Source organism: Pygocentrus nattereri, chromosome 13 (assembly GCF_015220715.1).
Source record: "Pygocentrus nattereri isolate fPygNat1 chromosome 13, fPygNat1.pri, whole genome shotgun sequence".
NCBI classification, from domain to species: Eukaryota; Metazoa; Chordata; class Actinopteri; order Characiformes; family Serrasalmidae; genus Pygocentrus; species Pygocentrus nattereri.
The window spans coordinates 4,032,454-4,104,542 of NC_051223.1; positions in this window are offsets into that span (position 1 = coordinate 4,032,454).

A 72,089-nucleotide genomic window follows, 5' to 3' on the forward strand; every position below is an offset into this window, starting at 1 on the left:
ATGCCTGCCTACTCATAACGGGAGCTTTTTTTACCTCACTTTCAGAAACACCATCCAACAGTTAGTTAACCAGCTCACTAGCTGTGGGTTCCAGATATAATGTTAGTGCTGAGTGCTCAAATATCGATATGTCTGTGATCTGCTGTCAGAACATGGGTGCCTGACTTCAAAATGCTATTAGATCCCCAGCTTCTTCCCCACTTTGCACTTTTTAATCCCAGTTCAGAGAGCGCTCGGGAGAGTGGAGGGGTCTGTTTTCCTGTGCTGGTGGGTTCAAACATGTAGGGCTGAACCACAACGAGTTCATCGCAGGAGACTCTGAAACTTTGTTTGCTGAAACTTTTAGTCTCTAACCACATCCACTCAGACAACAACTGGTTTGATTATATTTAATGAGATTTTGGCATGTTTTAGTTATTATTTTACAATCCATTTTAAGCTTATTATTAATTAATTAATATTAATTATTATTAATATTATTATTTTAGTTACTGCCTAGTTATTGATTTGCCTTTTTTTCACCACGTCTGATCAAAGGTTTTATCATTTTTGATGGTCATTTATGATGTTATTTTGTTGTAGTTTTATCAGCTGATTCTGATTTGATAGACTTTTTGCGATTGTGATGATTGTGATGATTCTTGATATTATTATTTTGACATTTTCCAGTCCTCCTATTTCCTCAACCCCTAATTTCTTCTGCGCTACACTGTAAATGAGTCTGTATATAAAGGATGGTTGAAGTCTGTGTTAGATGGAGAAGACACCCCCACCTTTCTCTCTCTCTCTCTCTCTCTCTCTCTCTCTCTCTCTCTCTCTCTCTCTCTCTGTGTCTCTATTTGTCTGTCTCTGTCCCTCTATCTGTCTCTCTCTCTCTCTCTGTGTCTCTATTTGTCTCTCTCTGTCTCTCTATCTGTCTCTCTCTCTTTCTCTCTCTCTCTGTGTCTCTATTTGTCTCTCTCTGTCTCTTTCTCTCTCTCTGTCTCTCTCTCTCTTTCTGTGTCTCTCTCTGTCTCTCTCTCTGTGTCTCTATTTGTCTCTCTCTGTCTCTCTCTCTCTTTCTCTCTCACTCTCTCTGTGTCTCTATTTGTCTCTCTCTTTCTCTTCCTCTCTCTCTCTCTCTCTCTCTCTCTCTCTCTCTCTCTTTCTTCTTAAAGTTTTATGTAGCCAGCTGATTTTTAAGCTTTTGCCTTACTTAAGCCATCGACTTTTATCATTTCTTTATTGCATCAAAGAAATTCTAAATGAATATTTGTTCTGAACAGTCTAAATTGTTATTTTAGTCATGCTGTGGTAAAAGAGCTTAATTAAGGTGTCCCAGACCTCCCAGGACCCCCTGTATTTCACACCTTGGTGCCAATGTGCAAATTTGCTGTTGGGCCCCAGACCCCCTGAATGTCTCAAAATCAAACTTCATGCTGGCCATTAGGATAAAACAGACACGCAAATATGACCAATTTCCCAAAGGTTTGGTGGAAAGAGTGGACTGTTACTCATTTCTCAAACTGAAGACAACAGGGGAGCTGTATAAGATCTCAGTTAATGTGTGAAAGAGCGCCTTGCCAAACCAGAGATCATTTCCAAAAACACAAGTGTTAAACCAAACCTTTTGCTGCCATTGAAGAGGGTATTTCTCACTCTGATTGGCACCGTAGCTCTGATGAATTATCGCTGGACACTGGCCAGTCAAAGGCACCCTTTGATGACTGCTTTGGGGAGCAGCATTGCTGACACTAGAATATAGAATTTAGATAGTATTTGCTATGCGTATTAAACTGAACATGTCAGTTGAAGAAAATACACTGTATGGACAAAAGTATTGGGACCTCTTAATCATTGAATTCAGGTGTTTCATTCAGTCTCATTGCCACAGGTGTATAAAAGCCAGCACCAAACCCTGCAGCCTGCCTTTACACACATTTGTGAAAGAGTGGGCCGTTCTGAAGAGCTCAGTGTGGTACTGTAATAGGATAACATTTAGACATCACAGCGGCCATGAAGTGTCAGACCACTTTAGGTTACGGAGCGGGTGCTGAGTTTGGTGCGGACGAACTTGACTGGCCTGCACAGAGTCCTGACCTCAACCCCATCCAACACCTCTGGGATGAACTCTAACAGAGCCAGACTCTCTCGTCCAACAGTGTCCAACCTCACAAATGCTCTTCTGGATGAATGGGCAAATATTCCCACAGACACTCTCCAACATCTTGTAGAAAGCCTCCCAGAAGAGAGGAAGCTGTTGTAGCTGCAAAGTGGGACCAACTCCATATTAATGCCTATGGATTTAGAATGGAAGCTCCTGTAGGTATAACATACATGGGAGGTGTCCCAAAACTTTTGTCCATATCATGTATAGTGTTTCTCAAAGAGCCCCCAGTTCAGTAATCAGGGTACTGCCCAGGGAGTCTCATTGGTGTCTTATTCAAAATCGGGTCAGTGCACTGGAACTCTTGTTCCTTGAAAATTCCTACGATGCACTATAAATGCCAGTGAGCATTGACCGTTCCCTCTGCTCCTTGACTGGAAATAGCTTCACGCCTCCAGCTCGTCCTTCAGAAATTTGTAGAACGGAGGACAAATGCTATGAGTTGTGCCACTTTCCTCTTCACCTAGAAAAAAGTCTTAAATTTGAATTTATTCACACTTACAAATAATAAAGGTTTGGTTCCGCACAGGGGTCGGCACCTCTTTCACTGTCCTGTTGCAGATCCATAGCAGATTTCGATTATTAGGTAAATGAAAATAATCCTCCTTTGCAGTAAAACGAAGCACTGCTGCTTGTTTTAAAGCACTTTTAAAAGTAAATGGTCTTAATAGCTGGAGGTAATGTAGCCTATAACTGCTAATTCACCCTTTAACTCTAAAAAACGACAAGGCAAAAAGATTTAAGACGAACATCAATAATTTGCATTTGAATGCATTTGCATTTCTTATCACTCCAGCTGGTTTCCTGATATGTTTTGATCTGCAATGAGAAACTGTCAAATAGTAAAAAGTCATGAAACTGAAGTCAGCTTCACCATTTAAGGTGGAATGGGAAAATTCGAACAAAAAGCTAGGCGAATAAGAAGCAACTTCAGCCTCGTAAGAATCAAACGTTGAGAGATTTTAGAAGAAGCTATTTTACTTTGGTTTCCTGCCAGAGATGCGAGAAAAGCTATAGTTGTGCTAAACTTTAAAGCAGAGCAGAGTAAGTCTGTTACATTTCTTAGCCTATATTAGCACAAACGGAGACATATTTACAGCCAAGATTGTAAAATGGACATAAAACGTGGCTCTCAAGGTGGTTTGATTTTTGTTGAAAGGACAAAATGGCTCTTAACATGGGTTGCGACCGATGGCCTAGCAAAACACTTTATAACAGTTTACCGTTCATTATTAATTTTCTCCAAACTGAAATGTTAATCGTTGCTAACCGGATGCGACTGTTCCTGATTTAACTTCACTTAAATGCTTATAATATTTGCTACTCTTCTAATAGCATGTGATAAACTAATCACACGCTATGTTCCGTGTATAAAACACAACAGAACATGTTTTATGAGCAAACCATGGCATTAAATTAGCCATTAAATTCCATTACAGACTTCAATCTTATGTCTTTACTGAGAGGTTTGGATATGTTGTCTAGTTGTCAACTGACAGTGTTTTAGCTACTATAAAGTAGCTGCTGTGAACTGCTTAGATGAACCACTGACAGCTTGGCACTAGCAATCCTAATGGAAACGAAGACTTATGCTAGCGATGTTAATGACCTGTTGGAAGGCTCAAGACTTATTTGACTGTATCTGGGTCTCAGTGTAAAGGAAGAAGACTGTTCATGAAATGACTGGAATGTGGCAGCATGGCTAAGCACAACACAGTGGATGAGCTGCCCAGACGTTGGTACGGTGTTGTTAGGTACTGTTTTCGCATCCATGTCTTACCCCATTGTGGACCCAGCCACGGCTCGAGATTGTATTTACCATTAACTGATTCGCTACACGCCGAACTAGTGAGCAAATCGAGGCACCGTCATAGGCTGATAGCTGCTGAAACTAGCTAGAGTTAAACTCCTCGTAACTGCCCCGTGCCACTGGAGTAAGAGATTCCTCAGTGGAGGTACTAAACGAAGACTGCCGCAGGAGGTTTGTGCCTCTGACTCATTTAGCTTCACAGCAGCACCCCCACAGACACTCCACAGAGAACGAGAGAGAGGTATAGAGAGGAAGGAACAGAGAGGCAGACATGTAGAGGTAAAGAACAAAGCACAAAGGCTGCATAGCCGACCCTGAGCCTCATGTGATCCAGCATGGCAGGAGGTTGTTTTGTATTCAGCACACATCATGCTTCCAAATGTCAAATGTTAAAGAAATGTCAAAGAAATCAAAAGCCCTGTCCTCTCTTGCTTTTCAAAAACAAGGCTCCATGGGCTTCCATGGCCATCCAGCTAAACAACAACAATCCACTCTAAGCTCTATGCTCATATATCATCTACCCAGGGAGAAGAAAGGATGCATTGGGCAGGATTTGTGGCTGTATACTAGAGGTGGGGGAAAAATCGATTCTTAGAGGCATCGCAATGCGGATGTGAACGATTCTGAATCGATTCACAAACGTCAAGGATCAATTTTCGAAATATTGGAAGTGCGGAAGTGCAGCGACCGGCCAGTCTGTGGTAGCACATAATAAAAACACACATGGATGAGTGAGAAATCTGACCGGCACCCTCTGCATTAAGAGCCAGGTTAGGTCAGGAGCCACAACCCAAATATTAAGAAGGGCCATTTTTTCCTTTCAACCAAAATCAAACCACCTTGGCAGCCCCAACATTTGTTCCAGTATGTCTCAGTATGTGCGAATGTCCCAGTACAGACTACACAATATAAACGAAAACGCTCTGCTTTAAGCCCTTCCTGTAGCCGCTTTCCTCCCGTCTCCACCAGAAAACTTTCCCTCAAAAGTAGATTGTTTTCTTGTAAAATATCTCTCAGCGTTCGTCTGTTTTATGAGGCTGAAGTGGCTTCTTATTCGCCAGCTTCTTGTTTGAATTTTCCCTTTCCACCTTAAATTCTAACTAAGGTGCCGAATGCAACTACGGCCAGGCCCGTAGCCAGGGGGGATCGAAGGGTTCGTTCGTTCCTAAATATGGAAATGTTTTTACATTTATTATTTTGCTGTATTTTTTCAGTGGGTCAGCATTTGGTGGGTGAGCTATCAACAGCTAGTAGCAGTGAAACTCAACAGTTAGCCGAGTATAAATTATGAGATATTAAAATACTAAAATCTGAATATAAAAAAAAACTATTTTAAAATGGTCAGTATCTTTTCCACACATAGCCTGCAATGTCATGAACAACCTCTGAAATATTAGTGCCAGATTCATGCAAATGCAGTTTTGGAGTTCTACCTTGCCACTAAAAAGGGCCTAACTGTTGAGTTCAATGTTGTTTGTGTACAGAAAAGAGCTTTCAAACAGCATCAAAACCATCGGTTTGTAATTTAAATTGACATAATCAAGGTTGAATGTGTAGTGCCCCACCCTCTTACTTAAAACATTCTTAGTCCATTTCTCCCTTTATATTAGTGGCAGATTCATGCAAATGCAGTTCTGGGGTTCTACATTGCCACTAAAAAGGCACACAAAGTTTGATGAAAATCTGTGTCGGTTGAGTTCCAAAGTGTCCGATTTCCCGTAAAATGACCGTAAAGGAGAGGAAAAACAGACAGACAGTGAAGGCAAGACCCAATTAAAAAATAAAGAAAAAGAAGGCGAGATACAAAAGATGGAGAGGAAAAATAGACAGACAATGAAGAAAAGCAACAGAGATACAGAGGAGGGAGAGCAACAACAGACCTAGGTGAGCAACAGAGAAAGACAATGAAGTCCCAGCACAGTTGTAGGAAGATTTGAATAAGACGGAACACTTCAATTTATATCATTATTAATTCATGTTTAAGTTTTAATTTAGTACCTCATGAAGTAATTCTTATCTATTTATGTCAACAGTAGAGAGACAGGCAATAAAGGACAGCAACATCAGAGACAGACAATGGAGGGCAGCAACAGAGACAATGGAACAAAGCAACAGACAACTGAGGTGAGCAACAGAGACAGACAATGAAGACACATCACAGATGTAGGAAGTTTGAGTAACACTTACATTTATATCAAATTTATGGTAACAGTGGGGAGCAACAGACGGACAAATAAGGACAGCAACAACAGACTCACAACAAACTTATAATGAATAAAATATGTCTAAATTAAAAGGTTTGAAGTGTGCTCGTGTATTTAGGGGGCATTGGAGTAGAGAGCCAAATGAAGTCCACTTTTGGGGGAAAAAGATCCCCCCCATCACAATGCTGGCTACGGGCCTGACTACGGCACCATTTAAGGTGGAACGGGGCAATTTGCCGGAGAAGCGACTTCATCTATGCACCTTTTTTGTGTTTGACAGTCTCTCATTGCCAATTTAACTTGGCAGCAAACCAACTGCAATTCATATGAATGCGAATAACGCATCATTGCTATGTGACGTGCAGTCTGTACACCAGTTCTCAGTCATTCTGAAACAGGGCTTTCGCACTATGTTGCACACGTCCCATCTTGAAGATATCCCCCCCGCCCGACTCTCTACAATGAGAACAAACCCGAAGTTTTTAAATCACTAAAGAAAGTGCGTATGATGGCTGTAACGTGCTGTGTGGACACCCACTGAATCTTATTTTACCATTACATTTACATTTACGGCATTTGGCTTACGCTCTTATCCAGAGCGACTTACAATTTGATCATTTTACACAGGAAGGTCAAGGCAGTGTTAGGAGTCTTGCCCAAGGACTCTTATTGGTATAGTGTAGGGTGTTTGCCCAGGTGGGGATTGAACCCCAGTCTACAGCATAGAAGGCAGCGGTGTTAACCACTACACTATCCCAACCACCATTACAGCGCATTCTATCGCAGATGACTGGCAGCAGTGACTCATGTGCTCCAAACAAGAGCAGTGAATGAGAGCCATCAAGTTCACTTTCCACATTACTTCCATTTGATTTATTAATAAAAGATATTGGAAGTAAATTCATTGTGGATCTTTAGAAATACTTTGCTTTAAACGTACCAAGTGGTCACACAGTGAGGAAATAGAAATCCTGTATAGAAAAAAAGGTGCAACAAGATGCATCGATAATCATTTTATAATCGCATCGCAGTCCTCTGAATCCAAATCGAATCGAATTGTGAGGTGCCTATAGATTCCCACCCCTACTATATACTCTGTATTTCTTACACCACTCATCCTGGGCTGCTGTGCTCAGTGCACCCCTCTGGCTGCTCTACACAGCCCTCATGTGTAGTGACCCTATCTGACTGTCCACAGTGCCCCCTTGTGACCGCTATCTGTAGCCCTCAGTAAGACTGTCATACTCTTTTCCAAAAACATAAAAGTTTCTCAGTTTCAACATCTGATATAGTGTCTTTATACTATTTTCAACTGAATATAGGGTTTAAATGATTTGCACATCACTGCATTTTGTTTTTATTTACATTTTTCATAGCGTCCCAACTTTTTTGGAATTGAGGTTGTATATTATAGTCTATGTCCATAAAACAGCCATTTTTTGTTGAGACAGAGGGGTAGGGCGAAGTGTTAGGGCTACAAGGCCCTTTATTCTGAGTTTTTTAGAGACTCACTCCAAACAGAGTGTTATGAGAAAAAAGAAAAACCAGATGGCTGTGCGAGAGACCAAAGAAACTCACAAACGTGAGAATTTTCTCCTTAAAAAATTATGATAACCACTGTGTTATCTTAGTTTAATGTCCTTTCAGTGTATTGTGGTTGTTTCCTTCATAACAAGCACAAAAAATTGCTAATAGCATGCTAATATCTCGGTAGCTAGCTAGCAAACTTTCCTGTTCCACCTTAAATAGTCCTGCAATTCTGATGCCTGAAGCACCAGAATGAAACTGCTGCATCATTTAAGGTGGAATGGGAAAATTTGAACAAGAAGCTGGTGAATATCTGACTTCAGCTTAGTATCACCAAAGAATCGGGAGTGGGTGATAGTAAATTATTGTCTTATCCCCCTCTTTGAAGGCATGTGATGCCCTAAACGTAAATAAAGCCCAGCAGTGAGGAGCAGAACTTTTACCTTCTCTACTGTCACTGAAGACGGGCCGCATTGCCTACAGAGTAGCGCTAGCAGTTGTTAATGAAGCAATGTTGGTTTTTTTTGAGGGTCTCATTTTGTAGGGTAAAATTTCAACCACTACTCCTTGTAACTCTGTTCCAAGGGTTAGGGTAACACTTGAAAACAAGGGGTAGGGGTGAAAAGAAGAAATGGGATTGGACCCAAACATGTCTTAGCTGGTTAAAGAAGAAATAAGATGAATTAGATTTTTCCTTCATGGTTAGTTTCTGTCCTCTCTCTCTCTCTCTGTCATTGTAAATGTGCTCCACTTTGTGTGATCAGAAAGCCTTTTGTCCATTTGTATGACTCTTCCAGCTCTTTGTTATTCCTCTTCCGTCTCAAGGTGACACATTTCCAGTCCCTTAAGGTGCAGTTCCCTGCTAGCTGCTCCATCACGGAATAAATGTAGTCTCTTTCTTGACATGGCTGGCCAGAAGCCATTAGAAGCCTCGTCAGACTGAAACAGAACCTGTCACATCAAAGCCAAAGTGAGGCAGTCTGCAATTCATCACTGTGTAATGCAAACATAATGATATGGTCTGACTCGCTCTGGACCTGCATTCAATTAAGAGCAAACAATGGGCCAGATTCATGAAGTGGGCATAAACAGTGCTCTGCCATGCAAACATGCCTGTGTGACACAGTAATAAAGAGCCATTCACAAAGTCACAGTGCCAGTGTCTTTTTAACGCTGTGGTATTTTCAGTGTTCTACAGTCATGTATTTCTATTTCTTGTGTCCTTTAATTTCAGAATACACTAAGACAGTATACAGCACAAATATCCTCAAACCTGGAAAAATGGTGGTGTTCTGAAACTTCACATCAATCATTTATTTCAGAAAAGAGGCAAAGATACTTTAGTTTTCCATTATATGAGACTTCTAATGACTGGCACCTCATTAGAGTCCACATTGGTGGTCTTTTAACTTCCAGCATATCATCCTGTAGCTTTGAAGTTGGAATAAAATGAGCCATGTAAGTGAGCAAGCGATGGAAATTCTCTCCTTTAGTGACAGCAAAGAAAAAAAAGGTCCTCGCTTTGAAAATGCTCTGAAGGAAGACCTCAGCTCCTCAGCTATAATGCAGCCGAGCTTGGCTTTAGCCATGGATGAAAAAAATAAGCCACCATTAGGCCAGAATTGCACTTGGAATGAATTAAAATCAATACGAACAGGTGGCTGCTGGTGCACATGAGTAATAAGGTTTGAAAGGTCATGACCCTGGAAAATTCATTCCACCTCAACAGCAGAATTCACCCTGTCTTGTGGGAATATTTCCTCTATATAGTACTAAAAGGGACCTTCTACCTTTTTCTACAGCCTGCCTTATTCTAAGGATTAAAGAGAGGTTGGAAATGGTCATGTGAAAATGAATTACAACTGTATTTGCTACATAAAACATCATCATCATCATCATCATCATCATCATGTGAAATCACTTAATCCATATAGTGCAATTGGGGCAATTGGGAGAGCAGAGGATCCCAGACATCCCTGTCCCCTGGAACTTCCTCCAGCTCATTCCAGGGGACCCAAACACACTCCCAGGCCAACTTGGAGATATAATCCATTCATCTGGTCCTAGGACTATCTCGGGTGTCGTCTCAGTAGGCCGTGCCTGATGCCTCGGGCTGACCAGGGGGCATCCTGATCAGGTGGCCGAACCATCTCAACTAGCTTCTCTCAGTGCAGAGGAGTGGTGGCTCTGAGCTCCTCTTGGATGACCAGGCTCCTCACCCTGTCAAGTAGATTGTAGCCCACCACCCTGTGAGGAAAGCTCAATTCTGTGATCTCATTTCTGTGATCTCATTTCTGTGATCTCATTTCTGTGATCTCATTCTCTCTGTCATTACCCACAGCTCATGACCACAGGTGAGGGTTGAGATGTAGATCGACCGGGATACAGAGAGCTTTGCCTTATGGCTCAACTCCCTCTTCAGCACTACAGAATCAGAATCAGAATCAAGCTTTATTGGCCAGGTATGCTACGCGTACAATGAATTTGGTTTTGGTTACAGGAGCTCACAGTGCACAGTATCAGACAGACATTCACATATAGGGAACAAGATCAAATAACAAGTCATATTTACTAGCTAACCATTCAGTTCACTTCTAATGAGATCACACCGTTTAGAATTTAAAAGTGCTACGTAACTTAAATGCTCTTCTTCTTTTCCTTCTTGTTCTTCTTCTTCTTATGATAATTTGCTGCCCTGAGCCTTTTCCGAAGAGTGGACTAAAATGAAAGCTGGTAATTTACATGGATGATGCCACATTCTGCAGTCACTTGCGTCCCACCAGGGCACAGTCCAATGACTTCAAGTTTAATTACTTGCACCAACAGAGCTTGAAGGACCACCATCCTCTTGCAGGCCCCCAAATTTCATTTGTGAAAAAAGTAATAAGGTTTCTGGAGTACCTTGCTTATCAGAATGAATTCAGGGAAAGATCTGATCATTTTGATGTGTAGTAAGGTGCACAGTACATAATCAACACTGAGACTTATTCCCTTGCAGAGTCCCTCATTTATTGTCTTGGCTGGAGTTTTTAGAAAAACTTGTGGAGTTGTGGAGTCACTGATATCTGTCCCATGAAAATAGGGAAAGCAACCTCTTATACTGAAAATATTTCACTTCTTTTTTAACTGATGACAAAGGCAGGCCTGCTCACACCTGGCATTGACAGGCTTATTTGGTGATCCGGTAAAAAGAATGTCTAATGGGACCAATACTCTCTGAGCCAATCCCACAAACCACCTTTGAAGAAGGTCAGCAATGAAGGACTACATTAATCAATTGGCAAGATAATGGAACCTTACCAGGGGTGGCAAGGAGTTACTATTAGATTTTCCAAATGCATTGTCAGAAAATCAGTCTTCAGCCTGACAGCAGTGCAGTCATCATTATACCGACACCAAGGCTTCTGCCAACAATGGCAGCTAGCAAAATTTGTCTGGCCCTCTTGTGGGTCACATCCTTGGGTTTGTTCTGGTTCAATGTACAGCTGGGTCCTTGGACCAGATCTGGCCCACACACTGAGTAGAACAAACAAATGTGGCCCAAGTCTGGCTCAACTACATCACTGGTCCATAAAATTTGTGCCAGAATTGTCCCACAGATATATCCACAAGGCCAAACCATACGCAGCTATATGTCATCTGGCCCTATTCTGGCCTGCATGCCTAACATCTGCCTGATAGGCAACCAAGACTGGGGTAGGAAAGCCAGAATCAGCCCAAACCTGTCTGTCACATTAAAAAACATATTTAATTTGCATAAACACAACTAGGTGAAACTTCATATAGAGGGGCTTCTGTTTCCATCTGTACTTGCTCTGTCCTCCAACTGCTCTACAGTGTGGGATTATTTTGAGATGGAAAGCATGCATACGTGACAGTGTGTCATGATTTCTTGCATCTGATCGGCTGTACGAATGAGCAGCACAATATTTAAGTGTTCTTGTGGAAGAACATTTGAAGAGTTTTCAGAGTTTAGACCCATTGCACTCTTTGAGTTTGTCCTCTAAACGGATGTCATTTGAGCATCAGTTGGCTAGTACTAAGCCTGTTCTGCAGAAGCTTTAGCTGCCTAACTAATGTTGCACTAGTATTAGCCTCGTCCAGCACATTACAGCTCCGAACACTGCAGAACAAGTATGAGTTCGACTTTCTGTGCATCCAACACCAGTCAAATGGAATCAAACCTGTACTGTGGCATTTTGATCTGTAGACCACTAGATAAGCTGACTAGGCTAGAGTAGCCAGATAGCATGAGCCTAGTTAGGATGCTAGAACGAATAATTCTGTGGCACAGAAAACTGCACAAAGCCTTGTCTGTGAAGCCTTGATTAAACCTTGTCTGTGTAGAAATGTCTCTGGAACACTTACCCTCCATGTACAGAACAGCTCGGCCCTCCAGTAGAAAAGAGGCCCTTGACAGCAGAACTAACTTGTCAAATAATGCAAGGAGAGTACACAGTAAGGCAGTCCTTAGGTCAGTTGGTATCTGTTTACTTGTTGTCATGCTGTCTTCTGTGTTTGACATTAACTGGAGCCAATTTATGGGACCATGTCAACTGTGTGGTGACATGGCCTATATTAGTAACCGTTTGCCTTTAGCGGGTTTCCACAGTGAGTTCTATAAAAAGGATTTACTGTTGATATTAATCGCAGTGAACAGTTCTTTCACTAAGCAGTGTTGGGCTATAGTTACCAACGTAATCAGAGATAATTCTATAATCTACAGTAAGCATTTAATGAGTTTTAATAACTTGCTGCTTTAATACAGAATATAATGTGTGCTGCTATACGTGGATATAGAGTATTTTGCAAGTTCGAGCCCTGGTGATGCTACAGCCACCCATGGTTGGGAATTGGCCTTGCACTCTCTGGGTGGGTATGCGCCCCTCTCTCTCCATCACCAAGCACAGTATCTGTTAGCTGACGGAACAGATCTGGTGGTTGGTGCTTTCCTCCACACATGTTCAGCTGTCCAATCAGGGGCAGGGCTTCAGGGGAGGCTGGGAGGACAGCACGCCCCCGGCCTGGGCCTAGAGGGAGCCCGGATGGGAGCGAGGATAAGATTTCAAGTAGCCGGGCCTCTATCACGTCGGAAGAGAGCTGGAGATGGCGGCCCTCTCCTGATTGTATCCAGATGAGCACGGTATACGTCCAAAGGCACAGCCCACCTTACATCACCCATCATTCAAGTCTTTTCAAGTTTTCAAGTGGAACGCCGATATTTGGATCGCCGATAAGCCAAGCTTTTGCGGGCATGTGTATGTTGTAAAATTATGTTATGATGAACTTTATTAAATAATAAAGGGCCCGGTCATTTGCCCCGCCCCTGGCCCGGCTCTGATTTGTTTCCGCTAGTGTGTCCAATGACATTGTGTGAGCAACAGTTCGAAAAGATGCTGTGGTGCTTCACATGTCTTCAGGAAGCCTCTGTTAGTCTTTGTCCTCCTAGCGCTGGTGGTATCATGTGACTGGGGAAGTCCTAACTAGTTGGTGGAAGTGGATATTAATAAATTGAGGAGAAAATTGGGGAAAAATCCACAAAAACTGCAACTGCTTGATACGCTGTCCATCAAAACATTCCTTTTAAAGTTGGCTTACATTGCAAAGACATGAAGCACAAAGACTCCCTTTCAGGTTCAATTTAACACAACTGAGACCTTGACTCTTTTAAAAATAGCTACACATGAAAACATCAAGACCTTCTTGAAGGCTTCCTTTAATGTAGCCAATTTATGAGCACCTTATTATGTTCATGCTGAACTGTCTTTCCAGAATATGCCTTCTTCATCCTGTCTGCCTGATTTTTAAATTGAGTTATCTAAGACTTTAAGGGAAGTCTAGACAGGAGTTGTTAAGTGCTGGCACATTAAATCAATCAGCAAAAGTGTCTCTGGTCAGTGTGTGATATGAGGTCTAGGCTTCTGTATAGTTATTGGGTGCACCTAGTTGCCCACTATGTCATCAAGCAGGCCAGGAATTGATCAATGCACAGCATTTAAGCCTTTTCCATATAATTACAGAAATAACAGTCTTTACATTTATAGCACCTCTGAAGGTCACTAGACCCAATTAACTGAGGCACATGCATCAGTAACAATTTCCCATGCCTCACTATAATCATGAGGAAAAAAGGCCAATGCTTAAGCTGTAAAACTTATGAGTAAAAAAACAGCTCTACGTTAATGCTAATTTCTTTCTGCTAGCATCCTTATGAGATTCTAATAATTTGTTAGCACTAAGCTAATGGCAAGCAGCTATAAAAGGCAGCCCATGTTTTACCTGTAGTTTGTGACTGTGACTCTGTTAGTAGTGAGTTCTGGTACAAAGCTGCTGTCGCTATTTTCCATTTCTAACAACTCACTAATTGCACTGTTGGTATTCACAGTCAGCACCTCTAAATCTGAGACCATGGTCCTCAGTCGGAAAAGGGTGGAATGCTCTGTCCAGGTCGGGAGTGAATTCTTGCCCCAGGTGGAGGAGTTTAAATATCTTGGGATTTTGTTCACAAGTGAAGGAAGGATGGAGCGAGAGGTTGACAGGCGGATTGGCGCGGTGTCTGCAATAATACAGACCTTATACCGGTCTGGCATGGTGAAGAGAGAGCTGAGCCAGAAGGCAAAGCAGTCAATTTACTGGACAATGTACATTCCGACTGTCACCTATGGTCACAAGCTTTGGGTAGGATACAAGCGGCCGAAATGAGCTTTTTTTGCAGGGTCGCTGGGCTCTCCCTTAGAGATAGGGTGAGAAGATCGACGATTCAGGAGAGGCTCGGAGTAGAGCGGCTGCTCCTCCACGTTGAGAGAAGCCGGTTGAGGTGGTTCGGGCATCTGGTAACCAGGGATACCAACTAGGGAGGTGTTCCAGACATGTCCGATGGGGTGGAGACCCCAGGGAAGACCCAGGACATTGGACGTTGGAGGGATTATATCTCTTGACTATCTTGGGAACGCTTTGGCATCCCTCCGGAAGAGCTGGAGGAGGTGGCGGAGGAGAGGGAGGCCTGGGCCTCTTTGCCTAGGCTGCTGCCCCCGCGACCCGGACTCGGATAAGCGGTGGAGGATGGATGGATGGATGGATGATTCTCTGTCACTGTGGCTTTGTTCACACAGCAGGTAAAATCTTTTTATGCATTTGTGACACAGATGTGTCCTCTGTGTGTCAATGTGAACAGCAAAGACACTGAATCTGACACTCTCAATTCTGATTTGGGACACTTTCATATGTGGTACTGAAATCCGATACGCATCGGATATGCAGCAATGTGACCGCATTAGAATTTAAGCGACTTTTGCATCAATTCCCCTCAACATTGGTCATAATTTCGCACTGCTGGGATCTCATTCATAGGGTAATATTTCTGTACAAACAAAAATATTAGAATACAGTTATTAAACCGCTCTGTGTTGATAGAGATTTTGAGATAAATGACCGAACGTAGCCATAGGACAGCGAGGCTTTAGTGTCAAAGAACAATTAAAAATATGAAAGCAAAGTTTAGTAACATGCCCTTTTTACGGAGAGCTTGAGCACATTCTGAGTGATAAGCCCAGCTGTCAACCATCAGGGTTTCTTATTAGCTCCTGTGGTGCTGGCGAAGATGAAACTGAAGCCTTGGGGAGTGGCTGTTACTGTTGATTCCATTTTGATTGTTTACCTATGGATGAAATGTGCCATGTGAAAGATTGTTCTTCTGCACTTGCAGGTCGGTTTGGGAGCTGATCTGTTCAGACTGATGTCACATTTTAAAGATATTGTGAACAGCATCACAAAAAAGCCATATTTGTTGAGAAAATCTTATTTGGTCTACTTTTACCAGCTGTGTGAATGTAGCCTTTGTGATTATGCTGGTAGCTAATCTGAGGTCTTCTCTTAAGCTTCTGAAGTCCTAACCAATAGGAGAGCTCACTTAGCTATATCTATGTTGATACTACAGAAAAAACCAACTGTTTGTGAAATGAACAGCATCTTATTTATTCTACTATTGTTATAATGTCAAGCTTGTTACATTAGAGGAACCCTTTTTGGCGCTATATAGAACCATTTTCAAAAAGACTCTACATACAACCAACACATTCTCCATCTATGTGAAGAACCATTTCACCATGTAAATAACATTTACTAGCCTTTCTGTGAATTTACGTTGCATTTTAAGCTCTAGATATCTGGGGAATCCACCTTAAAAAGGTGGATTCGTCCCTTTGGCAGCAATCTCCGATGTCATCAAAGGTAAGATATAAATGTACATGATACAACATGAATCTTTCTGTACATTTCAGCTAATTTAGGTTGTCTTCAATGGGGTTAATGTGTATGCTTTATTGGAAAATGTTGTGTTGGTTGCTGAGGTCATGTTACTGTGCACCCAGTAATGTGGCTGTAGTGTTTTTATTGCTATTTTGTCTTGACTGGAAAAATGCATGCATTTCAATTGTGATGTGCCCAATACTATGGGTAGTATTCTACCATTGTGCTGCCACATAAGCCTTATGTACGTAACTTGCTGTGTAACCCAAAAAAGTTAGCTAGGTTGCGGCCTTAGAAAGTCTTATTTCAATACGCTAATGCTTTTATTGTCAGCGTTCGTAATGCCAGATGTGTGGGTGAAATTAGAGAGAGAGAGGGAGATATTAATCACATTCTTGCTGGCTTCCACTGCAGCTGCTGCTCTTGAGTGAGTTTTATTCTCCACTCTTGTGTTTAGGTTCCCTGAGATCAGAGGCTTTATCAGAAAATCAATCCACACCCACTCACTGCATTACAGCAGCACACGCTCAAACCCCATCAGGCCATGTGAGAATGTATGTGTTCACACCTCAAATCTCTCTTCATTGCTCTGATACTTGATAATGTCGTGTTTAATTTAGCATAAAGTAGTTCACATTGACTTCACAGCAGGTGCAGTTTCACAATACACACTATATGGACGAAAGTATTGGGACACCTACACATTACACTCACAGGCTCTTTTATGACTCCCATTCTAAATCCATAGGTATTAAAATAGAGTCCCCCTTTGCTGTAAAATAGCCCCCCTTTGCTGCTGTAACAGCTTCCACTCTTATGCAAAGCTTTCCACAAGATTTTGAAGTGTATCTGTGGGAATCCAGAAGAGCATTTGTAAGGTCAGACACTGATGTTGGACGAGAGGGCCTGGCTCCAAATCTCCGTTCTAGTTAATCCCAAAGTTTGATGGGGTTGAGGTCAGGGCTCTGTGTGGGCCAGTCAAGTTCTTCCACAACAAACTCACCCAGCGAGGCCTTTATGGACCTTTTTGAGCACTGGGGGACAGTCATGCTAGGACAGATGTATAGCGTATAACTGTCCAAAACATCTTGATCTGCTGAAGCATTAAGATTTCCCATCACTGGAAAAAAGTGTTCTAGACCAACTCCTGAAAAACAACCTCACAGCATTATCCCTCCTCCCCCAAACTTTACATGTAGCACAATGCAGTCAGGCAGGTAACGTTCTCTTTACTCGTCCATCAGACTGCCACATAGAGAAATATGATTCCTCACTCTACAGAATACGTTTCCACTGCTCCAGAGTTTGGAGATGCTTAGTGATGTAAGGCTTGTGTGCAGCTGCGTGGCCATGCAAACCCATGCCATGAAGCTCCTAGCGCTCAGTTTTTGTACTGACGTTAATGAGGAGGTTTGGATCTGCAGTTATTGCAAGCAAGCAAGCAAAGTTTATTTATATAGCACTTTTTACAACAGGTGTTGTCACAAAGTAGCTTTACAGAACAATCAGTATTAGAGAAAGAGAAAGAAAAGAAAAATCTGGGTCCAAGCCCCCCGTGAGCAAGCCAGTGGCGACAGTGGCGAGTTATTGAGTCAGCAGTGTTGCTGACTTCTATGCACTATGCGCCTCAACACTCAACGACCCGCTCTGTAACTTTACGTGGTCTCACACTTTTTGCCTAAGTTGCTGTGGGTCCTAAATGCTTCCACTTTTCAATCATACTCATAGTTGAACATCAAACATTGAATATTTAGGAGGGTATAAATTTTGCAATGGTGGCATCCTATTACAGAACCATGCTCACATTCAGTGAGCTCTTCAGAATGGCTCCTGACGACCTAACCAGCTTGGCTGTGTCTACCTAGATGCCATGAGGAAACAAATTCTTACTAGTGAAATAAGACTTTATGCTAAAAATACACACACACACACACACACACACACACACACACACATATATATATATATATATTGTTGCATTTTGCACTTTATAATGCACCACACATTTTCAATGGGAGACGGTCTGGACTGCAGGCAGGCCAGTCTAGTACCTGCACTCTTTTACTACGAAGCCACGCTGTTGTAACACGTGCAGAATGTGGCTTGGCATTGTCTTGCTGAAGTAACCAGGGACGTCCCTGAAAAAGACGTTGCTTGGATGGCAGCATATATTGCTCCAAAACCTGTATGTACCTTTCAGCATTAATGGGCCTTCACAGATGTGCAAGTTACCCCTGCCATGGGCACTAACACACCCCCACACCATCAGAGATGCTGGCTTTTGATCTTTGCGCTGATAACAATCCGGACAGTCCTTTTCCTCTTTGGCCCGGAGGACACGACGTCCATGATTTCCAAAACCAATCTGAAATGTGGACTCGTCAGACCACAGGACACTTTTCCACTCTGCGTCAGTCCATCTCAGATGAGCTCGGGCCCAGAGAAGCCGGCGGTGTTTCTGCATGGTGTTGATATATGGCTTTTGCTTTGCATGGCAGAGTTTTAACTTGTACTTGTAGATGGAGCGATGAACTGTGTTCACTGACAGTGGTTTTCTGAAGTGTTGCTGATGTTCCTGAAGTGAGCCCATGTGGGAATATCCGTTACAGAATGATGTCGGTTTTTAATGCAGTGCCACCTGAGGGGTCGAAGGTCACGGACATTCAATGTTGGTTTTCTGCTTTGCCGGTTTCTTGCCGAGATTTCTCCAGATTCTCTGAATCTTTTGATGATATTATGGACCGTAGATGATGAAATCCCTAAATTCCTTGCAACTGCTTGGACTATTTGCTCACGCAGTTCTTCACAGAGTGGTGAACTTCGCCCCGTCCTTGCTTGTGAATGACTGAGCCTTTCAGGGATGCTCCCTTTATACTCAATCATGACACTGTTTCCAATTAACCTGTTCACCTGTGGAATGTTCCAAACAGGTGTTTTTTTGAGCATTCCTCAACTTTCCCAGTTTTTTGTTGCCCCTGTCCCAACTTCTTTGCAACGTGTTGCAGGCATCAAATTCAAAATGAGTGAATATTTGCAAAAAACAATAAAGTTTATCCGTTTGAACATTAAATATCTTGTCTTTGTTGTGTATTCAATTGAATATAGATTGAAAATGATATTGATTTGCAAATCATCGTATTCTGTTTTTATTTATGTTTTACACAACATCCCAACTTCATTGGAATTGGGGTTGTATACATATATATATATATATATATATATATATATATATATATATATATATATATATATATATATGACAATTCTTTTGCCTACACTACACAGCCTTTTCTATCACAGTGGAGTAGAAGTTGTTTATATCGCCATTTAGAATCCACTTACGTTTGGCGGGCTGTTACCCTTTTTCATGCAAAGCTCCTTTAGAGCAGTAAAAGCTCTGCCTGGAGCGCTTTTGTGCTGGCATGGAAAGAGAGGCTCATATGATGCTTTTACAAAAGCTGAGCTTTTTCCAGCTTTAAAAATGTTGTGCTCTGCTGAAATAACGTCAGCCGCTGTGCTTTTAAAAAGCAGCCATATTCTTCCCTTCAATTATGTGTAAAATATGCACTGTCTGCTGAGGAAAAAGTGCTGAAAAATGTTTTTCATGACTGACATTGTTGAATATCTGTTGAAATCTGGAAAGGAGTGGTTAGTAAATGCTGTTTGGCCTGTTTTAAATGGAAAACAATACAAAAATATGCTATTTGATGTATTACCTTATAAACGTCATTGTTTTTTGTAAGCGTAGCATGTTTACCACTGTACTACTTCACCTTTAATTTTAACATGTAAGTAATACAAGTCTTCAGTTATGCAACCATACAGGGCCTTTATTGTGATATTTTAAGTTTACTAAGAGAGTTTTGATTAGGAGAAAAGGTCTGGACAGCAGGAAGGTCAGTCTAGCACTCCCATTCTCTAATTATGCAGCCATGCCTTTGGAACAAGTGTAGAATGTGACTTGGTATTTTCATGTTGAAATAAGGATGAAGATAAGAGGATACCAAAGATAAGAGGAACCAAACCTGTGCGCTTAACCAAGAAGACAAGAAATTCTTATTCATGTTTACTGCATTCATTTTATGTAGCTTTATCTTAATGTTAGGCAAAACAACTTACTGCATCAACTTACCTAGATAACTACACCCCCAAATCCAAAAAGTTGGGAGCTGTGTAAAAAGTAAACAAATGTAAATAAAAATGGGATGCAATGCTTTGCAGAGCATAATAGACCCATATTTTATGCACAGAGAACATAAAACACATGTCATATGTTGAAAGTGAGACATTTTACCATTTCATGAAAAACATTCACTCATTTAGAACTTGATGGCAGCAACACATCTCAAAAAAGTTGGGAACATTTGGGAAAAAAAGAACATTTTAGAGAGGCAGAGTCTCTCAAAAGCAAAGACGGGCAGAAGTTCATCAATCTGAGAAAAACTGTATCTAAAAATTGTGGAACAATAACAAAAACGTTCCCCAACATATAATTGTAAAGACATTGGACATCCCACCATCTACAGTGCATAATATCATTAAAAGATTTAGAAAATCTGGAGAAATCCCTGTACACAAGGGACAAAGCCGATGGTCAGTATTGGATGCTCATGATCTTCTGGCCCTCAGGTGGCCCTGCATTAAAAACAGGTATTATCTGTACTGGAAATCACTGCATGAGCTCAGGAACACGTCCAGAAATCATAGTCTGTAAGCACAGTTCACTGTGCAATCCACAAATGCAAGTTACAGCTACATCATGCTAAAAAGGAGTCAACACGATTCAAAAACGCTACCGTCTTCTCTGGGCCAAGGGTAATTTAAAATGGACTGAGGCAACATGGAAAACTGTTCTGTGGTCAGAGGAATGAAATTTTTTTATTCTTTTTGGAAACCACGGACACCATGTCCTGCAGACTAAAGAGGAGAGGGACCATTCAGCTTGTTGTCAGTGCACAGTTCAAAAGCCTACATCTTTGATGATGTGGAGTTGCATTAGTGCCTATGGCTTGGGCAGCTTACACATCTGGAAAAGCTCTATCAATGCTGAACAGCATATAGAGGTTTTAGAACAACATAAGCACCCATCCAGACAACAGCTCTTTCAGGAAAGGCCTTGCAAATTTTAGCAAGTCAAGGCTAAACCACATACTGCATCCACCACAATAGCAGAAGAAGAGTCCAGGTGCTGAACTGGCCTGTCTGCGGATCTGCAAACCATTGTATTCCGCTTTTATTTACATTTATTTACACTTTACACACTGTCCTAACTTTTTTGGAATTGGGATTGTAGTTTGAAATAGTTTTCAAACAAAATCACGTTTGGACAACACTATATATACACACTAGCCACAGCCACAAAACAATACCCAATACAAACTATTACTCAGTCTGAACATTTAATCAAGAAATGTATCATTTAAAACTGAGGCCAACTTCTTTTGAAATGTTCATGAAATCCAGTGATTCCCACTGAAAACATGGCATCTCGACATACTCTCTGCGTCACTCTGACAGAGAAACTGAATAATATAGTTTCTCTGTTTCTGCTGAAGCCTGAAGAATCAATACCACGTAGAATTCAAGCTGAAATTAAGGTTTGAAATGGAAGACCTACCAAAGTCTGAGATGTTCTGTCTTTCTTCTTATTTGAGAAAGTCCAAAACAGCGGACTATTGGATCTTGCTCTATGCTTTGTGGATAGGAGTGTAGTTCTGTGAGTGGAATAGAGGATTAATTAGGTCGAGGGAATGTGGTGTCTATTACTCAGAGAGGATATTAATGATGGGCAGTAGTGAATAAACCCTCATTACAAAGATGAATGAGTGCAGTGGTGAAAAACAGCAATAGTCTACAGAGATGTCGAAACAGTGATATGGTAAGATGAGTCGTGCGTCACCGTAATCTCCACAAGTGAACGAGTGCATTATGGCGTGCCTGAAGAGAATGGTACAGGCCTGAATGCTCGATCCCTACAATGAGTAGGTTTGGTGGCTCTGTAATGCCGTGCAGGGCGTTTGGCAGGCATGGTTTAGGCGAACTTCTCTACTAAGAGTGAAGGATCATGGCAAAGCGTATGAATATTCTGTGACCATCACCATCACCTTATTTCAATCTAGTTGATTGAATTTTTGTCCCCTTTTGTCCCGCTCCCCCCAGGTAGGAGGTTGCGGAGCATTAAGAGTAAAACAACCAGATTCCTTGAAGCTTTAAGACTCTTAAATTGCAATTAGACATCACTGCGATGGCACTTCATGTCCACTTATTTATCTCCGCTGCTGTACTGAACCAGTGCCCCCACTATATCACCCCTAACACGTCACTTTATTCATTACCAGTGTTAAGATGTCCACCTTCTACCTCGTGCTCATGCTGCTGTGGTCCATGCTGCTGTTATTTGCACCCTTTATTTGCACCTTCTATTATTGTTTATGTTACTTTACTGGGACCAATAGTGGGAATCTTTGGAAGAACAGTCTTCCATCTCAGGTTTACAGTGTCTAATGCTTCAACCTTGTATTCATGACGTACATCATATACAGATTATTCTACAAAATTGGTTCAAAACACATTTCGGACTTTGTGCTGACTTCCACTTTAGGCTGAAATCCTTTTGCTTTGAGAGATGTTATGCCAACGAATTATGTTTATTTTATTAAAACAAATGATTGAACATTTCATTCTGTCTCTTCCAACACAATTATCACATTACTGTAACTTTTCCAAATGACTGTTTTTGAGCAGAACTCGTAAATACTATGTAAAATGTTGTACACACATAAAATCATTAAAACAGTAACAAGTTTACTTATGCAAAAATATGTATTTCGGTAGTGACAATTCATAATGTTATGCACTGATTTTCAGATTTTGGGCCAAATTTACTTCAAAACAATGGGATCTAACTGCTCACCATGTGGTCATGAGGGACAGGGATGCAGTCTCATTTCCTGCTCTAAAATGCAGGGGTGTGGCTAAAATAAGGCTCCGCCTATGGACTAAAACTTCGGTACTGATGCAAATGAAGGACAATTATTTTGCAGTGTCCTCCTCAGGATACGGAGCTTCGAACAAGCTGGGATGCCCCTGTGTCAGAGCGATGAGGTAAGCGCTGGACAGCCGTTGCAACATTTAACCTCCGTTTGCAACTTCCAGGTGAAGACCCCCGTACCCCTTCATGTGTCCGACAGAAAATAAGGATCGTTTCCAGCATCGCATGTAATGCAATCGATTACACACACATCAAGGTTTGTAGTGTATGCTTTTTAGTTCAGATTGCTTCATCCTAACAGGAGTTACAACATAATATTCAGGGCCTCTTTCGAGTGAATCTCAGTAAAACGCACCCTATGAAGTGATCATTTTGTATATATCCCGCTTATTACTAACTTAATTAAAACCATGTGTTTAAAGAGATTATAGCATAGTTCTTGTTAATATCTAACACTGAATTGTGGTTATTTATTTATTTTTGTGCTGTGGGACAGCAGTTAGCGCTAATCCATTAAGATGGTGTATATACATTTTTACATGCTAAGGCTTATGATTCAGCAACTACAGTGCAAACTGGCTGAGATATTCATAGGTTACAGAAGTGTGTAATAAGACGTTGGATGAGTAAGTGGTTAAATTCTTCAGAGCTTGAATCCATTTTTTTATGAAAAAGTCTGAGACGTTTAAGAATTTGGCTCAAAGAAATTGCTTTGGCATTTCCCTTCCCTTGTCCTCCCTGCTCTGAGAACGTCTCTCGTGTAATTCAGGTGAACCACTAATTTAGGAGTGATTAAAGTGGATTTGACGTGGCCTTTGACATAGGTAAGCTGTTTTTTGTTGGCAGTTAGAAGAACTCTACTCTGAAATGACTATTACAGTGGAGATCAGCAGGAAAATGTGAGTGCCTGCCTCAGTATGAACCCCTACAATCTCCTTCTGAAATACTTTTCTGTCTGAAATGTCAGCTCATTAAAGAGCAGCAACGTTCCCTAAAAGTTCATTACGCTCCTCACAATGCAGAGAGAGGGAAAGAGAAAGATAGAAATAGAAAATCTGTCCTCAAACACTGCTGGTCAAAAGTTTAGAATGGCTCCTTGTGATGATGTCGGGTTACCTACCTTAATGCTTCATGTCATACTTTCAACAAGGTGTTGGAAACGTTCCTCAGAGATGTTGGTTGGTTATTTGAGTTCCTGTTGCCTTTCTATCATCTGGAACCAGTCTGCCCATTCTCCTCTGACCTCTCACATCAACAAGGCATTTTCGTCCACACAACTGACCGCTCACTGGATATTTCCTCTTTTTCGGACCGTTCTCTGTAAACCCTAGAGATGGTTGTGTGTGAAAATCCCAGCAGATCAGCAGGTTCTGAAATACTCAGTTCAAAGTCACGTTCAAAGTCACTTAAATCCCCTTTCTTCCCCGTTCTGATGCTCGGTCTGCACTTCAGCAAGTCGTCTTGACCACCTCTACATACCTAAATGAACTGAGGTTCGGCCATGTGATTGGCCGATTAGCTATTTGTACCTAATAAAGCGGCCGGGAGGGGCTACCAGGTTAAAAGGGAAGGGGGACAATGGAGGAGTTGATGTATGTTTAAGGAAGGTCTGTGCGGCTTCGCAGCCTCAGACTCTATGCAACAGAATGGCTTTAGTTCTGTTTGAGGCAAACGGCTGCCGGATGCTGACTGCGGAGTCAGTGGAGTCATTTGGCAACAGCCATGTTTTTTTATTTTATTTCTTGCGAGTGTAAATACTCTTGTTTGCAAAACCACAATAAAACTTCAGAGCACTGTGGAACTGTGTCAGCGATTCGTTGTATGGCCACCAGAGGTCTCACTCCCCAGAGTACTAGCCTGGTTCCCGCCAAACCACCTGTGCCTAATTTCTGTAATCAGCCACAGCTTAAATACTCCTCTCTTTCAGCCAAACGGCACAAAGTATTGCCAGTTCTCATGCGTCTGAATACTGAGCGTTTTTGGATTAATTACCTGTATTGTGTTTCTGACTCTCTGCCTGGACTTTTGGATTTTTGCCTTTGCCTTTTGCCCCTGTGTTTTGGATGTTTGGTTTTTGGAGGGACTTACTGTTTTTGACCTGTTTTCTGCCTTTTGACCATGAGTTTTGAATTGCCCCTTTAACTATTAAACCTGCACATGGATCCTTCTTCGGTGTCCAAGTCTGGTGTGTCACAAATTGAGCCCTGATGTCCAAGAGCATTGAATGGGGAGCCTTCAGACCACTTATTGACCACATCACCACCAAAGTGGCAACCACACTTATCGCACTCTTCATACACTATCCGGCCTGTAGACATCATCTCATCCAACGTTTCTTCTGAAATCAACAGTATTAATAGAGACTTTGTTCCATCTTTGCTGCAGTAACAGCCTCTACTCTTTTGGGAAGCCTATAGATATAGTTCTGGATATTATGTGCCCTCATACAAAAAAATGAATAACTTTTAATAAAATAAAATGAATAACAAAATAGAAACGTGCATGCTTATTCTGTTATTATGTATCAAGGTAAAGGTTTGCACTCCTGTGGATTACCACTGGACCGACGGGACCCGCAGGACCCGCAAGGATGTCTTGTGTCACAGAACTCATTTTCAGCTGGAGCGGGCAGGTAAACGACTCACTGTAGACGGGAGCGGGACAAAGCATGCATGAAGAGAAAGCTTGCAAATTAATGAGTGGCCTGAATGATGTTGAACTTTTTCTAAATCATATATATATATAAACTGTAAAAAATGATGACAGTAAAATAATAAAAATGAGTGAAGTCATTCTAAAGAGTTGCGAAACAACCGTTCAGGAGAACAACATGCAAACTCTTATAGCTTACAGAGACAACAGAGCCTTCAGTCTGATGGCCACAGTTGCCCAGCAAAACACCCAAAATAACCGCTCTGAGGCTTAATTCCTGCTTGTATTTACTGAGAATATATGACAGATGGTGAAATGACTTCACAGTGTTCATGTTCACCATGACAGCCGTGTTATTTCTGCAGAGATTAATGTATTTCTGAATACGTAATGTCAAGTATTGGATGTCGGTTCATGTTGTGAACTGTGCGGGTGGGAGCAGGTCAAATGATTCGGATTTTCTGTGGGAGCGGGATAAAGTCTTGCAGCAGTCCCAAGCAAACTTCTTCCACAATGTTTTTAGCTCTTTAGTCTTCAGTGTCTTGCTGCTGCTGCTCATCCCTCTCTCTCTCTCTCCCTAGTGCAACTGCTCCCCCTGCCCCCTTAGCAGTTACGCCACTGTGCCAACCCAATTCTTCCCATAAGATGAATCTCATGTTCAAGTGAACCAAGAAATGGTTACAAGAAGGAAGCTCAGTGTCTTAGAGTGTCCTAATCAGAAACCAAACCTCCCACAGAAAAACTGTAAAATGTATATTTATGGCATTTGGCAGATGATCTTATCCAGAGCGACTTACAATTTGATCATTTTACACAGGTAGGCAAAGGTAGCTCTAGGAGTATTGCCCAAAGATTCTTACTGGTATAGTGTAGGGTGCGTACCCAGGCAGGGATTGACCCCCAGTCTACAACCATAGAAGGTGTTACCGACCACACTATACCAACTACATGGCCTAACTATGGTTGTGCATAGATAACTTGGCAATTTGAAAGAGACTTTTGGCAAGGAAGAGGGGGATACAGTTGTTAAGACCTGCTAAGTAAAGACTTATTGCTATAATACATGCATAAGGTGCTTCAAAGTTGTGGGGGTGTGCACACTTATGTAACCAGGATATTGTAATATTTTTCCTAAGAATTATCAATTTGTTTTTTAAAGTTACAATTCAGATGGAAAAATGTGAGTAATTGCAATTAACAACACAAAATTGTCTTTTTTTAACCCCTTAAACCCATCCCAGGCTTGTTATATACTAAGGCTTATTATTCAGTAACTACAATGCAAACTATCTGAGCTATTCTTAGGTAATAGAAGTGTATAATAAAACTTTGCGCCCACCGGTGGGCACTGGGGTTAATTGTTCGATAGCCTTGGTAAATTTCTAGAAGGCACTGCACAGCCTCTGTGGAGGAATGTTATTATCAGATAGCATCTGGCAGGTCTAGTAGAGGCACTAATATTAGGCTGGTTTTATTGTGTACAGGCCAGCTGCATTCTAGTCATTGCTTCATTCCCAAGGTCACTCTGTACACATCAGCTGCACCTCCGCATTTCTAAGTCATTGCACTTAAAGGGTGGAATTTTAATCAGTCCAAGTTAAGCTTTAGAAAGCTTATTCTACCTCTGCTGGGTCCTTGAACCCTTTGGAACCCTTTGGTGCACATACAGAGTCATGAAAAAGTGTTTGTCCCATTCCTGATGTCCTCTGTTAATGCTTGTCTGTTGCTTTGAACCTTTATACGTGGCAAACATTCAGTGCAAATCAAAATTGTGTGGTACACCTATATGAGCTTGTTGAGCATCCCATTTCAAAACCATGGACATCAATGCATAGTTGCCCCCAAGCACTGATGTTGGATGAGAAAGCCTAGCTCATGACTGACATTTCAGTTCATCCCACCTTCAGGTGTTCAGTATGGTTGAGGTCAGGGCTCTCTGCAGGTCACTGGACTTTCCTTTCTGGACATTTAATGTTATAAAGGGCCTTTACCAAACTGTTGCCACAAAATTGGAAGGATATGATTGTTGTAAATGTGCTTGTACGCTGTAGCGTTAGTATTACCCTTCAGTACAACTAAGGGGCCCAAACACGGAAAAACAACCCCAGACCATTATCCCTCCTCTACCAAATTTTACTGTTACCTTTACCCAGATTTGTCCATCAGACTGCCAGATACTGAAGCGTGATTCACGACTCCAGAGAACATTTCCACTGTTCCAGAGTCCAGTTGCAGAGTGCATTACACCACTCCAGACAATGCCTGGCATTGCGTAAAGTGATCCTAGGCTTGTGTGCAGCTACTTCACCAATGGAAAACCAATTCATAAAGCTCTTGATGCACAGTTCTTGTGCTAATGTTACTTCCAGAGACAGTTTGGAACTGTGTAGTCACTGATGCAACAGGGGATAGGTGATTTTACGCATTACATCCTACATACAGACCTGCTCTGTGAGTTTGTGTGGTTTATAACTAGGAGCTGTTGTTGCTCCTAGACGCTTCTATTAATTATAATTATAAATAATAATTAAGCAGAAGCACATTTGTGAGGTCAGACACTGATGTTGGATGAGAAGGCCTGGCTCACTCTGTCCACTCTAATTCATCCAAAAGGTGTTGTATCGAGTTGAGGTCAGGACTCTGTGCAGGCCAGTCAAGTTCTTCCACACCAAACTCACTCATCTACGTCTTTATGGACCAGCTTTGTGCACCAGCGCATAGTCATGTTAGAACAGGAAGGGGCCGTCCCCAAACTGTTCCCACGAAGTTGGAAGCATGAAATTGTTGAAAATCTCTTGGTGCTGAAGCTTTAAGAGTTCCTTTTACTGGAACTAAGGGGCCGAGCCTCATTTCCATTTTGTTATAATCCCACTGACAGTTGACTGTGGAATATTTAGTAGTGAGGAAATTTCACGACTGGACTTGCTGCACAGGTGGCGTCCGATCACGGTACCACGCTGGAATTCACTGAGCTCCTGAGAGCGACCCATTCTTTCACTAATGTCTGTAGAAGCCGTCTGCAGGCCTAAGGGCTCGGCTTTATACACCTGTGGCCATAGAAGTGATTGGAACACCTGAATTCAGCGATTTGGATGGGTGACTGAATATTTGTCGAAGAAGCAGGAAAAAGCTCAAAAAACAGGAGTCAGATGAAATGGGAAACAATCCATAGGACAGAGCAAAAAGGCAAGGGTCATATGCAAAAAATACAGACAATGGAATGAAGTAGATCGCAATATGGATACAATACCTTGCAACATCCTGTACTAAAGCCCAGCCTTATGAACTAAGTTAAGTATGTCATATGACCAGGAACACAGGTGGCAAACATTAGTACTCTGGAGATCTAGTCAGATGATCTCCCCGAGGGTTCCAGGAGATTGAGTCCGTGTGAAATGTCAAAATTTGTGGGAAACTCGGAAATCATGTGATCTTTCAGAGGAGTCTGGGAGATTGAGTCCGAATCCAACGGACTCGGTGGTTGTGTGACAGTAGAACATAAATTTGTAGGTTCATGGTCAAAAGCAAATTTGTATGCAACAGTTCCTGAAATAAACTATTTTAAAAAATACAAATTTCTTGAAAATGTTAATTCACTTAAAAACAAGAAAAATAGAAATTGAAGCACATGCAAAAAATCCAAAAAGAGTTCCAAACTGCCTCTGGAAGTAACATCAGCAAAATAACTGCACATTAAGAACATCATGAAAAGGATTTCCATGGCCGAGCCCCTGCACACAAGCCTAAGATCACCATGCAAAATGCCAAGTGTTGGCTCCAGTGGCGTGAAGCACACTGCCACTGGATGCTGGAGCAGTGGAAACATGTTGTCTGGAGTAATTAATCACACTTCGCTGTCTTGCAGTCTGAAGGATGAATCTGGGTTTAGTGGATGACAGGAGAACATTACCTAACATAATGCATGATGCCAACACTAAAGTTTGGTGGAGGAGGGATAATTATTCTTCCCTAGAATTAAGGGTTTGTTCCAGTGAAAAGTGATGTTAATGCTACAGCATACATAGACATAATAGGCAATGGTATCTTATTAATATATGCAAATAAGCTCTGTTTTGTTTGGCTGCCCTGTATTGTATCTCCTTTGTAAAGCACTAAGAGCTGAAAGACACCCTAGAACAGAGGTCACTAACAGGCCGACTGCGGTCTGAGTCCGGACCCAGATGCTGTCCTATGCAGACTGGACCTATAACCGATAGAATGGGATAAAATATCACTGAATTGTACTTTATTTGATTTGACATTCAGCTGTTGACTGTATAAGATGTTGATATACCTACTAGGCTACTTCAGTAAACAGTATATGACACTGAATTGTGATGCAAGTTAGACAATATGATGGTCCAGACCTTTGCATGAGGAAATTATCTCTAACTGGACCTTATTGAATTTTAATGAAATACCCCTGCCCTAGATCTTCTATATGAATTAGTGGAGCTAAACTACTAGGTGGATTTTTGTAAATGAATCACTTCTTGTGACATCACAAAGACGACGAATTGAAAACAGGCTGTTTTAGCTGCTTATTTCCCATATATTGACTGTATGAACGGCGCCTTGAATATTTACATATTACTTCAAAGGCCTTTATTTCCATCCTCAAACTCAGCTTGATGTCCTGACAGTTCCTCGATTTGTTTGCCCTCCACTTCTCCTCTGCAAGCACATCAATACTGCATTAGCATGAATATGGCCTCCATTTGTACTGGTTTGAAATATACACGACTGTAACCTCTCCTCTGTCACAGCTGTCAATTCTTCCACAAGCTCTTCATTCCTACTTCACTGCAAGCCATGCATGCAGACAGATACTGATGAGGAGGTCCTTGGAGGTTGTCACTCATGTTCTCTGCTGCTGGCTAGAGGATTTTTGGGTGGAAGTGTGGAGAGTTTCCATATGCTGTTTGAATTCAGCACAGCAGGGTCAGAACTGTTAGAGCGGCTCTCGCTCACTTTTCCTTTCATTCCTACCATCAGGTTCCTAACTTAGGTTTGTTTTGATCCCCTGCAGCAATGCAGTGCTAACATTTCTCATCTTTACATAGTGCAAGTAGGTAGCAGATTGTAAATAACAGGTAATGATATGGTAATGATATGGTAATGATATGGTAACTAACCTGAAAATTACAAGTAAATGTTTATAGTTAATAAATACTTGGTAATTGTAGTGTTAAGTTGGTAATTAAGTGGCAAAATAATAGTAAATAAGTTGTACTGACCTAAAAATGACATGTTAATTTTCTTTTTTGTTAATAAATAATAAGATAATGAAAAGACATGTAGCATGAGGACATTTGTGGTGTAATTTCTGAACCTTTGGCCAGATCTGTGATTTATAGCAGAATACTGGATGATGCTAACACTGCAGCCCCCTTTACTACAAAGGCTATAGAGCATACATCCCTTCACATGGGCACATTTGCCTGAAGAAAATGGCATAACTAAGTTAAAATCAAACTGAAATGCACAAAGGCGAGGAAAACCAACACAGCAAGCTTAAAAAAACTAAACTACACTTAAAAAAAAACTAAACCTAATCATTACAGCCAAAAACATACAGCCATAAAAAGTTTATGGTCCATTCATTTTTGACCTTTGATTCACTGAAGTATCAGATAATTGTCTTGCCATTTTCACACAGCCCATTTCAGCCTGTTCAGCCCTGATGACATCAGGGGCTCCCAAGTGAGGCAACCGTCTAAGTAGGGGGGCAGTCGTGGGCTGGAGGTTGGGGAACCAGCCTCGTGACTGGATTTTTCCGGTTTTCACATCTGAGCCGTTTTAGATGACCATTTCATGGCCCTGTCCTCTTCTACAAAGATCTGGACTGTCTGGTATTTGATCCACAGGACTGTCAGTTTATCGCTTCAAAATAAAGGTTTATCCATGATAGCACAGAGAATGATGTGATAAAGCTGCAACTCGAAAGACTAATATTTGAGGAAGAAGCTCCTCAATGATGCAAAGCATTTGATAATGATCAGTGTAATAATGCATGCTGAGCTGAGGCAGGTTTGTCTGTGTTGTCTTTCTTTTGTTGTTCTCAGACCTAATTCTACACTATATTTCATACAAACCACTAATGATGTAGAAAACCATGACTCAGATTCATTATGTGGTATCAGGTTTCACTACTCAGCACATCCGTACCATATAGATGGACAGACAAACAGACAGATAAACTGACAAATAAAGACAGACAGAGAGACAGACAGATATATAGATAGACAGATAGAAAGACAGACAAACAAACAGACAGACTGACAGAGAGACAGACAGATGCACAGAGAGACAGACAGACAGACAGTCAGACAGGGAAATAGATAGCTAGGTAGACTGGCAGATGGATAGATAGACAGGTAGCCCATCATACAGAGACAGACAGAGACAGGCAGACAGGTAGACAGACAGACAGACAAATAGACAGACAGACAGACAGATAGATAGATAGATAGATAGATAGATAGATAGATAGATAGATAGATAGATAGATAGATAGATAGACAGACAGACAGACAGACAAATAGACAGACAAATAGACAGACAAATAGACAGACAGACAGACAGACAGACAGATAGATGGATAGATAGATAGCTAGATAGATAGATAGATAGATAGATAGATAGATAGATAGATAGATAGATAGATAGATAGACAGAGAAACAAACAGACAGACAGACAGATAGACAGACAGATGCACAGATAGACAGAGAGACAGACAGACAGTCAGACAGGGAAATAGATAGCTAGGTAGACCGACAGATGGATAGATAGACAGGTAGCCCATCATACAGAGACAGACAGAGACAGGCAGACAGGTAGACAGACAGACAGACAGACAAACAGATAGATAGATAGATAGATAGATAGATAGATAGATAGACAGACAGACAGACAGACAGACAGACAGACAGATAGATAGATAGATAGATAGATAGATAGATAGATAGATAGATAGATAGATAGATAGATAGATAGATAGATAGATAGATAAACAAACTGCCAGTCAGCCAGACACACAGATAGAGACAGACAGATGGATGTGACGTTTTTTGCGTATTATTTTATCAGGAGGCATGAAGCTCATTGTAGAGCCCTGCTGTGTTTGTATGGTACATTGGTCAGTTATTGCCCATGAAATAATGAATACTGTAGTTGTAAGTACGGCAGTGCTAACAGTAAGAACACTGTGTCATAGTCACTTAATTGACACAATGCTGGCCAAACAGTACAGAAGCTCAGTTCATCTGTGAAAGCCCAAAACACAGGACGGTGCTTGTCTTTCAGTGCTGGACAGGGCCGACTGAGTCATTACAGAGGCCCCCATGCTGCTTTCTAATGTTGCAGTGCAAATATGGCTCTGGACGCAAACGCTCATAAATGAGCCACATACTGTGGAGTACAGTAGCTGAACGTTGACATGCTGGATTATTAAAGCATCAAAAGAAAATACATCATTAGTTTCCAACACCTGATTAATACTGGGCAGTTTATTGCAGTCATATGTAAAACATCCTGTAAGAAATGACATGATCTGTTGATTTTCTAAGTAAAAAAAAGGAAAGAATCCTCTACAGAAGGTGAACTAGCCACGACATTTTCCTTCAAATGTTTATGCCTTTATCTGACTTTAACATATTGGAAAAAGTTTCCACATTCACACAGGCCAATTTTTATGTTTTACCCCCGACATGTTAAGCTTTGCAAAGACACAATGATTGTGTATTAAAATGCACAAAAGTGTGTTCTGTGCAGAGCGCTATCCTCCCCTCTGGAGATGTACATGCACATTTCATCTCCAACTCGAAACCAACATGCCTCATTCAGCAAATCAGGGACTTCTGGAGGCCATGATTAGATCAGGTCAGGTGGGGTCAGATAGGGTTGGAGGAGAAGTCTGTAGGAAGGTAGATCTGGAGCACAGCTGGTCAGCACTGCTGTAGAGGATGTGTTCACTTATATTTCACTCAGAAAATGAACAAAACCTGTATGACTGTTAACCTCTTAGTTCTCAGCATCTCATTTCATTTAATATTACGCCTCTTTTTCCATCTCCTGAAAAATGCATTACTCAGATTTTTCCCATCAAGCACAGACATTAAGTTACAGGCAAGCAGACAAACAAAAGAGTGGATAAAGAGACAGGTAATAGAAAGATAGACAGATAGATAGATAGATTTTTAGATCTTAGTGTTTTGTGTATAGAAATCATTGTCTGTGAGCACAGTTTGCCATGCAATCCACAAATGCAGGTTAAAGCTGTATCACGCAAAGAAGAAGCCATATGTCAACACAATCCAGAAACGCTGCCGTCTTCTCTGGGCCAAATGGACTGAGGCAAAATGGAAAACTGTTCTGCGGTCAGATGAAATTTTGAATATTCAAAATTTGAAATTCTTTGTGGAAACCACTGATGCCATGTCCTGCAGAAGAGGAGAGAGACCATCCAGCTTGTTATCAGCCTGCATCTCTGATGGTATGGGGTTGCATTAGCGCCTATGGCATAACAAGCTTACACATCTGGAAAGGCACTATCAACGTTGAACAGTATATAGAGGTTATAGAACAACATATCCTCTCATCCAGACAACATCTCTTTCAGGAAAGGCCTTGCTTATTTCAGCAAAACAATGCTTAACCACATACTATATCCACTACAACAGCATGGCTTCGCAGAAGAAGAGTCCAGGTGCTGAACTGGCCTGTCTGCAGTCCAGACCTTTCACCAGTAGAAAACGTTTGGCGCATCATGAAATGAAAAGTCCAACAAAGAAGACCCAGGTCTGTTCAGCAGCTACAATCCTACGTCAGAAAAGAATGGAACATTCCTCTCCCAAAACCCCAACAGTTGATCTCTCCACTTCCCAGACATTTACAGACTGTTGTTAAAAGAAGAGGGGATGCTACGCAATGGCAGACACGGGCCTGTTCCAACTTTTTTGGCATGTGTTGTTGCCATCAAGTTTTAAACAAGTTAATATTTTTCATGAAATGGTAAAATGTCTCACTTTCATAATGATATGTGTTCTATGTTCTATTGTGAATAAAATATGGGTCTATGAGATTTGGAAATCATTGCATTCTGGTTTTATTTATGTTTAATTATGCACTATATTTCCAAAAGTATTCAGTCACCCATCCAAATCATTGAATTCATGTGTTCCAATTACTTCCGTTGCCACAGGTGTATAAAGCCGAGCCCCTAGGCCTGCAGACTGCTTCTACAGACATTAGTGAAAGAATGGGTCGCTCTCAGGAGCTCAGTGAATTCCAGCGTGGTACCGTGATCGGACGCCACCTGTGCAACAACTCCAGTCATGACATTTCCTCACTACTAAATATTCCACAGTCAACTGTCAGTGGGATTATCAAAGTGGAAGCAATTGGGAACGACAGCAACTCAGCCACAAAGTGGTCGGCCACATAAAATGACAGAGCGGGGTCAGCGGATGCTGAGGCTCATAGTGCGCAGAGGTCACCAACTTTCTTTGTCCATCACTACAGACCTCCAAACTTCATGTGGCCTTCAGATTAGCTCAGATTAGTTTTTCAGGAGTTGGGCTCGGACCCTTAGTTACAATGAAAGGACTTCTTAAAGCTTCAGCACCAAGAGATTTTGAACAATTTCATGCTGCCAACTTTGGGGGAACAGTTTGGGGACGGCCCCTTCCTGTTTCAACATGACTGCACTCCAGTGCACAAAGCAGGTCCATACAGACATGGATCAGCGAGTTTGGTGTGGAAGAACTTGACTGGCCTGCACAGAGTCCTGACCTCAACCCCATAGAACACCTTTGGGATGACTTAGAGCGGAGACTGTGAGCCAGGCCATCTCGTCCAACATCAGTGTCTGACCTCACAAATGCGCTTCTGGAAGAACGGTCAAAAATTCCCATAAACACACTCCTAACCCTTGTGGAAAGCATTCCCAGAAGAGTTGAAGCTGTCTCTCAAGTTCATATGCATGTGAAGTCAGACAAGCGAATACATTTGGCAATATAGTGGGTTTTATACAGCATCCCATCCTTTTTGGAATTCAGGATATATAATGATAGGCTACAATATGGATTTGTTGGACTTCATGAAACAGGCTGTATGCATGTATTTCTGCTTAAAAAGTTGTCCAAACTTTTTCTTATGAGGGCCAGATCGTGCCCAGCTACCCGGGGGCTGACATTTTACTCAAAAATGATTCACAACATGAACTTTTCAAAATATTAGTGCATAGACTCAGGGCTTTCTGACTCCTAGCATGTTTTTGTTCAACCTAAGACGGTTAATATTTACTGAACTGATAAATTTCTACCTCGCCAATTCTAGCAGGTCGCAGTTCAAATCTTGCATCATATGCATCTGTTTAGGAACAATAGCTTGTACTTGATAGCTGTTTTGACTGGACATGAAATAATGAAGCACAATACTGTGTCGAATGGCACTGACTCCCCTTTGTGATTGTTGGTGTCTCAGATAAAGGGAGCACAAACAAAAACAAAAGGCTTAGCCTACGGGCCTGGCAATGCCTTGTTACACCACTGGAATGTATATTCATAATCTCACACCTAAGCTGCATTGCACACACACGTGATTTCAGCACTAGGGACGTGTCTGAATCCTTCTGACACATGGAACAGTCATTCACTTCAGCATGCTCTTCAGACAGAGCTGTGTCCTCTGCTCTCTTCTGTTCCACGTCAATGAGTCTTTTCTTAGAGAAGAAAAGAAGCAGTTTGATTGGAGAACACAGAAAAACTCTGCTTCATCCATTACTATAGACTGCATAGACACTGTACTGCAGCACAAGTTAATGCAGCTTGTCTTACGGCATCATTTCCCACTCATTTTTCCGACTGTATTACTGTATTTGGATTTTTTTTAGGCCTTTATTGTTTCAGCACACATGCAGTCATGAGCAAAGGTTTGGGTGCACCTAGTCACATACTGTAAAAACACACTTTGAAATGTGACTTTATTCATTGCGTAATATATGAATTGAGTTTCTACTAAACCTGTCCTACTAAGCAATAACGTCCAGTGTCTTTACATTTATGACCAAAGCCCTAGAAAAAGGGTCTCAGGTTTCTGGGGGGGTCAACTGTTCAGATGGTCTTCTGTAAGAGGGTCCAAGTAAAAATACAAACAGGGGAAAAGGTGTCCCTTATTATTATTATTATTATGATATTACATTATTATTATATACTATATATTATATTATTATATTGTTATATATATTATTATGGCTAGTATTATAATTCCTGGTTGTAGTAGTAGTAGTATAAACACAATGTTTCATAAATATTTTAGTGTTCAATTACATCAAGTAAGGTTACATTTAACAGAAACATTAAATGGAACTCTTATTGTGAAAGAATTAGCCTTTGGTTTTATACACCTGTGGCCATGGAAGTGATTGGAACATTTGAATTCAATGATTTGGATGGGTGAGTGAATGCCTTTGAAAATCTATACGAATACTAACATTATATTCAATATAAGTGATAAGTGATACTTTTTTGATCCCACAACCGGGGAAATTCCACCTCCGCATTTAACCCATCCATGAAGTGAAACACCACATACACACTAGTGAACACACACACTAGGGGGCAGTGAGCACACTTGCCCGGAGCGGTGGGCAGCCCTATCCATGGCGCCTGGGGAGCAGTTGGGGGTTAGGTGTCTTGTTCAAGGACACCTCAGTCATGGACTGTCGGCACTGGGGATCGAACCGGCAACCATCTGGGTACAGGGCCAGATCCCTAACCTCCAGCCCACGACTGCCCCCAAATGTCCCAATATGCTGAGTGTGTGCAGCCTTCTGCTCTAATTGAAAAACATTTTAACTTTAGGACTGTAACTGTTTGCTTTTCTCTTTATTTTTGCCTCTATACTACACTTTGTTTCATCTTTCCTCTCAACACCCAGAAAATCACATTGAAGTGCTACCTTTCCATAATGTAGATCACTGCTTTATGGCTTTGTTAATACTGGTCAGTCTGTGCACTCTTTTGTCATCAGGTACCAATGTGAAATCGCCCATTTTAACCATATTTATCGCAGTTGCCAGTAAAAAACCTTGTACATTCAGAATGATGACTTTATAGGAGATGGAAAAAACTACTTTCAAAGTAAGTCAATGAAACCAGTTTTTCTTTCAAGTAGTTTCTTTTGGTCCAATTCTTCATTCTTGTACAATGTGAAGGATTACATGCATTTTCAAAGTTTGTCAAAAACAGAAAAAACTACAAAAATGGAGACACGAGGCTTTCTTCTGATAGCAGCGACTTTATGTATGTATACAGTTTTGATTTTTATTTATTTATTTACTTTTTTTCAGACTAGGCCATTGCAAATCAACACATACGGGAAATCTAATTTGTATTTCCATGGAACCGGCACTGAGTCTATCAGCACTGGTTTTCCACAATGCCGTTTGGTTTTCCTACAGAAACAAAATGGTTTACAAAACGGTGTACGACCTCACGGGGTGCGGGGGATCCTCTCGCCTTCCTAGCAGTAACATCCAGCATTTCATCTTGTGTTTCTGCATCTGTAAGTGCTTGTAGCTCTTCAAAAGTACCTTCCACCTTCTGCATACGTCACTGGAAGGGGACATTCTTACTCTCGGAACGGTTGCGATACATTTTAGGAGGTGAGTAGGTATATTTACCACATATCTAGGAATGGTAATGTTTTTTGTTTTTTAATTTTGGTCAGAGTGCCCTTACAAATGCAAAATTGATGACTAAATGATATTTAATTTTCTGTTAAATATGTTTTCTGCTTTTATCTTGATGCTGAACAATGAATATCTTGTACCTAATGGCCAAGACTGGGAATTGGACAGTACATCACTTTAAAGCTAATCTGTTGGTGGAATGGTATTGCTTAGCAACCGTAACTACATAAAGGTCATATGATGGACCTGTTTTTCTTCATGAGATACAAACGAAGTTAATACATTTTTCACTTTATCAGTCTTGCGTTCTTTTAATTTGAGAGTGGCTGCAGCTTTTCTGTAGGCGGAGTGGAGGGGGCTCTTGTGTTGGCATGGAAACCAGGTCTGAATAAACTTATGGAAGAAGTGTAATGACACCACCGACCACAGAGAAGAAGCTGATTGACAGTCCTGGCATCATCTTCGCAGCCTTCCTCCAGCATTTATGAATGAACGATTGATTTTTTTTTTCACATTCCCTCAGTGAGCAGGGATTTGATGGCCACAGAACATTCTGTGGTCAGTGAAGCACAGAATACAGAGGAACGGTTCAAGGGGAATCAATAACGGGTTGGGACATCCACTAACAAGTTAGATTTATCCATCAAGCTAATTTTACTCAAGCTAATAAATATCCTCAGTCTCATAAACGTTACGTTTCAGCGGGGGGACAAAGATTGTTCTGCATTACAGAGGAATTCCACCGAGGTCCCAAAACAATCCTGCTTAATTCTACAAAATTTTGCTCTGAGATGTGAACAGTCACTTGTGTGGTTTGATGTGACGTCGTCCACTGTCCTTGTCTTATTCTATGCACCAGTGGACCTGTGAACGTCCTCACAGTGCCACCTAGTGCACTAGTAAACAGCGACCTGCCTCCATGGATGTTGCTGCAAGCCTGCCTGTCATCTAAGACATCGCAGGAGGTGCATCTGCCACCCAGGACATTGCTGCAGGCTTGCCTGCACCTGAGGACATCATGACTGCTCTCAATGGGCCTGCACATAGTCTCTGAGTCCAGTCTTTGGACCATCTTCCTGTCCATTCCCTTGTCCAGTTGTTTATTCAGTCTCGTGCCCAATCTTTTGACCAGTTTCCTATCTGTTCCCTTGACTAGTTTCCTGTCTGTTTCCAGGTCAGTCCCTTGTCCAGCCCTTGTTTCCTGATTCCCTTTTGAGCTGCTCCACCTGCCTGTAGTGTATAGACCTCTCTCTTTAGTCCCAGGTGTTTCTTGTTTCCCCTTAGAGTATTTATACCCCAGTGTTTGCTCAGTCCCTTTGTCTTGCAATGTCTATGCTCCCCTGTTGCTGTTGCCTGTTTTCACTGTTGCAAGGTTTTGTTTCTAGTTTAGTTCTGTTTGTTTCATTATGAACTTTTCTGTCCTACAAACTGTTACAGTTTGTATAGAAGCTTAACCTTTCTTAACTGGTGATAGGAACCAGTTATCACGATGTCTATAAAACAAACATACCCATCTTATTTGTCACGTTATAACTTAATGTAAAGAAGCTTTTAGAGGCATGGAACACTTTTTTCAGATCTCTGGTTCTTATCACCATCACTGTGAACAAGTTTCTCTAGAAAAGCATTTCATGTTGAACCACTCTGAATGACTTTGTTTACATCTTTACCATGAAATTATGGAGGGATTTTAGAAAATAGGTTTTAAAATTTAGGGCGGCACGGTGGTGTGGTGGTTAGCGCTGTCGCCTCACAGCAAGGAGAATCTGGGTTCGATTCTCATTGGATGTGCTAAATTGCCCCTAGGTGTGAGTGACTGTCTGTGTCTGTCTGTCTGTCTGCCCTGCGATGGACTGGCGACCTGTCCAGGGTGTATCCTGCCTTCCGCCCGAAGACCGCTGGGATAGGCTCCAGCACCCCCTGCGACCCTGACGGAGAAAATGCTTAGAAAATGGATGGATGGTTTTAAAATTTAAAGACTTCCTCTTTAAATGCTTCCCATCATCACCACTATGAACAACTCTGACTCAGTAAGTTTGTTTATTTCTTAATGATTGTCCGTTGTAGAAGTTTTTTAAAAATTTGGAGGTTTCCCCTTTAATCATTATAAGTACAGAGTTGCTGCCCTTCTGCTACACATTCAGTCCACATTGCATAGTTATTAGAGCGTAATTACACGATCAATTAAATATGTATTAATGTAACAAGTTGCCTTTGATTTACAATCTGCACTCATAGTTCAAGTCTGCTGTGCACGCCACAATAATCAATAGTCAAATTCAAATCACAATGAAACATTTCCTCTTCTATTTCCAAACGCAAATGTGGTGTGGACTATTTTTAGAATCTGTACTTCCAACACTTTCTCTGCTTGCTTAAAAGAGATATAAGTGAAAAATAATTAAGGTAAAATTTCAGCCTTTAATAGCTGTGATGACCACCCAAGTGAAATCTCCACACTTACCACACATGAGGCCTTGAGTGCTTTTACTAACTTAGCAGACACTCAGAGTTTCCTCGGCTTGAGTGTACTATTAGCGAGAACTGGTGACGCTAAGATTAATGTCCCCAGGCTTTGATAAATCACCTAAATTAAGTGCAGTGCCAAACAGTGAAGATTCTAGCAGATCATCCACACAGAGATAAATCATTTTCAGACCCTGGGAAACATCAAATCAGATCCAATCAGGCTGGTTGAGAAAAATTACATACATATATATATATATATATATACATATATATATATATATATATATATATATATATATACATATATATATATATATATATATATATATAGCTGCTGTCGGAACAGAACCTCATATCTCCAAAATGGTAACTTTACAGGAGAAGATAAAAACCTACTTTACTTTTAATGTAAGTCAATGGAACCAGAATTTGTAAACAGCAACAAGCATTTTCAAATTATGTCAAAAACTGAAAAACTGACAAAAATGGAGAGGTTTTGTTCCGACAGCAGCACTATACATACATATATACATATATATACATACATATATTTAATGTTTAATGAACTTTGATATATATTGAATGAACATTGCTATATATGGAATGAACTTCTAAAGACTTCTACTGCTGTAGCTCAGCGTGTGTGCAAGCCATTCTGTTTCAGCACAAAATTACAAAGCTGCAATATTCCTTTTGTGTCTTTCTCAAATTACCATCGCCAAACCCACTAGAGCAGAGCTTAGCTTTCCACCTGACTCAGCTTGTTGCCAAAGCTTTCACGAGCTGAATTGTGTTAAAAGAGGGAAAAAAGTCCTTTCTGCTGGACCCTGACACCTCCACAGGAGAGGATCATTACACAACAGATTGTTCTGGCAGCATAAGCTCCCTCCAGCAGCAGTGGGCTGTGCTCAAATGATTTAGGCACCCTGAGGTCACACTGTAGGGAGGAATGGAGACAAATTGAACGGCCTCATAATGAGTTTAGTGCAGTCACCTTAGATTCACAATCCTGCATTGAGCAGCACAGGTGCACGAGCAAACTGCATATAGACTTTTTACTAAATGCTCCCAAGACACAGATCTTTTATTTGTTCGAGAAAGAAACGTTTTGCTTTGCAGGACATCTTTTTAGGAATCAGCTCAAAGCCAAATGAATTAGAATAGTATGTTATATAGTGATCAGTAAATCGCTGTTTTCACAAGAAAACCTTGTAGCTCTGTTTTTGACATTTTTCAGTTTTTGACAGAATTTGAAAGTACCCATTGTCCTTTAACTTGTATGTAAATTTCAGGATGAAGTGACCAAAAGAAGTGACCTACAATTGCTTGGAACAAAGTCTGGATCCAGTGACTTAAATTAAAAGCAGAGCACGTTTTTTTCCTTTTCCTGCAAAGTTACCATTTTTGAGATACAAGGTTTTGTTCCGACAGCAGCGAAATGCTGTTTGACCTGTATTAAATGGAAAACAGTACTTGATATTCTATCTTGATTGATGCCTCCTCAAAAAAAAAAAAAAAAGGAGCACTTTTACTACTGTGTTACATCACTTTTCCTTTTACTGACACTTTGGGGCTGAAGACACAAACTGATCAAGGGAAAAAAATCTTTTCTTGCCATTGCTTTGTTACGCAAGTCTTCAGCTGTGCAACCGTACAGGGCGTTTGTTGTTATTTAATCTTAATAAAAAGGGGAGAAAATGTCTGGACTGTAGGCAGGTCAGTCTAGCCAGTCTAGCCCCCGCACTCTAGGACTACGCAGCCATACTGTTATAAAATGTGCAGAATGTGGCCGGGTGTTGAAATAGTGATCATGCAAAATAAACATGGAATTCTCTAATAAATATGGCAAAGATGTTGCTCCAAAATGTGTTCAGTGTTAATAGTGTTTTCACAGATGTGCAAGTTACCCACTAATACCCCCCACTACATGACAGATGCTGGCTTTTTAACTTTATGCTGGTAACAAATTGGATGGTCATTTTCTTCTTTGGCCTGGAGAACACAACATCCGTTATTTCCATAAACAATTTAAAGGCTGATTTGTCAGACTACAGCACACGATTCCACAGTTAATTTCAGATCAGATTAAGCCCAGAGAAGTTGGCAGTGTTTCTGAACACTGTAGACATATGACTTCCACTGTTCTTAGTACAGCCTTAAATTGCAATTGTAGATGCAGGTTGGTCAATGTATTCCCAAACCCATGTGGTGATATCAATCACAGAAACATGCAGTGTTAAAGGTCAGGAGCATTAATTTGTGGTTTTCAACCTTGCCTTTTATACACAGAGGTTTCTTCAAATTCCCTGAGTCGTTTTATGATATTATGCACTGTAGCAGGTGAAAATACCTCACATCCCTGCAGTACCTGGCTGGAGAATGCTTATGATTTTTTGCTGATGAATCGTTGGCAAAGTGGTGAGCCTTGACCTCTCCTCTCTCTTAAAGTACGAGGTCTTTCCTGGATACTTAATTTATACTCTAAATTATAACTCTTAATTTATACTGTTTTAAGTCATAAACTCTGCAGGTGCTTTAACTACACACTCAGTACATGAGAGTGCAGTTACAGTTTTTTGAAACTGTTTTAAAAAGTTCATGGTTAATTCTGACACAAAATGAAATGCTATGGTTTGTTAATGCACCAAATTGAGCTTTTTACTCTGTACCAATCACAACACCCTTGTCAGCCACCCCTCTCCACACTGAAAGTGATCAACATCACAGGCTCATTATCTACCAACACCTGTCCTTCATTACTTCACACCTGTTCATCACTGATAAACATCACTTTTCACTGATGCCTTTGCTGTATTGATTGCTGCCTGATTGCCTTTTCTACACAGGCTTTGCAAGGTCTTTCCAAGTCTTGTGCAGTTCTGTTTTTTTTTACCTATCTTTTCTTGCATGCCATACTTACAACAAATACCTGCCAGAACAAAAACAACCTTCTGGCTTTGCCTTCAGGCATTTCACATAGTTGTTATGTCAATGATAAAGTTGTATGAATGTGGGCATTTCAAAACCATCTAAAAAAAAAGATCCAGATCTTACATAAATAGCAAGACAAATTTCATGATCATTGAAAAAAAGGCCAGGGAAAGCTTTTAGGCCTTTGAGCTTGGAACAATTTTGATTAGCAGGAAGTAGTGAAAAGTGGAAGTCTGAAAAAAATACAGACCAGCAAGCATTTCGTGCTTATCAAAGCTGGTCTACGCTGGTCCAGTGCTGGTCTGGTTCTGGTTGAACTAGTCACCCCAGCATGGTCACGCTGGTTGACCAGCACACCAACATCAAAATAGAACATATACAGGTTTTAGAGGTGATCAGCATGTCAACTTTCATTGCTGCTGACCAGCATACCAGTATATGCCAGTCCATACTGGTCTATACAGGACAAATTCTGTCCTCTTTAATATAGGCTGACCTGAGATCATCACTTAACAGGCTACTCCAATAATATACAGGAATTAAGTTCAAGTACTCAAGTGAGGTTTAAAGCAAATCCCACAACATACTAACTAAAAAAGTGACCTGAATGTCTGCTTTTTGCCAGGGCAGATTGCTAATGTGCACTAGTTTGGTGCTGTCAATACAGAAAATCATTAGCACATTAGCATTGTGCTACTGAATGGTCAAAGACCACTGATAATCAAGGAAAAAGTTGCTGCTGGCATGCTCAACAGCATCAGTGGAAGTTAATATGCTAGTCACCAGCAAAACCAGCATATGTTTTGTTTTTCAGTGCTGGCATGCTGGTCAACAAGCATGACCATGCTGGGGTGACCAGGTAAACCAGCACAAGACCAATACTTGAGCAGCATAAACCAGCGTAGACCAGAACTGAATTCAAGTTGGTCTGTGCTGGTCTTTTCAACAGGGCATTGACTTCATGTTGAAGTTTGGCTCTGTCAAGAACTACGCAGAGCATGCTGGGAACTCAAACTGGGTTTTGGTACTTTTAGTTGTTTTGATTCTCTCACTATCTCACTTTAAAATCGGTTCAACTAATTCACTGAAAAGAATCGGCTCAAAAGAACGATGCAAACAAATCTAGACTATGGCAATATATAAATATCAAATATATGACATTTATGTTTGATCCATACACCATACCTATCAGACATATATGATCCATATATTATGCATGTGTTCACCTACCTGTAATTTAAAATATATGCCTGTCAATATATGGCCAAATATCAGGCTTCTGTAGGTTCAGTGAATGACTGAAGTGAATGGTTGTGTGATGAAGTTACATGACTAGGAAGGATGCTGGAGGGCATTAAGATGAAATTACATGAGCAGCTGTTGTCATGGTATCAGGACAGAGATGCAGTGCTGTGTATTGGGCGGTATCAGCATCAGATCAATTTTTTACTTCATGTAAAGCAGGTGAGGGGGGGCGGGGGTGTTCAGGGCTATGGTTAAATCCTAGCTTGTGCCATTAGGAGGCACGAAATAATACAGGCTTATTGAACTTATGAATACAGGCTTATTTAACTCCACCTGTACTGTGGTCCAGCAAAAATCTTGTCTCTGTCTGCTCTCAAGTGAACCCTGGTTCAGTCCGCTGATGGTGGCAATGCATTGGTGTGATGTTCCACTCTAAATCAGGGATTATCAGTGTCAGAGAAATCTGCCCGCTTTAACATCTTCCTCTTCACAGATGCTCACACCGTTCCTGCAGCTGATGCTAATAACAGCAGGCGAGCAGGAAAATATTAGTCAAGCAATGTCTTTGATTTCGGCGCAAGGATCACAGACCATACTGCATCAGTGACCTGACTGGTTACGCTTAAAGCATAAAAGTTTGTGTTGGTCATCCTCTAGTCCTTCATCAGTGGTCACAGGACGCTGCCCACAGGACACTGTTGGCTGGATATTTTAGGTTGGCGGACTGTTCTCAGTCCCGCAGCGACACTGAGGTGTTTAAAAACTCCAGCAGCACTGCTGTGTCTGATCCACTCAGACCAGCACAACACACTAACACACCACCACCTACACTTCCACATGTCCAAACGTTTCTCTCTCCTTCCTCTTCCCGTTTCCAGTCACCTGCCTCAGTGACTCCTCCCCTTAATCAGCTCTTTAAGTGCCATTTATTCCAAATTATTGGAATATAAGTGAGGCCTTCACCAGGTTCCTCCTCTCAACCACCATCTCCACTGTGATCAATTTAGCCCTAAGGGCTGAGCTGGCCTTGCTAATGTTCTTGTTCAGTTAGTGTCCTTTACTGTAATCCTCAGCACATAACAGAGTCAAAAAAAAGTCTTTCTGATGGCTTTGACTTTTCAGCCTAATGATGACTGGCTTCACTTTTCTTTGCACCTTATATGCAAGTGCCTCACATTAGATCCATCACCTGTTTAGTGAAATAATGAGGCATTAAGACACATCTGGCCATGCAACAGCTGCCCAGGCATTGTCCATTGGTCAAGTAAGGGGAAACTGTCCTTTACACAGAATGGTTTATATTTTGTAGAGGACCTGACCTGAGTCAGGCATTCTGTAGTCAGCCATAGGATATATTGTCCTTCATATTACAGGCTGCGCATATCTGCAGCTAAAGGCTGTTTGAAGAGCGCTTCTGTGTGATAGACACTGAGATGGAGAAGCTAAATAGAGAATTAAAAGGAAATGTGAATGTGTGTTTCAGTGAGTGATGACTCACAACCCTGTGAATGGGAAAACAGGCCTGAATCAAAGCACTGAAGAGTCTCTTAAAACACGTCTTAAACCACCTGAAAGCTGTCTTCTTCAGCCAGCTTCACCTCAGCATTCTCTGCCAATCAAATCTTAGTCGTCACGGTCATCTTTTCTGATGTTTTATATAGAATAATATAATGTGCAATATTATTTTAAATATGATCAACTACACATAATGTATATTTGAATTACTTCAGATTCATGTGCATTTTAATTAATGATCAACAAAGCAATGAGGCACATTATTATATAAAGCATTTAAAAATACCTCTTTTTATGTTTTATTTGATTGGTTTTAAAGAGTAATACGCTGCGATTAGCTACTATGATAATGATGAAGTTATCTGCTTTGAGATCTGATTTACTACATTTGAAATATGAGGCATGATATGAATTCTAGATCATTTTAATCTGTCTAAAAATGTTATAACTTTACTCTGAATATTAGTTTAAATTTAACATCATTCTGAATGTCCATATTATTAGAACTCATAATATTCATATCAACTTTATTAAAAAAAAATCTAGATGTTAATTTTATTCCATATTTCATTCTAGATGCTAATGTATTAGAACTTCATTCTAATATAATTGTTTTATTAGAATTTCATTCTTAATGAAATTTTTTATTAGATATTCATTCTAGATGTGAAAGCATTAGAACTTCATTCTAATATCAATTTTTTAATTAGAATTTCATTCTTAATGTTAATTTTGTTAGAAATTAATTCTGGATGTTAATGTACAGGGTGAGTCTAAAATCACAGGACAGGTTTTATTTATTATTTTATTATCAACTTTTATCTCTGAGGTCATCTCAAACAAATTGTGTATACTGAGAAAATCCGCAACAAACACCACCAGCACTGCATCATGGAGGCATGTGACAGCATAAAAAAATAAAATAAAATAAAAAGGTGTCCTGTGACTTTTGACTCTAATATAAATTTTCATTAGAATGTCATTCTTCATGTGAATTTTATTGGAAATTAATTCTGGATGTTAATGTATTCTGCATATTAATTTTATTCAAAGATATTAATTTTATTTAAAATGTATTTTGGATATTAATATAAGTAGAAATTCATTATAGGTCTTCATTTTTATTAGAATTTCATTCTGCATACTAATTTGATTCTGGCTATTCATTTGATCAAAAATGAATTTGGATTCATTTTAGAACATGCTCAAGATTTTATTTAGTAACAAATTCATTTTAGATACAGGTTTTATTAGAACTTCAGTCTGGATATTAAGTTTGTCAGAACTTCACTATGAATAGTAATATTAATAGAACTTTGTTCACAATAGAAATTGTAGAAAGCAATTTTGGATATCAATTTATTAAAAATGTATTATTAAATGGTTTTATAAAAAAATCGTTCTGGATACAAATTTTATTCTGAATAAAAATTTTATCCCAAACTAACTGTGGGCATGAATTTTATTAGAACTTCATGTTCAACATTCATGTAGTTAGAAATTCACTTTAGATATGAATTGTATTTGAAATTCTGGACATGAATTTTGTTAGAACGTTGTTGTTTTTGAATAGTAGCATTATTAGTAAAATTTATATATATATTACTATATTATGTTACTATATTGTTTTAATAATATTATTAGACCATTGCTTTGAATATTATTTTAGAAAGTAATTTGGGATATTTATGTCAATTGTGAATTTTATTTGGGATATTAATTTGATCATAGTTTCAATCTAAGTAACATTTTATATTAAGAATTTTAAGATTCTTAATATAAAAAGATTCTTATTTTTCATTATTTTGGAAAAAGTGTCACCATCATTTTACAATCATGTATCTGCTACAACACTGATTTAATACAATTAAAACAGTGATTCCAAACTTCTATCTACCTCTCTCATTTGGATCTGCTGTAAACCAACACTGTCAGCAACTGAAATTCATTCTGAACTTTTAGACGGCTTCATTGCTGCACAGTGACGCCTGCGCTACACAAAACAATAAACAGTCTAAACAGTCTGCCAGGCTGTGTGTGACCACACAAATGTTTCACTCATTCAGGCAACTTTATAGAAGCTGGAAAGCTGCAAAAGGTCAGAAGGTCAAACTCTGCTACTGCTTGAATAAAAAATGAGGTTTCGTGTCTGAGATGGTTTTACTGCAAGTTTCGCTCTGAACACCTTTCATTGTTCTCTGGATGAAGGAAATAAAATAAACCAGACAGTATTATTAAATTCTACAATGGACCACCAGTGTTTTATAATGTACACTATATGGCCAAAAGTATGTGGACACCTAACCAAGTCAAGTCAGCTTTATTGCCAATACTACAATATGTACAGGACTGAAATTGCGGTATTCTCAGACCATCACAACTACTTGAACTTGCTGGACATTCCAGAGACATGGGCATTAATATAGAGTTTCCCCCATTTGTGGCTCTAACTGCCTTCACTGTTGCAGAAGATTTTGGAGTGCGTCTGTGGGAATTTAGTCAAAAGAGCATTTGTGAGGCCAGGCGATGACATTGGACGAGAAGGCCTGGCTCACAATCGACATTTCAATTCAGCCCAAAGGTGTTCAGTGGGGTTGAGGTCAGGGCTCTGCGCAAGTGGGTAGGTCTGTTGCCTCACAGCAAGAAGGGCCTGGGTTTGATTCCCTGGCCAGGCGAACAGGGTCCTTTCTGAGTGGAGTTTCTCCCCATGTCTGTGTGGGTTTCCTCCCACAGTCCAAAGACATGCATTCATGCCATTCATACATGCTCAATTATCCCTAGGTGTGAACATGTGTGATTATTTATATCTGCCCTGCAATGGGCTGGTGATCTGTCCAGGGTGTTTTCTGCCTTCTGAAGGACAAGCAGCTTAGATAATGTATGTGTGTTCTCCAGCATTTACTCACTGGGTTTATTTTGCTAAGGACTCTTATTAGAGAGGATGGATCAGACACAGCAGTGCTGCTGGAGTTTTTAAACACTATGTCCACCCACTGTCCACTCTATTAGACAGTCTTACCTTGTCAGTCCACCTTGAAGATGTAAAGTCAGAGACGATAGCTCTGCTGCACAGTTTGTGTTGGTCATCCTCTAGTCCTTCATCAGTGCTCACAGGACACTGTTGGTTGGATATTTTTGTTTGGTGGACTGTTTTCAGTCCAGCAGCGACACTGAGGTGTTTAAAAACTCCAGCAGCACTGCTGTGTCTGATCCACTCGTACCAGCGCAACACACACTATCACATCACCACCACGTCAGTGTTACTGCAGTGCAGTGTCGAGAATGAGCTGTATGCCACTGAGAGTGAAATTTCAATAAGATTTACACTGTTTAAAATGTTATTGAACAAAATAACAGCTGTAATTATGACAAGTGATTCCACCATACCTTGAGTGAGTAACCATACCTTGTCGCCCAAAAGCCCAATGATGTGAGTATGATGGGAGTTCCAGATCCACTACCCAACGCCACATCACAATCTGATAAAGTCTGTATAAGCAAGTCCTCATCTCATGTTACAGCAGCCTTCACCTGCACCGTGATGTCCATGAAGAGAAGAAACACCATGTAATAAACATTCACAAGCCTTACAGAGACAGAATGAAGTGTATTTCTAGGGGCAATAATACATTCACAATCTGGTAATCTAGTCTATACACTTTACTATACTCACCTTAAGCTTCTTATCATTTACTCGTCAATCCATACAAGTTGCAAAAGAAGCCTTTTTGGCAGGGAGGGGCTAATTTAGCTAGCACCTGCTATGTCCCCGGTCACATGATGCTACCAAGATGTAAGGATGAGGACTAACACATGCTTCCTTCAAGATATGGGAAGCTCAACACTATATCAATGTCACTGAACAGCTCAACATGTTCAGAGCTGAATGAACAGGCACTTGCACTGGCAGACATCATGCTAAGTGTTGTAGAGAGAAGGAAGAGCATCCAACTTACCCACAGAGGGCAAGGCCAGTTATGCTGTCCACGGATGGCTGTGGCTTCACCAGGGATTGAACTTGTGCCTCACGGGATTGAAATTCATTGCTTTCATGATGTAAAAAAAACAACATATTTACATATATGACTGTTATGTATGACTGAATTTACACTACAAACAAATGTAGGACCGTAAGTGGAGGCAAACAAAATAAAAGAAGTGAATGGGTAGCATAAGTGACTGATATTATATGTTCTTCACTGTACAGGTACATGTAAATGGCATGAATAAAAGCACTAAGATATTTATCTGACTATGACGTTTTATATAATGTCAAAAAGTCTCTTTAATAACTGTTAATGAAATAAAAAACAAATCTGAATCATTTTGGCTTCATAGCATGAGGCCTTGAGGACTACAGCTGCAAATTAGGAAGCTGGCTAACACAGGCACATTTAGCTTTAAGTTAATGTTAACCTTGAATATAATTTACATATGTGAATATTAATGAACGATGGGCTTGTAGTGGCCATTTGCTAGCTCAGGCTTCCTTTATATTTCAGTCGCATCTTTGCTCTCAAAACTGTTAAATCCACAAGGTGCCATCCACGTACCAAAAGATGAAACGCCCCACCATTCACATCCTCTCTTCCTCCACCGTGTCCTGCTGGCTTTGGGCACAGATTGCCGTAGGTAATTAGCCTAGAGCAAAAGAGCCTGATGAAAATCTCAAAGTCTGTTCAAATCCACCGCAAGGTAATCTGGCACTGTTCCTCACAGGCTAAGGGATTATGATTTCTTAGAAGTGGATATCAATAAATAAAGATTAGTGTCTGATTATAGTGGAACATTTGAGGGAAAATGATTACTGTAATTTTGTCAGAGACCAGCTGTTGTCCTCTAAATCTTATCTACTGGGGGCTTCATTACTCCAGCATTAGTCACAACAAATGTTTTGGCTGCACTTGGACTTACACATGTTCCACTGAACATAGTACTGCTAATATTATAATCAGTATGAGATATTTTAGACCGCTGTTGCACTGCATAAAATGGAAGAGCAACCAATTGTATTGCAGGCAGTTAGGGCAGTTCATTGAAGAAATGGGTTGGCAAACAATCCAATTTACACAATTGTGGACTAACTTGAATGTAATGTAGTACAAAACTATTTTCAGAAGCCTGCATGACATTCATGCATGCTAATGAGAGTTGGGAGCACAACATGTGTTATCTAAAATGGTTATCTAAAACTGTCATTTCTATAGGTTTCAAGTGAGTCATAATGTGCTCTAAACCACAACGACAAGGCTGTGCGACTGAACTGGATGCGGTTGCTAGAAGTTTGGAGGTGCATTTGCTTAAAAGATTTTGCTGTCTAATGATTTTGTGTAGGGCGGCACGGTGGCGTGGTGGGTAGCGCTGTCGCCTCACAGCTAGGAGGGACTGGGTTTGATTCCCCGGCCAGGTGACTGGGGTCCTCTCTGTGTGGAGTTTGCATGTTCTCCCCGTGTCAGCGTGGGTTTCCTCTGGGTTCTCTGGTTTCCTCCCACAGTCCAAAGACATGCAGTCAGGCCAATTGGACATGCTAAATTTCCCCTAGGTGTGACTGTCTGTCTGTCTGCCCTGCGATGGACTGGCGACCTATCCAGGGTGTATCCTGCCTTCCACCCGAAGGCTGCTGGGATAGGTTCCAGCACCCCCCTGTGACCCTGATGGAGAAGTGGCTTGGAAAATGGATGGATGGATGGATGGATGGATGGATGGATGATTTTGTGTTTGTTAGCGTTGTAGCTCCAGCACTAAACTGAAGAAGCAAAATTTAGGTACCAGACATGTCTTGCCCAATCAACTGCATCTGAGGTAAGTGAAAAACTGTAAATATGATTTTTCAAAGACGAACTCCTTTAATCCTGTAGGAGTTCTAACAGAAATGAGCATTAATCGTTCATGAAGAGACTAGAATATGGTATACATTTTTATAGTATTATTGTCACATCTCTCGGTAAAGGTAGTTTATATAGAGTAGTGGGTAACACCTCTGCCTTCTACGCTTAGAATGGTGTTCAATACCCCATCTGGCCAAGCACCCTATGCTATACCAATAAGAGTTTTTGGGCAATAGTCCTAACACTACTTTCACCTACCTGTGCAAAATGATCGCTATAAGTCGCTCTGGATAAGAGCTTCTGAAGAATGCCATAAATGTACGGTGACTGATTATGTATTAGCTTTTGACAAGGGAACTGCAGCATCTATTCATTTGCCAGGGTCTCACTTACTTTCTAAAACAAAACTTGATGAACTTGACCTGACCTTCATAGCATTGAGGAAAAATCTCATTTGAGCTGATGGAATTTCTCTCAGCTAGCAATGAGCTAATGTTAACTGTGTAAGTGCAAGTGTCTTTCAGATGGCAAGGAGACAACCTTTGTAATGGTAAATAAAAACCTCCTTTCAACTGAAGAACTTTTCTCTCAGCTGGCAATGAGCTAATCTCTGTAGTGGCGGCCTCATTCAAGTTGACTGACCTTTTCTTAGCCAGCGACAATAACCTCCATAGTGAAGAGTGAAAATCTGAGCTCTGATAAATTTTCTCTCAGCTAGCTACAAACTAACCTCCATAGTGAAGAGTGAAAATCTCCTGAGCACTGATGAATTTTTTCTCAGCTAGCCACAAGCTAACCTCCATAGTGAAGAGTGAAAATCTCCTTAGTGCTGATAAATTTTCTCTCAGCTAGCCACAAGCTAACCTCCATAGTGAGGAGTGAAAATCTCCCTCAGACTGACAAACTTCCAGATAGACACAAGCTAATGTTAGCGCTGTGGGCACGAATGAAAATATGTCTCCTGTTATGTCTCAATCTTCTAAATATTCATGTATGAACACCAACAGCTATGTACCTGAAAAATATCAGATGTTCTCCCTCATCGATGCATCCCTAACTATCTCTTCAAAGTTAACAGATATTGAAGTTTTCTCAGCTTCTCTGTGAAAAGGCACAGCCAGAATTGCTAACTCTCAGGAAGATGTATTAGTTGTCCTTGGATGTCCACAATGCTAGTTATTTGTGTTATCTGTTGGAAGGAGAACGTGTTGATTTAAGTGAAGATGGTTCTGCCAGTCAGTTTTGAATGAATCTGCCCACACGTTGCCTATAGCCTTCAGTGGGACTCTGCCTTTAATTTCCTGCAGGATGCTGCACAATGACTGTGGCTTCTCCCTGACTGAAGAATAGCAGCACTGCATAATAAACACTCGGGAGCAGAAACAGCAGCTTGTTTTTTCACTGCAATAAAAGTTCTCGTGGCCTGTGCTAATTTATTTTGGGTAGCAGTGCCAAACACCTGCTGCCGATTGGTCTTTTGGATGGTTTTATCAGTACCTGCGGTCATCCTGCGGTATGAGGGTTGCTTTTGCTGTAGTGATAGACCCTTGGAATAGGGGTTGAAAGGAAAAGTTTAGTGAAGCATACAGAGAGTGACTATCTCAGTAATGATGATTATGATAATATTTCACTGTTGTACTGTAGTTTGCAGAGTTTATTAGTGAGATAACTCTTGCTCTAGTCTCAAATCTGGCATTATGCACTACAAACTGGGCTTTTTTGAGGGTGACTGAACTGGACTGAACTGAACAGTAGTGGACATGTTTGAGAGTGATAAGTGTCTGGCATTGTGTTGGACATTGTGTTGTGCATGCATTTTGTGGCAAGTTACATGCATACCATTAACAGGAAAAACACACAGCGGCTCAATTTGTAGTCAAATTACCATATGGCAAATTGTTTCCTTAGGTAATGAAAAGGCAGTGGATTTATGGGAGCAGCAGTGGACTGAAGCAGGAGAAGCCAAATGACTGAGAATTTTGAATTGAGTTTTTGTATTTATTTGAATAATTGAATTTTTCATGAAACACATTATCAGAGGAGTTACATGAACAAAACTGCCAAAAAGTAACAGTGAGGAACAGCATGGAATGCAAATTACAGCATTACAGTTTTACCAAGGTACAGTTTTCAATATGTGCTCTGAATGTATTCAATATATAGTCGGAATGTGCTCCTTTTTTACATATTGTACTGGAACACATCACTGAATACTTTCAGGACAGTGTATTCAGTGTTTAGACATCACTGCAAAGCTTTTATATATATTTTCCCTTCTCTTTACAAGAGAAGGAAAAAACATACTTTGTATTTAATGTAAGTCAATGGAACCAGACTATTTTGCAAAGTATTATGGGTCATTTGTTTTGGTCCATTCATCATGAAATTTACACACAATGTTAACGTCAGCAGGTATTTTCAAATTATGATAAAAACTGAAAAATGTCAAAAATGGAGATACAAGGTTTAGTTCTGACAGCAATGATATATAGCAATGATTATATATATACATATACATATATATATATATACAAACACACACACACACACACACACACACACACACACACACACACACCTTCTGAGCCTCTTCTCCCTCAGGGTTGCCGGGGGAGCTGGAGCCTATCCCAGCGGTCACCGGGCGAAAGGCAGAATACACCCTGGACACGTTGCCTGTCCATCGCAAGGCAGACAGACCTACACATTCACTCACACACTCACACCCAGGGGCAATTTAGCATGTCCAGTTGGCCTGACTGCGGGAGTACCAAGAGGAAACCCATGCAAACGAAAGTTTAATGTTTTTTCCTTCTCCTGTAAAGTTAAAGTTTGGACAGCAGCAGCAATATTATATATACATTCACCAGCCACTTTATTAGGTACATTTATTAGGTATGTTAAATTGCTTGATAACACAAATAGCTCATCAGCCAATCACACGGCTCCAACTCACTGCATTTAGGCATGTAGAGGTGGTCAAGACAACTTGCTGAAGTGCAGACCGAGCATCAGAACGAGGAAGAAAGGGGATTTAAGGGACTTTGAACGTGGCGTGGTTGTTGGTGTCAGACGGGCTGGTCTGAGTATTTCAGAAACTGCTGATCTACTGGGATTTTCACCCACAACCATCTCTAGGGATTACAGAGAACGGTCCGAAAAAGAGGAAACATCCAGTGAGCGGTCAGTTGTGTGGACGAAAACGCCTTGTTGATGTGAGAGGTCAGAGGAGAATGGGCAGACTGGTTCCAGATGATAGAAAGGCAACAGGAACTCAAATAACCAACCAAAATCTCTGAGGAACGTTTCCAACACCTTGTTGAAAGTCTGCCATGAAGAATTAAGGCAGTTCTGAAGGAAAAAGGGGGTAAAATAAACCTAATAAAGTGGCTAGTGAGTGTATGTAAGCTGTGATAAAGGCAAAGAGTAAATACACTAAATACTGAAGAAATTGTGTGTGTGTTTGATGCTGCTTGTGGTAATTACACCTATCCTTAAAGCTTTCCACAGGATACTCCTTTAGAATTGATCTTATTTTCATTTTTGCTCCTTTTGTGACTACTTGCATTACCTTGCTAGCCTCTAACTTGCATCTCTCTCTCTCTCTCGCTCTGTCTCTCTCTCTCTTTCTCTTTTTTTTCTCTTACACAGGCTCTCCCACTTGTCAACTTGTGTTAACTGTAAATTACCTTAATCTTTTTCTACACCTTAGTAATGATTTTAGTTGCCAGATCTCTGTTTCGTGACGTTAGATGCATGCTCCAGCCTTAAAATCTAGAATCATCAGGACGTGGGTGTCAGCTAATAACATCAAACACACTGCACACACACTCTCTCCTCACTCTCTCTGCCTCAGTTGCAGTTCACTCCACCTGCCTGTCTGTGCTTAGGCTTCTAGCTCCTCAAACCAGGATCACTGTGCACTCATAAATCTATTTTCTCTTTCTACTGTCCGACAATCTAACCTTCTGATTTTAAAAGTAGCCCACAAAAACATCCCACAACTATTTATTTATTTATTTTTTAAATCTATAACAGCATTTTGAACAGGCATGAGGCAACTCTCTGGTGAGCGCCATAGGTCATGTCATAAAGCTAAAAGATTAACAATCTTTTGTCAAACAAAACTAGTGAAATATTTCTGTAATGGCAATATCACTGTAGAGCTCTGGCCATAGGTATCTACATTCATTATTAAAACCCAAAATCAGCCGATTCCTTCATTATTTGAGATCGTGGCAGGACATCTTGACCCTGCTCCAGTGCAGTTTAAAGTGAAAATTTGGCAACTCCCACCCCAAACTCTGCTTTAGTTTGGAGTCATGAAACTACAGTCCAACAGTAAAAAACAACAAAAAAAAGATGTTTTCAGGCTTAAGGTATTTTTTGAGTTATTCCTATGCTAAATATATACAGTTGCATAATTTATGGGGTACTTTCCATTGGGAGGTGTTTGTCCCAAACCCTAACCTCTAAATTTAATCTTGTGAAATAATTGCTAAAAATACTAGTGATTTAAAAATGTTTTTAATGTTTGTTCAAATTAAGATAAGGTTAGTTAAAGAAATAGGAATTTAGTCTAAAGTCCATGTCAGTTAAAAGCCTGAAAAACTTGACTTTGAACCAATTTGTTAGAATGATCCATATAACAGTGTCAGAAACCAAATAAGCAAGTCTTGGATTTTGGATTACTTAACAGCTCATGTAGTGGAAGGTTTTTTTCTTTTGAAAGCTCCACACATGTGACAAACAGGTTTTCATGAGGATTTTATAGCCAGGCTAATTTACATTACATCCATGGGCTAATATCAGGCTTACTGTCAATAGGGCAGTGCTGAGGAGCGCATCATGATGCTCTGCTTTGAACTCTGTCTTCTCAAAGCAGTGTATTGGTTTGGAAATGTTTACTCTCAGTTTGATTGCAGCCTAATAAGCCAAAGTTTTCTCATAGTTGTCCCCAGATGAGATCACATCTGGCTCAGTATGAGACTAGTTGAGGCTAGTTCTGGCCAAGTTTAGGGGTTGCCACCAAAGGTGGATGAAGTACACAAATCATGTATTTGAGTTAAAGTAGAGACACCCAAGGTAAAATATTACTCCAGTAAAAGTAGAAGTCCTTAATCTAGACCTCAACTTGAGTAAAAGTACTACAGTATTTACCTTCAAATGTACTTAAGTATAAAGTAAAAGTACTAAAAGAGTAATTCTGGCTCTGATGTCCTGTTATCATTTTTATAACCAGACTGGCTTCATGAACTCATTTCAGGTGAAAGTCCTCCAGCGTCTCTCTTGGTAAACCAGTCTTTTAATAGAACGTCATTAATTAGTGACGCTGACGTCTATTAAAATGATCATAAGCACAAAACACTGAAGGTAAACAGTTTCCATCAGGGAGAACCGAGTGGCTCTGAAATCACTTTTTACACACAAGCAAAGTTTCAGTTTCAGATGACTTTATAAATTAGTTACAAGCTGAATAAAAACTGGCTTTAAACTCAGGATCTCAAATAAGTTTTCCTTTACTGTGTTGATCTGTAGGCGTCTGTTCATAAACATAAACCAGGCCAAACTAATTTACTATAAAATGAAAGTGTTTGTATGAATTCAGAAAAAAAGAAACGCATCAGTCTCGACTGCATATGTGGACATATTTCTATATTGTGCTCTATTTACACAAAGTTAAGTTAGTTCATCATTTATGTTGAACAGACTCTCCCAAAGTTTTACGCTGCTGCGCTGACATTGAACCGTGTGCTGCACTGGGTCGGTATGACCAACAGGTCAAAACCAGCTCAGAACAAAGTGACCGCTGGGCCCTGATTGGTGCTCTGGCTTTGCGCTTCTTTCGTTTTGACATGTTACGTTTTTATACACACAGAAACCAAAAGGAACGACAGATTTCTCAAAATGTAGGAGGAAAAAGTCAGATATTAGACTCTGAAATGTAGTGGAGTGAAAGGAAAAAGTCGCCCAGAATGGAAAAACTTAAGTAAAGTACAACAAAAGGCAACAAAAAAACGACCAAAATCAGCCAAACAAAAAAAAAAAAAAAAAGTGAGAAAATCAGATTTCGGCCACTTTTATCTGCTCTGTAAACACAAACTTCACAAAATGTATCTTGGCTGGACTGAAGGTAGGGAAGAAGACTGTGAATTAGATGTTTTGCTGAACTATCACTATGATGTGTGTTTTAGGGAGTTGAGATGGCAGCAGTCTATTGACCCGATTCTGCCAAACAGCGTTAATAATTCAGCTTTATTCATGAGTTATGTTCTGTTGTTGTTCTCTCTTAGGCACGGATGCAGACAGGTTACTGACAAACTCTACTGAGACCGAGAAGCAGACAAATCTTTATAATTCACAGACAGTGCTCAGCTCACGCCCCCAATGCACACCTGATTTTTCTCATTAACGTTGAATGTGTTCCCATTCAGTAAATGGAATTACTGATTCCTCTTTATCGCAGTGTCTGAAACCTTCCACTACACTGGTTTTGAGCTTATATTTAGAAACGGTTCTTTATAAGGTGTCCCAGCCAATTAATCAAGAACAGATACTGTGCCAAGAGCACCAACAAAGCAAAGCTAAATAATTAATTGCCTATGAAACCTAATTAATTACCTGAAATTGAGGTTAGAAAGAGAAACGAGTTAATAAGAGACTCAGAGAGAGCCCGATAGACAGAGACAGAGAGAGTGAGAACAACTGAGATAGAGAGGGGAGAAAGAGAGAGAGCAAGAGATTGAGGAAGACAGGGAGATGGGGACAATAAGAGATTGTGAGAGAAAAACAGAATGAAAAATATAATTACCTCATAAACGGTTAGAGGTTTTTGTCATCAGATTCAAATACAACTCATACCTGCCCCACCACTTGATAACATGCCTGATTGTTATTAAGATTAAGAGACCCTTATTAGTCCCACGACAGGGAAATTTCACCTCTGCATTTAACCCATCTGTGAAGTACAACACCACATACACACTAGGGGGCAGCGAGCACACTTGCCTCGAGCGGTGGGCAGCCCGGTCCGCAGCACCCGGGGAGCAGTTGGGGGTTAGGTGTCTTGCTCAAGGACACCTCAGTCATGTGCTGTCAGCTCTGGGGATCGAACCGGCAACCTTCCAGTCACGAGGCTGGTTCCCTAACCTCCAGCCCACAACTGCCCTTAGATTCAATTCTAATTCTGATCTTTATGACAAGTAGTCAACCAATCGTCCCTACCATATAAAAAGATTGTAAATTTATAAAAATGTTAACTCGCTAATAAAGACAACAAAGGGGGCGACAAAGGCTGCATTTAAATGCTTTAATGTGCGATGCATGGACATTTCCGTTTATGGCACTCTGTCCACAATAGTACATTGATTGTCTGATGTAAGCTGTATTTTATTATCACTACAGCTGAATCTGGCCTCTCACCAAGAATTTACACTGGCTTTTGCTATTTCTATTCTATTATATTATTTAACACAGGCTGATGGGAAAGAAACAACTGTTTCCCAAACTAGTAGCTAGCAGCTGCATCTCTATTTATCAATAAGCCTTTCAGAAATACAGACCTTGTTTGTGCTTGCTGGTTATACATAATAGATGTTCCTCCTACTCCCCTGTACTTTGTTTTTCTTTGAAAGCCAGTTCCTGGCTTACCAGACATTTCAGCAAGCGTAGCTTATCTTTACAAGCAGCAATAAATTTTGCCCCAAAAACAAAGACACTGCCTGCCTAAAGTGTGGTTGATTCATGCTGATTCATACTTTTTAAAGGCTATGGCCCTTTGTACAACCCTCTACTGCAGATTATCTGTGCACCTTTTATTAGATGTCTGTACAAGGGTTCTTGTGAGCGACCTCATATAATGCCTCTTTTGGAGGTATCTTCAAAGCTAGCCACTCCTCCTCTTGGTCATCCACTAATAGTAATCGACAGATCAACAAAGGCCTCTGCAAGAGTAGTTCTCCCTGAAGTATGCAGGCAGTGCTGAGATCGCCTTCTGCAGCAGTCAGGATATTAGACTTTCTCTTAACACTGCTAGATTTCCAAGCCAAGTTATTCGATCTCCAAGTTTCATGATACCTGCAAATTTATTGTTATTGTCTAAATTTATTGTCCTCCTCAAACAATATCAAACAATACCTGAGCCTCAGTCCTGGTGGCTTTTAGTACCAAGGTTCAGGCCTTCGGCACAGACTGGTATAACAAAGTGGTCCCAGTAAATCTCCTCCAGCCATGGTACAAACAAGTGTCTATCATAACCCAGATCATCCACCCTTCATAGAAGCACACAGACTGTCCACTGAATGTATTCTAGGTTATGCCCAGTTTTTTCCTGATACCATCAATCTCCCTCACCTCAGTAGACAAAGTCAACAATCCATGAAGATGCTAATTTCCACTCAGGAAGAAGACGTCCATACTGTTGATGCTGGAGATCCTAGCTGGTTTAGAGTCTTTTAAGAAGGCAGATCATACCTGTCATATGAGTGTAAAGGGAGTTTGCAGTGTTTTAAGTTTGAAGATGTTAAGCATAAGAGGCCTGGACAGGGAGAGATGGACAAAAGGTGATTTCCATGAATCTGATTTAGGATAGAAGGTAGGTAAGACACAAATCAAGCCCTTTTGCCTGCAGTATGATGCAAATACAGTAGCAGCAGTAAGTAGCACTTTTCAGAGGTACAAGAGAGAAAAGTTTGTTAGAAGGTAAGTAAATTTTTCTCTCATGTGACATAGGGTGCGTAGTATTGGAGATAAAGTGGAAGGCACAACGTTCATTACATTTTGAGCAGGCAAAGAGGGTACTAATTATCCATCCATTCATCCATCCATCCATCCATCCATCCATCCATTTTCTAAGCCGCTTCTCTGTCAGGGTCGCGGGGGGCTCTAATTAAAGTTAGTAAAAAAGCAAACACTTGCCATCTAAAGGAGAAAACATGGAAGGCCAGACAGTTTAATAGGATCATCCGAATTCACTACCAATTTTGATGCACCAAGAAAGTTTGTAAATAATTCATTCATTTCAAATCAACAGGACCACATTTGAAAATGTGACCGTAACCATGGACAAAATTTTGGAACTAGAGGACATGCTGCCGCTAATCTACTTCCCCAGGGTCGCAGGGACGTGCTGGAGCCTCTCCCAGCGGTCATGGGGCAGAAGGCAGGACACACCCTGGACAGGCCTCCAGTCCATTACAGGGCAAATTTACATGCTGTCCACAAAAACCCAGCCAAACTGTGGACACTTGCATCACGAAAGGGTCCTATGTTCCTCACTTCAATTAATGCCTTCTCACTGACTGCTTCAAACTCACCTCACTTGAAGAAGCGAAGGTCAGAAGATCACCTCTGCTCTCCTGCCAGTCCCAAGCATATCGTACAATTGAGAAAGCAGTGCATATTACTCCTGTTGGATGTATTAGCATCTCTCTGACCACCAAGGGAAGTGCCTCCTGCACTTTACCCAAGGACAGGGACAATCTTACCCACAAAGGGCCGGTGTGACTGTAGGTTTTCATTCCAAACAACAGAATCTCATATGATCGCACTTGCTTGATCAGTTGGTCTCAGTCTTCAAGAACAGATCATGTGGAATCCTGCATTCTTGGAATGAAAACCCACAGCAACACAGACTGTTGCAGATGACTAAGAAGTTGCAGCCCCACACAGACCCACTCAAAAAAGGGCACAATAATATTCTGTCACATAAAGTAACTTGATGAGAGTTCACAACAAGTAGGCCTTCAGAGGAGCTCAGATTGAAAGCTGGTAAGTTCTGCTTTTGTTCAGTATTGCTAATTTGTTTTTATCTCTTCTGGTCAACATGCTGTGACGGAGGCAGCATACAGTCCAATTACAGAGGATATAGAATACAGACCAGTTATCAGAAACCAACCATCTATTTCCTCACCTGTTTGCTCTTCATAAGCATGGATTTCAAAGCTAACAGCTACACAGTGAAGATTAGTAACAATTGTCTGCTTTTAACTTTTTAGCTGAAATGATTTAGCTTATAAGTATGGCAGAACCACAGTCTGTAGTTATGAATGCTGTTTTAGCTCTTATTTTATTTAGGACTGTTTATTTGTCATGAAATGCTTCACACAAGGGGGTGGCACGGTGGCGTGGTGGGTAGCGCTGTCACCTCACAGCAAGGAGGGCCTGGGTTCGATTCCCTAGCTGGGTGACCGGGGTCCTCTCAGTGTGGAGTTTGCATGTTCTGTCTGTCTGTGTGGGTTTCCTCTGGGTTCTCCAGTTTCCTCCCACAGTCTGAAGACATGCAGTCAGGCCAATTGGACATGCTAAATTGCCCCTAGGTGTGATTGACTGACTGTCTGTGTCTGTCTGTCTGCCCTGCGATGGACTGGCGACCTGTCCAGGGTGTATCCTGCCTTCCGCCCAAAGACTGCTGGGATAGGCTCCAGCACCCCCCGCGACCCTGACGGAGAAGTGGCTTAAAAAATGCTACTTAGCATTAATTCGTTGGTATTTTAATGCTACTGAGTACTGACTGGTTACCATTAATGCTACTTAGTATTGATTCGTTGTTGTTTTAATGCTACTCAGTGCTGATTGGTTGGCATTACTACTACTACTGAGTGCTGACTGGTTACCCTGGTTACCATTAATGCTACTTAGCATGAATTGGTTGGTATTTTAATGTTACTGAGTACTAATGTGCTGCTAATTACTGCTAATGTGTGCTGATTGGTTAGCATTAATTCTACCGAACATTGGTTAGTTGGTATTTTAATGCTACTTAGTGCTGACTGGTTGGCATTACTGCTACTGAGCACAGAATGGTACCACAAAAAGAGGATGAAAGTGGGAAACCACTTTCATTGTAAAGAATAACAAATCTCATCAATATTAGCCTTTTGACATAAATGAGCTCTGCAGTATGAATATAGAAATTTGGCATGTGACTATAGAAATAGACTGAAAGTTGATATAATGTATTTTGCTTTAAAACTATATATATATATACTGTTTCTTCTTTCATCGGGTGAGGAGGGTCACTTTCTGGTGGGTCAAATCAAACATCACCTCGTGCCTCACTTGGACCAGCCCTGGTCTAAACTGCTTCAGATGATGAATGGTTTTGGGATGTCCTGCACTCTGTGCATTAACTAATCTTACTCAGTATCTGTATGTATACTGTAGTGCCTTACAGGTGAGTACAGAGAAGTGGCTGCACAGCAAAACCCCGTCAAGCGAGGTGGACATGAGCAGCCTCCACAGAGACACACATACACACTCAGATGAGCTCACTGGGGCTCAGTGGTGTGGATCAGTGAGTTAAAGAGAGCAATATTGATTTGCTCTGTGCCACTCTAACTTTTGACCTTCCAGCTGTGTTTTAAGTTTCCTACCAAGTAAACACTGCCAAGACTCTAGAAGCAATGTAAGGGACCATGAGGAAAGAGAACCACCATAAGAACATTTACTCCAACAATAAATCATGTTTAGTTTAGTGTGTACAGGAAAATATCATACAGCTAAAGCCTTAGTAGACTGATAAATCAATGTGATCGGTTATTAATCTCAGTGTTACTGAGCTCTGCTACCTGAGTAGACTAATCAATGATCAGTTATTAATCTCAATTAGATTAAAGTCTTGTGCCACTTCACTGCCCAGAGTGGCACCTCTGATCTCCACTGTGAGGCGTCTATATATGTAATTCCTGTTGATTCCACTAGAACCAAAAGCCATTCCTGGGCGTATTTTGCTACCTTTGTGTTTGAGCTCCCAGTGAATCCATTTCTGACTGAAGTATGTGTGTTGCATGTCTACGGAATCTGCAGAATCTAAACTAGATGTAAAGATCATTTACACACCTCTGGGATGCAGTATATCACAGTTTTCATGATCTAAATGAAAAAAATTTAAATGGGAACTATTTTGGAGAGAAGATTGGCATAGTGGCGCAATGGGTAGCGCTGTCCCTGGGTGACCATGGTCCTCTCTCTGTGGATTTTGCATGTTCTCTCCATGTCTGTGTCAGTTTTCCCTAGGTACTCTGGTTTCCTCCCACTGTCCAGAGACATGCAGTCAGGTATGCTAAATTGCCCCTTGGTGTGGATGTGTATGTCTGCCTGTCCAGGGTGTATCCTGCCTACCACCCAATGACTGCTTCAGCTCTCCCTGTGACCCAGAAGGATAAGTGGCTTGGATATATATATATCCAAGCCACTTGGTCTTTCAATGGTCTATATGTGTGTGTGTATATATATATATATATATATATATATATATATATATATATATATATATATATATATATACACACACACACACACACACACACACACACACACATATATATATATATATATATATATATATATATATATATATACACACACACACATATAGACCATTGAAAGACCATTATCCCTCCTCCACCAAACTTTACTGTTGGCACTGTGCATTCCAGTAGATAGTGTCCTCCTGGCATCTACCAGACCTAGGTTTGTACATCAGACTGGCAGACAGTGATGAAAGACAGTTTCATCACTCCAAATCACTCCAGAGATTTCCACAACTAAATCCAGTGGCAGCGTGCTTTGCATCACTCCACCTGACATTTGACATTGCACATAGTGATCTTAGGCTTTCTCACACACCATTCTTGTGCTGATGTTGCTTCCAGGGGCAGTCTGGACCTCTGTAGTCAGAGATGCAATCATAAGCATTTTTTATGTGCTATGCACTCTGTCGCCCCACTCTGTGAGTGGCTAAGCTGTTGATGCTCCTAGATGCTTCCATTTCACAATAATAGAACTCACAGATCTAGCAAAGCAGAAATGTCACAAAATGACTTTTGAACCATGTTTAAAGTCACTGAGCTCTTCAGTACAACCCATTCAGTTTGTGTAGGACACACCCATTAGTACTGAATGTTACAAAAAAATCTGAACTCAATAACCGGGATGGGCCTCCACATACTTTTGGCCATATAGTGTATTTTGCAGTTCACATGCTCCATTATAAAAGGTAATTATTTTACAAGCAATGTGGTTAATGTATTGCTCTGGGAGGTGATTACTGTGTTAACCAATCTGAACAAAAATCAAGACTGTAAAACATAGCAGTGCTAAAATGTCATGTGAAACGTTTGCTGGACTGAAGCTGCCACTGAAAACCTTGAACAGCATATTTTCGAACAAAGGTTAAAATAACATTGAACCATTGGGTTTATTAAACACTCAAAACACAAAGCCCTTTCAGAAACAAATACATACTCATACTAATTAGCTAACAAGTCACAGGTAAGGACCACGTAAGGACCACAAGACTGTGTAATTTCTGAGAATTTCAGATACAGCTGTGAATCACGCTCAGGCATTCCTACCACAGATGGAGTTTTAATTAGTAGAGACGAGATGGAGAAAAGAAACATTCTGTGCATTCGCATGCTCAGTTATTATGCACACAAGTTCAAATGTTTGAGGCCACTAGTGAAAATGCTTCTATTTTGCATTCCTTTCTAGTTTAATACATTTTGACATTACAAATAGCAATCTGAGTAAAAAAGGAAGAATCTTTGAAATATTTAGACGAGTTTCAGCACTTATCAACTTATCAGCACTTTCTTCCCCTTTTGCTTTAATGACAGCATGCACTTAAGCTTGCATGGATGACTAACAGAGATACAAGCCTCTGACCAGCAGATGAAATCCACCTGAGATTCGTGTGAACATGAACTTCCATAGATGGAATAAGACTGAAAAAATTCTGACCTTTTTCTACAAAGGCCTGAACAATTTTGCTTAAGTTTGAACAATGACCTAGAAATAGTACAGAATTTCAAATAATTTCACTTGAACATTTTACCTTTTTTATTTGTTTTAAGTTCTTTAAAAATCTACAACTTTCTGCTGTTTATTTCCAGGGTTACATGAAAACAGTCCCAGGACTGACTGCTTGCTGGATATTTCCTCTTTTTCTGACCGTTCTCTGTAAACCCTAGAGATGGTTGTGCGTGAAAATCCCAGTAGATCAGCAGTTTCTGAAATACTCAGACCAGCCCGTCTGCCACCAACAACCACGCCACATTCAAAGTCCCTTAAATCCCCTTTCTTCCCCGTTCTGATGCTCGGCCTGCACTTCACCTATGCGCCTCAGCATCCGCTGAGTTCAGTGATTTGTATGGGTGAGTGAATACTTTTGGCAATATAGTGTACGTATATCAATAAATGATGAGAACCAATGTACCTTTGGCCCAACCCTTGGATCCACCCCTGAATTAAAAAAATGTGCAAACACATAATTTAAATGTTTTTATATGGCAGCACAGAACGGTTTTGTTCCACACTTCATAATGCAGTCCTTCTGGTAGAGCCGGGCAATATGTTATCATTACTGATGCATCAATTCGATGCATCAATTCGCAGGAGAACACTGCTTATCACATAGTGCCAGCAGTAAAGTTTGGTTGAGGAGGGATAATGGGTTGGGGCTCTTAGTTCCAGTCAAGAGTAATGTTATCATATAGCATAAAAAGACATTATAGACAGTTATGAAGGACCTTTCCTGTTACAACATGACTGTGCCTGTCTGCACAGACACACTGAGAAGTGTTTAGTGTGGAGGAACTCCAGTTGCCCGCACAGAGCCCTGACCTCAACCCCACTGAACACATTTTAGATCAGTTAAGACATCCGTTGTGAGCCAGGCCTCCTTATCCAATATCAGTGCCTGACCTGCTCTTTTGACTGAATGTGCACAAATTCTCACAGACACACTACAAAATCTTGTAGAAAACCTCAGAATAGTGGAGGCTGTTATAAAAGGGGGGCAACTCCATATTAACCTCCATGGTTTTGGATTAGGCTGTCCAACAAGCTCATTTAAATGCGATGGGTCTGCTGTCCACATACTTTTGGCTTCTTCATAATGAACTTTATCAGCCAGAAGCTGTTAGTAATTTAGTAATCATTTCACCCAATATAATAGTGCAGCACTTTGGAGTGTATACTCCACACTTCATTAATATCGGGAACCTGTTGGGCATTTCATTGTAATTTAGTTTAACTATCTTGGAACCTCCTATCACACTTCCCAAAATAATTATCTAATACTTTGGAGACTCAAACTTCTTAACACCTAGAACCTCGGGGACTGTAAAAGTGTTACCAGTGTGTGAGTGTGTAAACTGTGACCGCATTAGCACAAAGCCCATTTCTCAACAGGGGGAGCATGTGGAGGATTCCCAGCGGAATTCCTGTCATCTGCCCACATTTCCCTCAAAGTCTGACTCGGAAAAACAACAGTGATGTAGATGGAAATCAGTGGCTGGATAAAAATAACACAGTTCTGAAAAACACTCTTGCTCTTTTACTGTGAAGTGTGCTCCTAACTTGATGAATTTCCTATGATCAGTCGCTGCTTGTATAGCACCTTTGCATAAACCACTGTAATTCAAAGTGCTCTAGGACTGCCGTATAGGTAAGAAAAAGAACCAGAAAGGTGTTGACGGAAAAAGCTCAACACCAGATATAAGAAAATAAGAGTAATTAGTGAGACAGCAAACAGTGGTTAATAATGCCCATCTGTGCTGAGAACTGAGAATAGTCCACCAACCAAAAATATCCAGCCAACAGCGTCCTGTGGGCAGCATCCTGTGACCACTGATGAAGGACTAGAGGAAGACCGACAAGGTAGGAGTGTCTAATAGAGTGGACAGTGAGTGGACACAGTGTTTAAAAACTCCAGTAGCACTGCTGTGTCTGATCTACTTGTACCACCAAAATAGTACCTGCTCTGTGAGGGTCCATGGAGGTCCTGACCACTGAAGAACAGGGTAACAAAGTATCAGAGAAACAGATGGACTACATTCTGTAACTGTAGAACTACAAAGTGCAGCTATACAGTAAGTGGAGCTGATAAAGTGGACAATGAGTGTAGAAACCAAGGAGGTGGACATTGTCTTAAAGAAATTAAATTACCGTCCAAGCTCCCGAGTGGCACAAGTGTGAAGTGTTGACCTCATCATCGGGAGATTGTGAATTCACTCCCTGATGATGCTACAGCCATCTGTGCCCAGTATTCCATGATATGATGAGTTCTCATGATTAAATCAGTCATATTTTCTTTATTGTTTGGTCAATTTTCACTAAATTTGTTTTGATATGATGCCGCTGTAGGCAGCAGTGGACTAGTTGCAGTGCCTGATACACAATATCAGTAAAAAGCAGTGGGGAAAACAGGAATCAGAAAGTTCCAAAGAAATGTATTCGTTGAATTGCTACACAAGATTAAATCCATTTGTGTAAGACTGCGCTGAAATGCAGGCTTGTAAGTAGGCCTAATTGCTTCTATAGTTTCCAGCCAGAAACAATGTTTAAAACTGGCCCAAATACATGAAAAACACCCAAAACAGGGTCATTTTAACCACAATACAAAATAATCCAGCATATAAGCAACATGAAATCAATAATAAGCTTCTGTGTATGTTAACTGCTCATGTTATTGCTGCTATGAACAACCAACACCTTTTTCTAGTTTTTAGAAACACTGTCAAACATCTAAATGCCTGAACGACTAAATACATTCAATTTATGAAATTATTTGATTAGTATGTGTATCTTATTTCCTGAACTTGTAGAGATTGCACAAAATCATCAATGTTTTCAGAGATTATATAAACCAATACATCAATACTGAACGGCTAAGTACCTTTACTGTCAATGGCAAATGATGCACATGGGTGGGGCAATGGCTAAAATTGATTGTATGTCAATCAAAGTTTTGCCAACTGATATGGGGAGACGTTAGGCCTTTTCAGTCAAATCACACAGGTTATTTATTTCATACACTCTTTAAAAACCAGCCTTCGTTTTCTTCTCCCACCAAAAAAGTCAAAGTCAAATCAAACTACAATCTGCCCAATTTGGCCAGAATCTACCCACTCAACACTAATTGTAAGGCAGACCATGTCGATTTTGAGAGCTGCCAATTCTGATAGGACAGAGCCTGACATGCAAAACAACCAATAGCAGAACATTTAGCAGAACAAGCCCATAACAAAACCAAACTAGCATAAGACAAAGCAGCGGTCAGCAAATGGACACTAAACATATTACTTAAGGATTAAACAAAATTCAGAAACAGCTTCTTAAAATAGGCTCACATTAATACTTTTCTGGTTCAGCATCAATCAAGGCCTATATTTCACGCTAAAAGGCTCATCTGTAGAGATACAACTGCTTGCTGCTGGCATTTAGCTTAATGCGGCAATCATTTGATGCAATCAGAAATAGAATTTTAATTAATTGCTAAGTTAAAAGGTTTTCTTAGAGTGAGCACTGAGCTTCACTGCCTAATGAAAGGTGGAAATGAGCTCCACAGATGAGGAGAAGAATAATACCAATGGGCATATCCAATATTGCGTTTTACAAAAGGTCAGTATCTGCAGTATTGGCAGATCTAAGATCATGTGTTGGAAGATAACAGACATCCTGGGAAGTAAGCAGGTGCTTTAAGGTCATTTAGACTGAAAACTAGTAAAAGTACCTTAAAATCTATCCTAAAAGATACAGGCAACCAGTTTTTTTTTTGTTGTTATTCTGTGCTGCTGCTTTTTGTCTGAGTTATAGAGATGTAACACGTAGACTGGCAAGGCTGGTTATAAGTGTGAGTGTCCTTAAAGTCCTTATGTGGATAATCAAAATGACAAGCAGGTAGATAAATGGTACTAGGATGCTGGGAGAACACCTCAAAATTAAGTAACAAAGAGAACTACTAGGAACATGGACTAGGAAAACTATGAAACAAAAAGTCTGGACATAAACAAGCAGGAATCAAGATCACAAACATAAACCAGGAACATGCAACAGAGCTGGCCAGAGAACAAAGAAAACACAGGGGTTCGTATACTAACACAAAAGACAAGGAACAGCTGAGACTAGTGAGTGGGCAGGGCTACTAAACAAGGAGTAAGTGAAGGCAGGACAGGGGAGGAGCTAATACAACAACAAAACCACATTGAACTGGAAAACAAAGGCACATGGTAGACGTAAACAAAAGCACATGACACAGTGAAACCAGAAAACAAAGGCACAAAAAGAGAAAGACAGGGATACAAAGAGGATGTTACAACAGGATGGACTGTTTTCTTAGGAAGTCTAGTAAAAAGAACTTTACTGTGATCTTGCACTGCTTGCAACGAATGCATGAACAAGTTTCTCTGCATCGCTCTAAGATAGAAAAGGCCCAACTTCAGCAATATTTCCCAAATAGTAAAAAGCTACTTTAGTGACTCAAAATTTGACATGACTCCCAGGTTTCGTACTTTAGGTTTGGTATATAAAGCAAAAGAACCTAATTTCTCACAAAGCAGCTTTCTTGGGATTTTAGTGCCAACAGTCAGCATTTCAGTTTTTTTTCTAGATTTAGTTGTAGAACAATTTATGACATTCACTGAAATTTCATATGACATACAGCTGGTAAACCTGTCAACAAGGCCTTGATATAAAGAAGGAAGGGAATGTGTTCATGTTTCCTGATGAAATTATCTAGCGGTGCCATGTACAAAGAGAAATGCAAAGGCCCTAAAACGGAACCTTGTGGCACTCCTCTACTTTTTGAATGAATAGTCATATAGTAAAGATTAATAATAATGTAACTCCTAGCTTTTTTGGGAAAACAGACCACATTACATGCTTGCATTCAGACAAAACATTAACGTTGCTGAAACACTCGTGCAGCAGATATTTTCCACTATGAAACAGTCCATCCTGCAGACTTTGTTAACCTCTGATTATGCTCCTAACTACGCCAGGATTTGGATAATGACAATTTTTGGCAACACTATCTCAAAGGATTGGAACTGAATCAGGCCAAACATGCCAGAATCAGCTCCGATCCCAATCCTTAAACACTTTCTGCACACCTTCTAAAACATTTCTTACTCTTTATGCACAGAGAGGTACCCGACAGAACACTTTCTCAAGACTTGCAAAATGTCAAAACGACTTCTTTGAAATGAAATGAACATGATGATCTTGAGCAAAAGCTATTCCAAGATAAATGGACTGTAGAGTGCTTTCAATGCGGTGTTCATGCGGAATGGAGTCTGTGTGATGTGCTGGAAGAAATATATGTGCATTTCTGAGAAAAATACAATCAAATGTTATTAAACCACAAGTACTGTAGAGCTTTATATGCAGGAAGAAGAGACAGAGTGAAAGGACAAAGTGGCCTTGCAGCTAAAGAGCTCTTACAGCACGGATTAAAACTTTTATTCAGAAAGTTAAAGCGACTGCAGCAGTCAGCTGAGTTCATATCACTGGTTGACATGACTGTAATAGTACTTTAGTTGCACTGGATTTAAAGTTTTTGGATTTTTCTCGATTAGATTTTGTGACAAGAAAAGTCAAGAAGACAGATACATTAAAATACAGTGTGATTAAGCTGAAGTTAGACTTGGTGCTGTTGTACTGTATGATTTTTAAAGAGTAACTACACCCCACTGTTTTCAGCTACCTCCACTCCTAGATCTATGGGTTTGGCAGTGATCTATGGGTTTGGAGGAAAACCGGGTGGACTGGACTGCTGTATTTTTATAATTAACATTAGCTACCAGAAAATATTGAGAGTGACATACAGCACTTTTGTGACTGAGAGGCCCTACATGGCTGAAGATTTTTCTCCACTACCATCTCCATCTTCAATGAAGGAAGGTGTTTGTGATGGGGAGCGAGGAGGCGAGATTTATTAGGGGCAAATCCAGGTTCGTGGTCAAAACAGTCCAGGTTCATATAGCCAACACGGACAGATTGGGGGACAAACATGACAAAAAACCAGAATCAACACAACAAACGGAGAC